Below are 72,089 nucleotides of genomic sequence, written 5' to 3'. Positions count from 1 at the left end.
GTTGATGAAATAATAAAAAATGACACTTTGAGTTTGAGTCTTCACTTGGAGATGAACTCTTGGAAGACTTTCTCTCTGAAATTGAAGGAGAAGTATAAGAGAATCTTTCAAGAGTGTAAGTGAAGCATTCTTTATTTTACAGTGCAGATTTTGTTTTGGTAACCCTTTTTGTTGTTACCATTTGTCCTTCATGACAAAGGGGGAAAAATATTGTGTATAGGGGAGAAACATTGAGTTTTGGGAAGTAATATTAGTGATGTTGAGTTTTGAATTTAGGAATCTTGGAAGCATTATCTAAGAGGGAGTTTTGGCAAGTTTTGATATAAATATTTTGCCATCAATGACAAATGGGGAGATTGTTAGCAATACTTTTCATTAGTTGTCATTGATGTCAAACCTAGTTATCCAGATTTCTCTAGATGTGTTGTAGAACAATGGAAGATAGGTATGTATGATGTGTTGCAGAACTTTGGAAAATAGGTATGTATGTTGTAGATGGCAGATTTTAGTTGTTGTTGATATGTCATAGACATTTTTATTACTTCATAAATATCTTTTGTTAGTATGAGGATACATTTATCTTGATGAGAGAGATTTGGTGTTGGTTGTGGCAATCGGTTTTGTGTGTTCTAGTTGTTCATGCAAAGATTTATCTTAGAGGTGCAATCCTCTACATTTGTGTCTTAATGCAGTTATGATTACAATTTTGATATGATTTTTGTCATGAATCGAAATTATTCTATTCATGGTTTTGGTGCTTCAAAATTTGTGCTCTAAATTTTGTGCTCCTAAAGTCTATTCGGTTATACAGCATTGAGTAGATACCCATGCTCCAGCTTCTTCTAGTTTCTAAAATTCTAATAATGATCTTTTGATGGTTTGTTGCTTATGTCTTTAACCTCATAATGTTGAATTTGATCGTGATTATTGTGCTCTAGTAACATGTTATTGTTAAAAGTCAAGGATATGCTTATTCGGGATCAGGTTGACCTTAAGAGATTATGTTAATGCTTATCGTTGGTGATTGTAGTGTGTAATTGATCGTTGAGATATCATTGGAAAAATATTGTTGAGGCCAACTTAATCTATGTTTCTTTGTGACTCATGTATGCATGATCACATTATACTTGAGGCAGTGGTATGCAAGGAATTGTATGAGACAATTTAGGATGGAGATATTGTGATGAAGTACAAGTGAAGAGAAATGTGGTAAGAGATAGAGCAGAGAAGTTGATCTTGTGTGACAATGTTTTGGAGCAGGTAGATTGTTGAGTGTTTTGTAGAGTTTCTTAACCGGATCTACTGCAAACAATTGGTGTCTTTTCTAATCTTAATTGGAACCGATCTCATGCATATGTAGATGCAAATTTCTCAATTTATTTCCTTTGTTTCGTGTAGTGAGCCTTCATGGTAGTGAGTCGTTGTAAGACAGGATCAAGACTACAAGCAACTTCCATTGAAAGAGAGATATATTTCACCAAGAAATGAAATGATATATTGTTGAGATGATTTACAAAATGTGTAATAGCTTGCTTATATAGGCAAAACTCAAGAGATGAGAGGACATAGGATGAGGCTATGTGTCTCAATTAGATACAAGAGTAGGTAGGGTAGGTAGAAACCAACCATTGCCAACTCAACTACAAATATTAATGCAAGATAAATATTAATAAATAATATTTATCTAGCTAATGGCAATACCTAAGTAAACTTAAGCAACCATAAATGTAAAATACATTTACTCCAATAGTAGGTACAGTTAATTTTGGCACATATCCTTGGAAAAAGAAGCAAAAGAAGGAAATAGGATCCAAGTGTTATTCTCTCATTGGGGGAGAAGTGATGTCCACATCCATAAATATACCCATCTCAAGTCTCATTTAGGGAGCTTAATTCACTTTTTCTACTTGCATCCTTGAAGAGAGTAGGGAGTGTCTTGTGAGAAGAAAGTGATTAGAGAAGGATTGGGAGAGCGTCAAAACTTGGATCAACATCCTTCACCTTGGAAGCTTGAGAAAGGTAGGATTCAAATTTTTTATGTTTGTTTCATTTGAATGATGACATTTAGAATGCAAATTTGTGTATGTTTATGTACTATTGTGTAAGCCTTGGTGTTGTCTTGTTTATGTGTTAGGAAGGGAAGTGTTTGAACTTGACTTACTCATTGGGAGACAAGCCTATTGCTAAATTATCATTGATGTCATGAGATGTTTGAAGATATTTATACAGAGATAAACATATTAATATACTAGTTGACTCAAGTCTATTATGGAACAACTATATGACTTCATATCAAGATCAAGACATATTAGTTGATTTAAAGACAGCAGTTAGAAGACATAGACAAGTTAGAAAGAATGACAAGCTTCAAATCACCAAAATAAAGATAAAGAATGATCTATGTATTTTGGTAGGCATGTCATCAAAGAACAAAGATTATAGTCAATGATTAGATGGAACATATTACAAAGTATTTTTTCATCAATTATGTATAGTTTGAAGACATTGGTTATGCATTGGTCAAGGCAACCTCATAAACCATAAACAATTTTAGAGTAAATATGATTTGGAAAGGTGACATATTAAAAGATGCAATTTTACATTAATAAAGCTGGCACTCAAACATTTAAGAGCAACGATTAATAAAAGAAGAAGTAGTGTTTGACTCAAGTCTATTATGAAACAACTATACAACTTCATATCAAGATCAAGGCATGTTAGTTGATTTAAAGACAGTGGTAAGAAGACATAGACAAGTTAGAAAGAATGGCAACCTTCAAATCACCAAAATAAAGATAAAGAATGATCTATGTATCTTGGTAGGTATGTCATCAAAGAACAAAGATTATAGTCAATGATTAGAAGAAACATATTACAAAGTATTTTTTCCTTAATTATGTGTGGTTTGAAGACATTGGTTATACATTGGTCAAGGCAACCTCATAAACCATAAACAATTTTAGAGTAAATGTGATTTGTAAAGATGACATATTAAAAGATGCAATTTTACATTAATAAAGTTGACACTCAAACATTTAAGAGCAACTATTAATAAAAGAAGAAGTAGCGTTGAAAATTAAAGATAGTAGTATTAATTTATTAAGGAATAGATTAAAAAGGAGTGACTAAAGAAAGTCAACTAAAGACAAAACAGATAAAAACAAAAATAAGAAAAAGTGAGACCAAAAATAAAGGAATTTGTATTCTTTAAAAGATACAATCTGTCTTAAAAACACTATGGTAATGATTAAGGTGTAAAGAGCATCGATTCATTTAAAAGGACAAGAAAACAATAAATATGTGAAAAATCTAAAATTCCATTTTTTGTGTTTACTAATAAACAAATAGCAAAAGGCATAGATTATGTTTAAGACAAACATTTGATTTAAAAATTAATTTTATTGTAGAGACACAACCATTCAATGGTTGTTGAAAAGTCACAACCTTTTTAGAAGATATTTAAGGCAGATCCAAATCATTTTTTAAAGAGTGCAAGAAGTGCAAGTGTAATGTGCTTTGTATAAACATTGAACATCATATGCACCAAAGAAAGGAAATAGTGCAGAATTAAGAAGGCTTGCATAAATAAATTCATGAGGAATTTATAAAAGAATATTGTCAATATATGAAGATTTGTCTGGAGCAGATATAAGAGGGATCTTTGGAGTAGATTCAAGAGATCTTTAACAACTTATTGATAATAGGTTGAAAGGAAATATTGGGGTAAATTCTTACTAATTAAAATTACATCTACATATTGGCTTGTGAAGAGAATTTTGACAAGATTCAAAAGGATATAAAGGCAAATTATAGCAGCATTTTGTATTGAGGTTGGTGCCTCATTTTGGTGGAGTTTGTGCTTCATCTTTGTGAAGTTAGTGTTTCATATTTAAGAGTTGGTGCCTCTAATAGGTTGGTGCCTCTAATAGGTTGGTGCCTACATTCAAAAGTGGGAATTGATGCTTTCAGTGGGTTGGTGCTCACAAATTAAGTTAGGGATTAGTGTCTCTAGTAGGTTGGTGCCTACAAACATTGTAAAAGAAGATATACATATATAAGCATTTATTGTCGTGGTTTTTCCCATTAGGGTTTCAACATAAACTTTGTGTTTTTGGTGTTCTTATTTGTTAAATCTTGTATATATTGAATAAGATTTATAAGGAGTAAAAATTTATTAATATGTACATATTCACCCTCCTCACAATAAATGTGTGTGCTCTTCAAAGCCATGTGTGGGGTAGAGAGGTAGCAGGAACCTTCAATGGGGAGGAGCTTCACCCTTTGAGAAGGGAAATTTTTGGGTATGAGTACCCATTATTTATATTTTGGAGTGATAAGTAAGAAGAACAAATTGACATTGAAAGATGTGAATGTATAAGTTGAGTATTGTTGATCTATTTTCCAGTTTTTAAGTTATGTCCACTCCTCTCCCCTGTAGAAGAATGAAAATGGATTCTTATGTGATACTACTTTGGGTCCTTGGGAGTTTATATGTGTACGTGCAAAGAATTTTCCTATGTTGTTTTATGTTCTGAACTTGGGAAACTAGTTGGATCTCTTAGCTTCGAGGTGGACTGTGTTGCAGTCCTAAGGTTGGGAGGCAAGCTCCCATTGGTCATATAGAAGATCCTATGTGTTCTTGTAGGTGGAATTTCTTATGGAAGCTTGCAAAATTGAAGAGTACATTTTCCTCTTGTATATAAATTTGTTGGAGATGTCATTCCAAACTGAAAGTTATTCATGTTGGATGCTTGGCAACATTTATAAATGTATAAATAAGACTAAATAAATAATAGTACAATGTGAATAATTATATACATAATTATAAATACTCTCAAATATATAAGAAGGCGAGATCTCAATTAAAACTCTTTTAAAAGGTCTAAACGAAAATTGTAAGTTGGAATTCTTGTGGAAATGAAAATTAAATAATTTAGATGTGACTATACATGTTAATAGTTATCATTGAAACGAACTATCAAATGATTCTAATCAACAAAATAATAATGTTAATTCAAAATATTCATAGTCGGGTATCAAATCCTCTTCCTTAGCTAGTAGATTTAATGGCACTCTTTTTGTTTAGACTAGGCTCAACAAAGATAAATAAGTAAGAAAAAATTGTTAGTAGTGTTTTTTCCCACTTGATTAAATTATGGGCATGACACCTCAGTTCCACCATTAGAATCAACCTTATTTTGCAGGGAAAGCAATTTAACATTGATGTCGTGCCCCCCACGGCTCTTGTTGCTCCTACTGATGTTTTTGTGGCCTCGTCTTCGGAGGCCCCCACTTCCACTTCTCCTGTCCTGCAGCCCTCCCCTATTGCTAGACCTGCTTCTACTACTGATTTTTTGTCACAACCTGTTGTTGTTTCTATTCTACATCCCCCTACGACCCTCTTCCATCCTTTTGTTGTCACCAGTGTTGTTGACCCTGTGGGGACCCTACCAGTGGATCTTAGCATTGCCTGGTCTATGGTTTCTCGTAGGCGTAAGGGGAAATCTTCTCCCCTACCCCATAACCCCCCTCTTGGGGGTTTGGGTGGCATGTCCCACCCTTGAGTGGGGTTTGTTCCCTGGTTGGTTAGGTTCATGTGTTTGTTCTTTTCTGCCTTTGGGTTGTAATTCTCTTCCAACATCATCTCTCTTGATGTTGCTTTTTGTTAAGGGTCAACGCCCTAATTAATACTTCTTTTTTAATCAAAAACATTGATTTTATTAACCTCAAGAAATAAGTATTTTGACAATTTGAACTATCCAACAACCTCCTCCCTTGCAAGCCCAAGAACATCAAATTTTTCCTCCCTATTTGTATGGAGGTGAAAAATCCCCCAAAGAAACCTTGAGGAGGACCCTAATCGTCACGGTTAACATCAAATTGCAAGTTAGGGCATTTACCAGAGTCTCTAATTTTTTCTTTCCCTCTAGTTTTCCCTTTCTCCACATTGTCTCTAGGCTTAGTTTTCTTCCCCTTCTCAACAATGGATTTCATATTCTCCCCTATGTGCAAATCACCAATGTAGAATCTACCCATCCAAGAAATCGGAAGCTTTTCTCTATTTTTCGTGGATTTTTTTTTCCTAGTTTTGTCCTCCAAAGGGGTTTGGAGTACATTTCAACTGAATCCTTGTTAATCTTCATTGTCCTCTTTATCTTTGGAATTCGTACTCGTACCAAACTAGTGGACAACAAAGGGGGCATATTCTTATGGTTCTTGGGATTTTTCTTGGGCTCAACAGAAATGGTGAGGATTTTCATATATTCCATTATAAGAAGAATAAGACCTTCATGTAGAATCGCAAATTTGCATTCTTCTTGTGTTCTTTCAAACCAAAAACAAGAGAACCTAGAAGATAATAAGTGAAAGAAACAATTCGCTTATTGTAGAAATCGTTCATCAAAATGAAATGAAAACCCTAAATAAAACTGAACTTGCCATCTAAAGTAAACTAATTAATCACCTCTGCAATTTTTGTCCGTATTGGTTTGATCGATAGCATATCATATCCACCTAAAGTGAACTTGACCATTTTTCTATCTCGTTCTCTTTTTAAAATTAGTTAATTGCCTCCTCAAATAGTTTCTTATCTCAGAAAACCTTTCTTAAGTAGATAGACCAATAATGTGCCCACTAACATCTTCAGAGATCACCAACTCCTTGTCATACAATGACAAGGTGTGGTCCTTCCATCCCTTCATGAAATCCCTCATAGTCATGAAGTTTCTCAAGGTAGGGGTAACACCACCTTCCTCCAATATTTTCCATAGTAGCATATTTCTCATCCCATAACAAGAGAGAGACTCAACTCTACTTCCATCATCACCCATATCCAAGATTACCAGAAACCAAAACAATAACTGAAAAACAATGTAAAGCAAATCCCATTGAAGAAGATGGAGAGGCCCTAAAAAAATAACCTAGAATCCATGTGAAATGACATTGATTAATCATAGAATTAAATGGCATTGGCACCAAGTCCCTATTGCAAATCATTATTAATAATGGTGTAAACATGAAAGGGTAAGGGGGTGGGAGTTCCAACTTTGCAAGGAGAGATTAGAAACCCCCAAGTTCGAAAACATATTGGTAAGTATCTTTCCTTACCAACAAACATGGGAAGTCTAACATCCATCGAAGGATTTGGTAAGAGCAATGGAGTCCCTCCCTTACTAGGGTCTCAATGAAACAACTTGGACTTTGAATTTCCTTCTGGATTATATTTAAAGAATCTCCCTCAAGATAAACCTTTCTAAACCCTTGAGAATGTGTCAATTTCAATCCGTTATAGGCCACCACAACTTCAACATAGTGATTTGGTTGGGTACCCAAAGAATCAAATCATTGTTGTATTTGTAAATTATATAATTTTGTACTCTATTTGTATTCAAACCTAATAAAAACACTTCCTCGATATTTTATGACTCATTTAACATATTTTATATTTACAAAATATAAATTTATTTAAATATTTTTTAAATTCAGAATTTTTTTTTGAGTTGAAACAAATCGGCCTACCTAGGCCAAGTGGAGTCCGAAGTATACAAATAATGCAAAGACCTTCAGTTGTATATTGTAATAAAATGATAAGATGTTTATAATCACACTTCTAATATTTGTCTTTTTTATGTTTTTACTCAATAGGCTTGCGTTTCACACATAGATTTGAACAATCTATAATGTTTAACATATTGAATTATACAAAAACTTTACAAAACTAAAATATTTCAAATTCTTAAGTAGGTCAACATCTTTAATGATTACAAATTGAATGGGATCAAAAACCTAAAAATGGCCAAGTATAGATTTCCTTTATTACAATTGATAATAATTATAGAGTCGAAAATTGCATACCCCTTTGCAATCTCGCCTACATTTTTGTAGCCATTTTAGTGTCCATTCCCCTATAAACTCATTTCAGCCCTTGCATCAGCCTTTTCCCACTCATAATTCTCAGGACACCTTTTCAACAACTACCTTTCAACGTCACTTTTGTGTTAATCGTGTGTTTCTCTTGCCACGCGTCATTTTTTAGCGTGATTTGTTTGGACACTAGCGCATTGCATAGATGTTTGCACATTGCACTAGCGTTCTTGGTCGAGACACTTAGATTTGGCAAAAAAAAACTCCCTGTCATCTAATATTTCTATTTCTATAATCAAAATCTACATTTTCTTTATATGTAATTATATATCTTCACTAGTTTCACTAGTTGGAGATATCTTAATATATATTGTGAAATTGGCTCTCAAGGGAACATAATTTTTCCCTTTGCAGAGTCACTTTTGCACCATTACATTTTGGGGAACACTACTTCTGCATTATTTTCAAAGAGCTCTCTGTCATTCCTTCAAGCAATCATTATACCCCTAAAAAAAAGGACAATTCAAATCTTTCCCTTTTCAAAAAAAAATTGAGGCACTACCCTGAACTTCATTCCATGTCATCAAAAGGGATATACATCAGCCTTTGACTAGCTTGTCTATATCTGTCTTTCAAACTAAACTTTCTATTTTCCTTCCTTCTATCTCTTTCCATCTTTGTTAAGAAACTTCAAGAAGTTCTTATACAAGCGTGTGAAAGTGAGTTATTTTCTCCTTTCTTATTATTCTGTGTTGATCCCTCTCCCAAAATTCCTCCTACTTGTGAAGATATTTTGGTACAAGAGGATGAAATTATTGATACTTTTCTTAATGTTACTCTGCCATCTTTGCACTCTAATGTAATCTCTTCTAGAGATTATGCATTAGTGAATGAAGACTCATCTCACATTTGATCTCCCAAAGATTGATGTTGAGCAAGTTCGTTCAACTAATTCTTCTACAAATTGTAATGAGTTTGTGAATGTCATTGTTGTCTCTGTTACCCCTAAAAGGCCCAACAGACCATTCATTTATGTGACTAAGGCTAGTCCTTCTCCAAGGAAAGTTATGTCCATTCATGGTATCCCATTTGAAATTAGCTCTCCTAGTCTTTTCACAAGATTTGTTCAATCTAAAAGCTCCTCTTATCATGAAGTTGCTCATACATATAATACTAGAAGAAATAAGACAATTGTCGATCACTCTAATACTTATTTACCACCGTCTCAACCAAACCTTCCTCAAGAACCTAAACCTTTACTTAAGCAACCAAGTGTTTATGATCTTATTGAGCAACTCATGTTACTCCCACTAAGATATCACTTTGGTATTTGCTTCAAACTGCTCCAATTTATCAAGGTATGCTTCAAGAAGCTCTTCGGAAGATCTTGTTGCCTTCTTGTGCTAGTTGTTTGGATGTGAATGTGTTAATGGATCATATTGGTGCAAATTCACCGAATATTATGTTCTATCCACATAAAATTCAGCCTCCCGAAGTAAGAAACCAAGTAGATCCATTAATGATAATTGTTTATGTTAATGGTGTCAATATTAGACAGACTCTCATTGATAGGTTCAACACTCAATGTTTGTAGTATAAACCTATTGCCCAAAATTAATGTGGTTTTGAATTCCCTTGCTGCATCTTCTTTGTTCATTCGTGGTTTCGATAATACTAGTAAAACTACTTTGGGCATTGTTATTTTGCCTATGAAAATTGGACCAGTCAATGTTCCAACCCTAGTGTATGTTATGTCAAGGCCTTTACCATAAAATCTTCTCTTGGGTAGACCTTGGATTCACGCTTTAGGAGCGGTCACTTCTACCCTTCATGGTTTTGTTAAATCTGTTGCTAATAATCAAGTAGTTAATCAAGGTTCCTGAGGCTATGCACTTATGTTAAATGGTAGCAATTGGTCATGCTTTGATTACACCTACCTTTCAAAATTATATTCCATCGATATCTTCTAATATCTAAACAGTCATTCCTATGGCTTCCCCTAAAAAGGAAGTCCATGAGAAGGTTGTCCCTAAAGAAGATTCTCCTAAGAAGCAAGATCCTCCTAAAGTAGAAAGTCCCAAGTCTACTCTTGCTCCATCTCTTTCTTCAAATCCTTCATCCTCTCAATCAAATACATTTCTTGGTGATGATTGGGGTTCCTTAGACTTTACAAACTCCTTCATTGAAGAATATAAAGTTGACTCTATCCACCTTAAAATTCCAAAAACATCTTTCACACCTAATACCAAAAATGATTAATCTTTTGTATCCCAGGATCATGTGAACACCATTGACTATACCATTAATGGTGATCTTTCCCCCCTTGAGGAGTTGCAATCATGTTATGGTCTAGGATTCAATATTATTTTTAAGCACGGATATAAAGAAAATGATCCTGGATGCATGGGACAAGTAATTAAGTTCCCTTTGGAACCAAAACTACATTCTTTTATGGTGGATTTAGGTTACAAGGCTTCTCCTCTATCTTCATGCCCTCCTACATTGTCTAAAGTATCTATGTCTTCTTCTTCTTGTGAGCAGTCAAACGTTTCTCGACAAAAGAAAGAGTTGCTTCTTGCTCCTCAGTCTTTATCTAATCAAGAGCTTGTTTTTTTTAGGCCTTTTAAAGCTCACTTTATTACTCTTCCTCCTTCTACACAGAAGAAATTTAATAATAATGGTAGAGAAAAACATTCTTTCTATACATGTCATCAAGTGCTTGGTCATTCCAATAGTGAATGTAAGGCCTTGAAGGACAAGATACAACAACTTCATCAATTGGATTTCATCAATCCTTCATCTACCAATATGTCTCCTTCTTCTTCTTTGAACAACAAGTTATATTGAGGTTCACCTCTATCCTGTTCTTTCTACATGATAAGCATTCTCTCATGGGATTCTTACATTGCCTTTCTTCTATTATGTTGCTTCTCACAATGTGGCATGTGCAGCTTCCTTGCTAATTGCCATTCACAATGGTACAATGTTGTCTGCAACCATATGTTCTCTATGGTAGCAACACAATAGTCTTCAACATAATTGTCCTCCCCTATGTGCTAGGGGCAAACGACAACTTATTTTGGATTGTGTGCATACCTCTTAAGGATCTATTTCTTTCTCCTTCTCTTATTCTCCTTAAGCTATCAACATAGAAAATATGTTAATATCTTAAGGGAGGCATACATATTCCACTTATTTTTCCATTCTTACCATATCTATTATTTGCCCATGTTGGCTCCTATCTCATTTTCACTCATAGTGGTGCATGTCTACTTCTCACCTGTTGTGGTGACTATCTATTTGTAACCCGTTGTGGCGATTATCTATTTTGCCCTTTGTGACACTTATCAAAATCAAGTTTATATGTAGTGACTTTCCTCTATAGCATTGAGAGTAGTCCTACCTCGTATCTATTTATCTCTATCAATAATGACCCTCTTCCATAGCAAAATTGGTTCTACTGAGCATCTTATTTGGTAGTGGGTTTCCTTCACAACAAGGTTGGTGCTACTAATCTTTGATCACCTAGCATAACACAAATTGCTAGACTGTGATCTATCTTTTTTATTTGGTAGTGGCTTTCCTTCACAGCAAAGTTTGTGCTACTAATCTGTGATCGCCTAGCATAACACAGCTTGCTAGACAATGATCTATCTTTTTAATCATTATCATTTGCATGACTACTAGCGATAGATCAAGCTAGTGTCTAAGTCATTTAATCTCTTCGACTTTACCTTGCTTCCTTAACTTTTGAGTGCATTCTTCCTTGAAACGATCAATTCTTACATTCTTCTCTTTTTAGAATTCCTTTGTGTTGTTTCTTTTTATTTTGGGGACAACGCATAGTATTGAGACAACTTTTTATATCAAGGTCTCTTTCACTTTGCTGACTCAAAAATCTTAGTTTGTGTTATTTTGTTTTACATATGTGCTATCCATGTTCTTGTATGTATATCTATATGTTTATAATGTTCTAACCTCGTCATCTTGGGACTCCAACCCTCTGGCTTTGTGGTTTTCATGTTCTAACTCTATTGTCTTGTGCAGATTTTTCTATCTAATGCATTTGTTTTGTAGGTCTTCACCTTGGGGGCATGCTTCATTGGCCTAAAGAGTTGTCTACTTCCTGTACAATGTCCTTTTAACATCATATGATGTTATTTAAGATCAGTAGCTTTCCTTTACTGTGCATATTCATGTTGATTCATAAGCTTGTTGAAGTGGTCGCAAAATGTAGAGTTGAAAATTGCATACCCCTTTGCAATCTCGCCTACACTTTTGTAGTCGCTTTAGTGTCCATTCCCCTTGCATTTGAGTAGGCTTATTTCAACCCTTGCATTAGCCTTGTCCTTCTTAGGATGTGTTGATGTGTATTTTGTACACGACCAAACTCAGAATAAAATACCTAAAGGTACCTTATCCTCTCTTGAATAAAGCCTCTGAATGCTGAAGATGTCGCGAAAAAGATCAATCGGGATGACTTCAAGGTTCTTCGTTGTAGGATCGCTATGTGTGGATAAGCACCAGTGGTCGTTGTGTATGTTGTTTCTTCAAGGGGCCTTACGTACTTTCAGAGAAAGCTTGTTCGTATTACTCTATTTTCAACTGCAGGAACAGGATTTTCCTAACACTAACAGATTTTCAAAAAATGTCAAAAGATAAGGGTTTCAAGGAAGAGATACTTAAACTATTCCTAAGAATGACTCAATGAAGACTAGACTTGATAAGATTCTACCAATTTCAGTTTTGCCAAGAAATTACAACTCTACTGGAATTGATGCGATCTTCTAAGGGGATTCAATAGTTTTTCAAATCATCAAGGATATAGATACTATCATAGAGGTACATATCAATACTTCTAAGAATGATTGAATTCTTAATCAATCTCAAGGTTTCTAGTTGACCACACAAGGCGTCCTTACAATCAGTAAGAAGCTAGTGGTTTGGAATATGAACCTTATCAAAGATCAAGCACAACACTTCGTCTTTCAAACTTGAAACTTAAATGCTACTTCAACTGAGAGTGATTCAAGAAAATAAAGAATCATGAAGATAGCCACAAGTATTGCAATAAAACACCATAACTTCAATATTTTATTGATCTCATAGCCAAATGGACAACAATTGTTCAAAATTCTTTCTTCACTACTCAATCTTACTACACAATAACTTTCTTCTCTCACTTTTTTCTCTGTTCTCTAACTTCTCTAATTGTCTCAAAATGAAATGAGTGAGGGTATATATAGCATCCTCAAATACAATGAATGGCCCAGATCAAAAGAAGATCAACGGCTGAGATTTTGACACCTAAACCCTAATTAGGGTTTGTTACAAAAAGGTCCCCATTTAGATAAACATCACCAATCCATAGCCAATAAAGCATTGGCACAAAAACCAAGGAGACATAGACCAATAGGAATTAAGCTGCCACCTCATCCTATAACAACTTTTCATCTAGAATGTTGTTCCCTTTCCTATGCTCTTTCTTAGCATATTCAATGAATCTGAACACAATTCCCTCAATCTCAGCAATGGGAATCTCAGGAAGATTCTTCATTCGTTCTTCCAAGTGAAGGACTTGATCAAAAGCAGTGAGAAGAGTTGTCTCCCATCCAGGTTCAAGTTCTTTGGTCTTCTCAATCAGGAACATAGTAGTGTACATCTGATCTCGTTGCTTATCTGTGATGATGTTCTCCTCTTTGCAAAAGATGACCTTGACTCTATCCTCCAACTCTTGGATGTCCACATCTTTCTCGATCTCGATCCGCCTGTCAAGAATGGTACACAACACCTCAAACACCTTATCTTGAATTGGATGAATGATACCTTCAACTCGGCTGCATCTGGTGTTGACATCTTCAAAAAGAACCTCCTTCATCTGGAGCAGAGCTGACCACTGTAGGAGGTTATGGGTTCCTCCATCCATTATCTTTTCTTGTGCCAGAATCTGTCTTGGTGTTTCTCTTATCACTTGTAACACTGGAATGATAACATCTCTAGTGTGAGTGAATGCAGCTACAGTTATCATTAGATTATGGATAATCTCAAGGACCTAGATAGCTCGATGAACTGTCTTCATCATTCTTGTTGCAAATTCAACGGCTACCGTGTGGGATTTATCAATCCAAGAACTCATAAGTTGAACCAAGCTCTTCACCCTTTCTGCCTCACCTACTGATTCAAGAGGGAGTGCTTGTAAAGGAGATACTGTTGGATCCTGACGTCTCAAGGGCTGATTAAGATGACTAAAATAGTTCCTCCAAGCACTGACCTCCCTCTCAAGCCTCTTATTCTTTTCCATTTCTTCTTTAAGTTTCTCTTTAAGTGCTTCAAATGAATCAGTTGCCTCTTCCATCGCTTGCTCAAAGGTAAGTGGACCAAGCTCAAATGTTTCTAAGTCATATTCTTCTGCAAGAATCTCATCCTCATATTTGTCCACCACTGGTGTAGCCACCTGCACTTTCTTGGATCCTGTCTCATCTCTAATTACCTTAGACATCTTTGTGGCCTTCTTCTTCTCCATTACTTCATGAAAATTTCCTATAAGGCTTTCCAAGTCAAACACATCTTCTTCCTCTTCAACCACAACTACCCTCGTCAGTCTCTCTTTCAGCCAATCAGGAATGGCAGATCTTGTCTCCCTCACTTGTATTTCTTTAGGTAGTGGTCTATCTTCCCAAAAAGGAGATGATGCTTCATCATCATTCTTTTCTTCGTGTTGCTCATCAGCATCAACTTGGGGAGATTGACTTGATGAATGCTGAGGTGTCTGTCCTTTCTCTTGTTTATTATTCTGTACCATGGATTCCATAGACTCATCAACTTCATATACTATCTGCCTCTGATCTTCCCCTTGACTTGCCTCCTTTTCATGCCTAGAAGATGTGCTTGGTGGGTGATCAGGATTTGTTTTCTGCTTCTTCTTGGAAGGTTCTTTCTTCTCAGGTCCTTCTTTCCTCTTTGAGCCTTTGGAATGAGAAGTATTCTCACTCACACTTGCTTCTCCTTCTTCTGGCCTTGCCTCCAAAGTAAATGTCATTGATGCATTCTGCTCCTTCAACTTTTGATGATGTACATCCACCCATCTGCGAGTGCAAGATAAAACGAGAGCCATCAAAGCTCTCAAGTCTAAAACCTCGGGCTCATTCCAATCTATCTTCACTTCTCTGTCCTCTTTCTCATAGGACGACTGGAGGTATCTACCATTATCCTAGGCTTGATCGGCTACTCTATAAACTTTGCATTTCCTGATGAGATCTAAGGGTAGCCTAGAATGCATCTTTCTTTTAACCTCTAAATCACTTGGAAGATTCATCCAAAAGTCTTCCACCTGAAATGCATGCTTGTACTTCTTACCGATTGTCTCCTCCATATAACCATGAGGATCAAAATTCTCACGCGAGGCAAAGGATGTGAATGAGTATAAAGATAATTCCTTTTCTGCATCTTCCGCGGCTTGAGTATTAGGACACACTTCAACTGAATTTCCTAGTATGATGGGAACGGGAATCCCATTTCCATGCTTGTGTCTGGATGCCTTCGCATAAGCTGCCAATTGTCTAGTCACCTCAAGTAGCACTATTCTATCTGTTGGATATCTTGGCAACACGTAGGGAGGTGAAGGACACCCATGAACTCTGATGTATGTGAACTTTTGAAACTAGATGAACCATGCGCCATACTTCTTCACAAGCTCTTGTGCATCCAGAGACAGTCAATTGTGAATTCCTCCTTGCAATATCTTGGTAATGTTCATCGTGAAGGTGTCATTGACTAACTTGTAGTCACTTCTAGGCGGATGATGCAGATGAACATAAGAATCACAAACTCTTATCTCTTCAGGTCCTCTTCCAATCACTCCTCTGTGAGGTAGCCCTGCATACTCGAAACTCCTGATCAAGGCATATATAACATATGAGCTCATGTGGAATGATTTGGTGGGTCTTAGCCTTCTCAACTGTACGTCCAGACAATTGCTAATGATTCTAGTCCAATGAAGCATTCCTTTTCCTTGGACTATCACTTGTATGAAGAAGAACATCCACTTTTCGAAGAAGAAGGCTTGAGAAGCACCTGTAACTTGATTGAGCAAAGTTATCAAGTCTCTGTATTCTTCCTAAAAGTCGATCCTATGTGGTGTATTGGGAATCTTGTTCAGACGAGGCCAACTTTTGAGCAACCAATTCTTATTGATGAAGTTCAAACAAGACTCAAGATCATCCTCATAGATCGACCTTGCTCCTTCTAAGCTTTTGTAAATCATGTCTTTATGGTCCGGAAGATGAAGAGCTTCACTTATAGCTTCCTCTGAAAGGTAGGCTAAGATGTTCCCGTCCTTGGTTACGATCGTCCTTGATTGTGAGTCATAGTGGCGGGCACACTCAATCATCAACTCAAGACACTTGACTGTAGGGGGGAAACCTGCCGCCTTGATGATGCCACTCTCGATTATCTTCCTTGCAACAGGTGATGGCTTGCCAATGTAGGGGGCTTCTCGAAACTTCTTCACATTGAAGTTTCCTAAGTTGGTGTCTCCGACATTACTCCATTTGGACACGATCCTGGTCTCCAATTCGTCGCTCCTCTGATCTTCCTTGATGAGAGCCTGCCGACTAGTAGATCCTCCGGCTTTGGGGGTTGTCATTTGATGCCTACACAAACAATTTAAGATTAATCTTTAAGCATCATACCTTAAAGCATAGAACTTAAGACCTTCCAAGGGAATAGTTCAAAACATTAATTTTGAAAATAACATGATAACTCAAGAATTATGAATTTTCAAATTATGAATGAAAATCAGATTGCACAAGACTTAGATTTTCAAAGGATTACTATGAGATCAAAATAAGCCTTGAATAGAAACTTCAAAAGGATTCTTCATACCTTCTCCTTGAATGCTAACTATGAACCTTGAAAAATGAAGAAAGAAGATCAGACTTTGCTGGATGAGGATTGAATTGCTTGGCCTTCTTGGATGAATTATGTCTTGATCAACCTTCAAAAGAACGTCACCTTCACTAGCCTCCAACACTTAGTAAATTCTGGAAATTTAGCCTCCAACTCTTAGCAAATTCTAGAAATTTAGCCTCCAACACTTAGCAAATTCTGGAAATTTAGCCTCCAACCTACTGGGATTCGCTCCTTTAATCTGCTCAAAATTCACATAAGAGGTAATGAATGAATGATTTGAATTTTGGAACAACACTCCTTCTTTATATAGGGCGCTCACCCTAATTTAGCATAAGGCCGACCTAGCAAATAAGCCTTAAAATAAAATAAAAACCACTAAAAAGGAGGCCGATTTGCTTGTAAAGGCAAGTAAATATGTTTTGAGCGCTCACCTTTATTTTTTTTAAAATTTTAAAATTAATTTCAATGCCTCCAAGGTGGATTTTTCAATTATTTCAAGGCCTAAAAATTAATTAATTAACTTGCAAATGCTTTAATTCATGCGAATTTAATTCAACCTCCCAAATGTCTTGAATTTGGCAAATTTGGCGCAATTTTTAGGAATATGGAGTCTTGATTGAGGTTTAATGAAGCTTCCTAATGACTTCGCCCTAGACCCTCTGGAAGGGTCAGGAGCGATTTTTTCATTCTAGGCCAAAATTCACCTTAGCTTAATCATTAAACTCCTCCAAGGCAATCTCCAGGGTCCATTTCCTTCCATGACTGGTTTAGCTCATCAAAACTTTGAAGGAAAAATTGCATTTTAGGGAATTTCGCTCTGGACCCTCTGGAAGGGTCAGGAGCGAAATTCTCTCTTGAGCTCAAAATTCTCATTATTATAAGTCCAAAACCTCACCAAGGCATTCCAAATGGCATCTTTTACTGAGGTCCGGGCTTAGTCTCACTCAAAACTTGGAGAAAAAGGTGGATTTAGGGTTTTTCGCCCTGGACCCTGTGGATTTCTTGTCTAGGCTTACTCCTTCATCATTTTAACTCCAATCCACCTCACAAGGTTAGGCAATGATCCTCTTCATTCACTTCATGCATGCTTGGTTTGTTTTTTCAAGGTAAAATAGGGGTTTTTTTAGATTTTCGCCCTGGACCCTCTGGAAGGGTCAGGAGCGATTTTCCCTCTCTGACCTAGAATCATCAACTTTTGAAACAAACAATTACTCGTCAATGTTCTTAAAGGTCATTTCCACCTTGGTGTATCCTTGCCTTAGCACAAACTTGAAAGGAATATGTTGATTTTATGATTTTTGCCCTGGACCCTCTCGAAGGGTCAGGAGCGAATTTTGAGTTTTAGGCTTATTCCTTCATGCTTTTTAACTCCAATCACTTCTAAGGCATAGAACATCATGCCTTACTCCCCTTTAAGTCCTGAAAAGCGAAATCTTGTCTTAAATTTGCAAGAAAAAGGGAGAATTTAGAAATTTCGCCCTGGACCCTCTGGAAGGGTCAAGAGCGAAATTCTCTCCTAGCTTCAAAACTTGCATTCACGGCAATCCATTTCCACTCTAAGGCAATCCAAATGCCTTCTCACTCCCATGTCTAAGCTTGGTTTATTCCAAAATTTGGAAGAAAGGATGACTTTGAGGATTTTCGCTTTAGACCCTCTGGAAGGGTCAGGAGCGAAAATCTCTTCTAGGCTCAATTGCTTCATCTTTTCAACCTCAATCATCTTCAAAAGGCAAAAAACACTCTTCCTCACACCCATCCAAGCCATAAAAACTAAGAAGTTTCTTTGACCTTGCAAGGAAATAGGTGCTTTTAAGGATTTCGCTTTGGACCCTCTGGAAGGGTCAGGAGCGAAATTCACCATTTGGCTCAATTCCTTCACTTTTTGATGATTTCTTGCAATCTCAATTCACTCCCAGGGGCAATTCTTTCAGTGTTTGACCTTATCCCATGCTTGGCTTAGCAAAATTTGATAGCAAAAGATGATCTTGAGGAAATTCACTCTGGACCCTCTGGAAGGGTCAGGAGCGAAATTTGCAATCTTGACCAAAAATCTTCATCTTTTCACCTTAAAACTTCTTTGTTTAGTGGGATTTCATCTTTTATTGCCTTAAGAACAAGGTTTTCATGCCCAAGAAAGGTTAAAAATGAGTTTATAAGGAATTTCACTCTGGACCCTTTGGAAGGCTCAGGAGCGAAATTGCCTTTCTTGGCTAAAATCTCCATCACTCAATGCTATCGAACACTTCTCAAAGCAAGATCATGTCCATTCCTCTTTTCAACATGCTTTGGGCATCAAAAATTTGGTCAAGTTGAGCAAGAAATGCCTCCTATAAAGTTTTTCGCCCTGGACCCTCTGGAAGGGTCAGGAGCGAATTCCTCAATTTAGGCTCAATTCCTTCACCTTTCAAGTTGATTTTACCTCTCAAAAAAAGACACTACTCCTCCTTCATCCATGCCAAGCTTGACTAGATTTTTGCAAGAGAAATAGAAGGATTTGAAAATTTTCGCCCTGGACCCTTTGGAAGGGTCAAGAGCAAATTCCCTCTTTTGGGCAAAATCCTTCATTTCTTCATGACTTCCAAACATACCTAAGGGTTTCATCCTGCTCATTCTTCCTTTCATGATGCCTTAGGCTCCTCAATTTGATCAAACAAGGCAATAAATGTCTCCTATAAAGATTTTCGCCCTGGACCCTCTGGAAGGGTCAGGAGCGAAAATTAGGTTTTAAGGAAAATCCTTCATTCTTCAAAGTTGAAACTTCTTCAGGAGGCAAAAGGGAGTTGTTCTTGTTTCACTCATGCCCAAAACTTGACCTTTTTCATTGCAACATGGGAGCTATTGAGAATTTCGCTCTGGACCCTTTGGAAGGGTCAGGAGCGAAATTCACCTTTCTTGTCCAAAAATCTTCATTTTGCATGCTTCCAAATCTTCAAATGTATCAAATGATGTCGAATCTTTCCCCCAAGATACCCTGCACATAACAATTTAGCCAAAGTCAGTGAAAAATAAGCTCAAATAAAATTTTCGCCCTGGACCCTTTGGAAGGGTCAGGGGCAAAATCTCCATTCCAAGCCAAATTGCTCAATTTTCAAGTTTGAAACCATCTCACAAGGCAAAGTTAGATCATTTTCTAGGCTAGGAACAGGATTACAAGTCTTCTCAAAGCAAGAAATTGTGTTTAGAATGAAATTCGCTCTAGACCCTTTGGAAGGGTCAGGAGCGAAAATCCTCTTTCTGGCATCATCTTGCTCTTCAAAATCAATCAAATCCCTCTCCAGGCAAGAATATATCAATTCACCTCCAATCATGCCTTTTAGAAATCATCACTTAGTCAAAAAATGAGGAGAAAAGAGGTTTACAATGATTTTCGCCTTGGACCCTTTGGAAGGGTCAGGAGCGAATTTGACATTTCCAGGCTAGATATTACCTTAATTTGTTTCATCCTTCATCTAACTTGATCAACCCAATTCCTTATCCTCACTAGCTCGGCTCAACTGACTTAGATAGGTAAACAAACAGGACCCTGACAAGCAAAACCCTCTTTCAATCTAGACCTAACCTGACATGAGACCTATTCACCCTGCCCCTGAGCTAACCAACTTGACTCCCCTGAAAGGCATGTTTCATTCTGGCGATCTTGAGGCTTCAGGCAGACGACTAACAACTTCCCAAACAAGACTAGACTTAGCTTGAAAGAAACTCTAAACGAGCTTCCAAGGTTTAGCCCTAATCTAGCCAGCCCAGGCAGACTACTCACTCACTCAAAACCATAAAAGCAAAGAGAAAACAAAACCCTAAGGCAAAAAGAGGGGTTCCCCATTCTAATGGGCAATGTGTGAAATGGTCACAACAAGATGCTCAGGACACTTTTTCAACAGTTGCCTTTCAACATCGCTTTTGTGTTAACCACATGTTTCTCTTGCCACTCGCCATTTATTAGGGTGATTTGTTTGGACACTAGCGTGCCACACAAACATACATGCGTCATGCAAACACCCCACAACGGCTTAATGTTCAAATGTCAATTCTAAGCATTTTAACATTTGTCACCTACCCAGGTTGGTGGAAACGACTTAGAATCTTCCAAAACAAATCGACAACCCTTTGTTTTTCCTCTTATTCTCTCACTTTTAAATCTCTCTTTCATTCATGCAAGCTCTCTTGGTTCTTTTAGCAATCTCTAATGTTCTCTTGGCTCTCACAACTTTCTCTTGCTCTCTCATTTGCAACAATAATCTCCAGCTCGCTACAACAGTCTTTTGCATCTCTTTTGGTTTTCTCAAGCCTTGCTGTTAACATCTATCTATTTATCTTGTCTTTGAGCATATTGGGGATTTATCACATACCTTCTTTGTCAAATCATTTATCTTTTCTATTTACATTTTTATCTATCTATCTATCTAGCTGTTGTGGAGTTGGAAACACCAAAACGGGGACTTGACTAAGGCAAGTCTCCAAACAACCCCAAACATTTTTCACCTTCTTGTCTGCAAGTTTATTAGAAGCATTCAAACACACGAGGTTTTGTTTATGTTTTATTTATCTAATTTCTATTGATTTTTATTTGTACTTATCATCTAGTATTTGCTACTACATTTCTAACTTATGGGTTTTGCGGGTTAATCAAAACATAGAGTTAGCTTTTTTGCCATTTTTTGAGTTTCCTATTTTGTCTATACAAACTACAGTGCATCGTGCAAACGTCTGTCGCACTAGCATCCTTGGCCGAGACACTCAAATTTGGCCCAAAAACTCCCTATCATCTAAACTTTCCATTTCTATAATCAGAATCTACATTTTCTTTAATTGTAATTAGATATCTTCACTAGTTTCACTAGTTGGAGTTGAAGATATCTAAATGTATGTTGTGAAATTTGCTCTGAAGGGAACATATTTTTTCCCTTTGCAAAGTCACTTTTGCACCATTACAATAATGTATTCAAGAACCAAAGCAAAAGTGGCTCTGTAATTGATCATTGCAAAGCTCAAAAATGCAGTGCATACTTATCAGTGGCTTCAGCGAACTCTTGTTAATCAATTTTGACTCACTAAAAGAAATACACAACATTAGATGCACAATATATGTGTTGTACATGTGCATCTTTCGGAATGTTTGACTAGTACCTAAGGATTTTGTTTCCTTAATGAGTTTCTTTATGATTGGATCACATTGGAGAAACTACACAGTGAAATTCAATCTTCAGGAGAGACACAACTGTGTGGCCAGCAAAGAAATTTTGCTTCACAAGTCATATATCTATAATTAACTAAGTTACCGGTTCGGGGTCAGGATCAGGTTTGAGGACGTGAACCCAGTTTGTGGGTTCGGGCAAAAAAAAATTGGCCTTTAGAGTTTGTCCGCGCGTGTGTGTGTGTGCCTGCGTGTGCATGCCTGTGTGTTAGTGTTATATGCAAAAATTTAAAGAAATATACAAAATTACAAATCTTTTTTTGCTGTGGATTTCATTGACTGGGTCCCACAATATGCAGAGTCATTTTATACAACACCATATATAGGTTGCACAATTTTTTTCGGTAAGGTTCAATTTTTTATTTGAAATAGTTTTGAGGAAAATCTCAAAGATGTTTTAGTGTCACAGTTACCAGATACACCACCCCCCTCCATTGGTACGCATGCTAGCATCTGTGTCGTATCTGGGTGAAAATTATACCCTACCCTAGGCTAGGAACTTGTCCATTGTTTGGAAATTGATTCTGTCTTCAGACCTTGCTCAAGTCATGAATGATTTTGCAGGGTTTATTTGTTTTATCATTGCATTGTTCAGTTCCCCTGTGCAAATGTCAATTGGGTTCGTGCCTGGGTTCGTCTGGGTGTAGCCAGGGTTAACCCCAAGGCCCATGGGGTGAACCCTGGTCACACCCAAAGCGAACCAGGACCCACGTGTACACAGTCCAGGCTAGAGCCTTCGGACAGGCAAACCTGGTATCACAGATAATTAATAGACACAAATATCTTCGTTGTCAGACGTAGAAGCAAATGCACTTGAAATGAAATTTTCAGAATAGATGAGTACAATGAAAGCCAGATCCAAAGATTCAGCCTTTCAAATATTCCTACTTTTGTGTTTGCAACTGTATCAATCTTCACTACATTCACTGGTTAGTTATTAATAATAAATATAATGTTTAAAAACCATTCTATATTGTTTTGATCTCTCCAATAGATGAATAGCAAGAAAAGCCAAAATTAGGAATACGTTTTCTAGACCTTAGACAAAATAGTCCTTCCGTTGCAGTGCATCTATGTCATGGATATCCAAGAATCAGATGGTGCCCCGACCACAAATCCAAGCCACACACCACCACATTGAAAATTGTGTTTTCAAAATAATCTAGACGCAAATTCTCTAGTCATGGTGCAATGAGAATGATGCATCTTAGAAGATGATTTCCAAAAGATCAGCACACATAGTTCACAGTTCACACTAAATAAGTTTAACAAAATTTCTCCTTATCGAAGATTAACCCTGCCTTGTACTCAAACCTGCAGTAAAACTCAATCAACATGTTGCTTCTAGTACCTACTTACAATGGGACAAACATGAAGCCAACGTACTGGTCCTTGCCTATTAATTACGTAACACCTTTACAAATACATGGAAGAATGTCACTTGACACATCTTCCAACTGGGGAAGGGAACAGTACACACCTCCACCAAACTGAGAAAGGAATCACTTGACCCCTCCACCAAGTGGAAAAGGAATGGTGAAAATTACCTAACTTTACTAACTGTGATTGGTTCAGACCTTAGAAGTTACAAAATTTCTACATTCACTGCCATGGCATCAATAAAACTCTTACCATTTCAAAACAAATATTAGCTTGATACAGAAATGCCACACACAAAACTAATTTTCAAATCAGCATTCAACTCTTGGTGATTGGGACACCAGTATCTTCATCCATTGCCCCTTACATTTTCTTGGTTAAATTAATGTTTCATTTTCTGCTAACAGTATCAGAGTCTTGAATTTCATTTTTACTTGCATTTTTCTGAGTTAAATTATTCAGGAGTTTTCGTCTAATGCTATCAGCATTCTCAATTTCATTCTTTCTTGAATTTTTCTTGGCTAATAGTTTTCCACGAATACTACCAGTTTTCTCAATTTCCATCTTGCTAATCTTCTCAGTTGATCGTTTTCCACTGATATCATGATCTGGCATATCAGTCCTGATTGAACTTCCAACACGTTTTCTAGCCTGTCTTCTTAGCTCTGCTACAAGACCTTGAAATTCTTTCAGCTCGTTGACAGAAAGAGGAACATGGTCTCTCAATGCCTCTTTACTGAATGCTTTCTCACATTTTTCATTCTTTCTCACATTTTTCTCAGTTGAATGCTTTCCAATAACATTATAATCTGGTATATCATTCTTGAGCAGGTTTCCTGCGGGATTTTGAGCTGGACTTTCAAGATCTATTAACTCTGCTAGAAGGCCTTGCAATTCTTTAAACTCATTCATGCTAAAAGAACCATGGTCTTTCAATGCCTCAGTAATTTTATGATCTGGTGTATCATTCTTAATTGACTTTCCTGCAGGTTTTTGATCCCAGCCTTCTAGCTCTGCCAGTTCTGCTAGAAGGCCTTGCAATTCTTTCAGCTCATTGAGGGAAATAGGGCTATGGTCCTCCAAATCCTCACTGGACTCAATTTCATCCTCACTGGTCTCAATTTCATCCTCACTCACATCTGACTCGGATGATTGGTTTCCAGTAACATTGTGATCTGGTATTTCATTCTTGAGTGGCTTCCCCAGGGGTTCTTCAGTCTGTCTTTCCAGGTCTGCTAGACGCCGTTGTGCTTGTTTCAACTTACTTTTGGCACTAGGACCATGATTTTCCAATGCATCAATCACCATTTGCTGGAAATCAATAGCAAGGCTGTAGCTGTAACATAATCAAAAAGCGTATGTCAGTTCATATGCAAAGTAAAGCATACTGTTCATCTAATACCAACAGCTTAAGCACAAACAAAAAGACCGAAACAACATTCAGAAGACAAGTTCGAAAAAATCTCAAACTTGTTGGATAAAATTATACTGAGCTTTGTGAATAGTATTATTTAGTAAAATAAAAAACGGCTCAGACAACATGCAACAGAATTAACCCCTTCTAAAATATAGAATAAGCAACATACCAATTACTGTGCTAGCTTCAACAATTATGTCTCATACTATGTACTTTATCAATCTTTTAATCGACTTTTCTACTTTGTGGGAGGAAATGCGTTATGTTGCAAGCTCCATGAAGTACATGGTAACAACAATCATGATGCCAATATCCATAGAATTATGTATTCATGTACTGTTAAATACAAATGATGTGACATATTAAGCAAGATAATTGTGTAAATGGGGCATGGCAAGTGGTTCTGTCAATAATCATTCTTTGTCTTTTGTGTAGAGAACTTCCAAACTATATGGAGGCCCCAATTCATTTACCTCTTTATTGTGGAAGCTTGCAATATGGAGCATAATATATAAACTATCCAGAATACATCCCAATGCCAGCATCACCTACATCCACTTCAGTTATTGCTTATTCATGTAGATGTGTGTTAATAATAAATATAATATACATTACTCATCCTATGTGATGGTGTCACTGTCACTAGCGTTGCGATTGCATGTATCTTCTGTGAAGTAACATATGATTGCCGGTTTTCCCTTCACTAGAAAGATCCACTTAGTGGACCTGGGAACCACAACACTGTAGAGAAAGATAATAGTTCTGAAGAGAAAATTGTATGAAAAGTTAAAACCCAAACCTAATTGAATAGAAACATAATCTCTTGTACATTCTCAATCACATATGCATAACCTGACAGCCTCTCAAAAAGATGCTCTGAAAATACCGACTTTAGCAAAATTATCAATCATGGTAGTATGTTTTGTTGAAACAATTTAATTTTTTTACAAGAAAATGTCATAATATACAGATTGGTCCTGCTACGGCTAAAATATAGAATGTATTTAACTAGTTCTAAACAATGATGATAGTAAAATCAGCTCCAAAACAAAGATAAAAAATACTTACACCATCGATGGATGCATCAGCATCAAGAACTCAGAGAGATTCTACCTTTCTCATTTCAAAAAAGTAGTAGTGACCATGTGCTTTACAGAAGGCCTGATAAGCATATAAAATATCATCAATAGAACATAACCAATGTATCAATTATGATGATTAGACTTCTGCTCTGTCATTCTACGTGGTGCCTCAAAGTATTCCAATTTCATTTTCTTTGTCAATCATGTACTAAAGCATCTAGTATCAGAAATTGAAAACCAACATCTCTTGTTGAATAGCACTCCTAAATGCAGAAAAGTCCCTTCCAATGTTGGATTATATGCTAGTGTTTACAGGAAGCCAGGGGCTAACAGATTTGGCTACCATTCTTCCTTCACAGCTTCTACAAAATTCAAAAGGTTTTCTTCTATCTCGTGCTAGCTTACAGACCAGGTGAGCTCCAAACTGCAGCTTAACGTCTTCAACACCAAGTAAAAAATCCAGAAGCAGAATAGATTTTTCCCAATCTACAAATGTTCCCAAATATTGACCAGATTTCATAAGCTTCACAGCAATATGGTAAGGGCTTGTGCTTTGATTAATTAGTATTCTATGAATTTTAGGCCTCTTTCAAATATCATGCATCCTGATGTAGGAGCATCCCAACCAACCAGCAATACTGTGTCAACCAAAAGTGTTGTACTTTCTTTTCTTTGTTTTGCTCTGTTTTGTAGGTTCTCACAGTGTGTCTTGAGTTAGTTTTTGCACTTTTAATTGTAAGGTTCTGAGAGTCTGTAAATGCTTATGCAGTAGCTTAAAGGGATTCTACCATGGCATCTAGCAGCACTTATTCATAAAGGTTCTCCCAGTGCAGTCTCCTAAAACGATAGTTTGTGCTATGCAGTGACTGTTAGATCATGATACATCTTCTGTGACTGACACAGACTTCCCTTATCATCAGAATACTGACCAATCTTTTGGATTCATGTTGTATGTATGGCGGAGCATCATATGGACAGTAACTTGTTTGCTCTTAAGTTCTGATTTTCAAACCCAAACCTTTGCAGCTTAACTTCACACTATGGCATGGGCCCTTGATAACTAAAGCCTTGGATCTCAGTAGGCGCTCTAGCATGTCCCAAAGAATCCAAGTTTGTTTTGGTCCCCATAGAATGGATAAGTACAAATCTGGAATGATGAACCAAATGAAGAGAGTTGCCCTAATCCTGAGAGATCATAACAAGTTCTTATTGAGGGACCAAGATATGTATAACTACACATTCTTGGGATTCACAGTAACAATCTCTCACTCCTGGAACAGCAATATCTATCGCAAATTGTAAGATCGTTGCGATCTCTGCTATTTCTGATGTACGGCCTTCTGCCAAGTTGTAGCCTGTGTGCCATGTTGTAAACATTCATATTTGATGATAAAAAAGACCTTTGTTGTTTAAATTGCCTCTATTTGCAGCTGGGCTTGACTATCCTTTATTTGACTCTCTGACCTGGCACTGCATCATATTTATTTCCTTGTGGTTTCAACAGGTCTCCAAGATTGCCACATCTCAATGATAGAGTGTTGTAGCAAATTCAGCTAGGAGTTTTGAAAGAGTGATATTAGTATCAGACAGAACAACTTGCGAAACAATGTTTGACCATATAGGAGGGATAGCAGAGAAAGAAAATCAATGTGATACACAATTTGGATTAGAAACCTAAAGAGAATTATATTTGGTAGAATGGAAAATTGCACATATCAAATCTTAGAACATAAAAGAAATCATATCACAAAGAGAGAAGGTACTTGGGAACAGAAAAGGATTAACAAATGGAAAACCAACAAATGTTGAGACATTTTTGTAAATAAATACTCCTAATCATGAAATGACTCCATTGTTTTCCAGAAGGTCAATTACCTTTACTGTAGACTTTTGGGCATGCACAAAAGTAATCCTGAATCTAATTGTATATATAAAAAAGAAGAAATCACCAAAAACACACAAATAGTTGCCAAAATCACAAGACGCCACTACTGCCAATTTTTGCCCCAACAGAATCACTTTTTTTTGTGTTCAACATTTGTTGACTCTGGTGACTGCTCTACATGTGTTAACCTTGCATCTAAAATGTGTTGAAGTCGTGCATTACAATTTTCAATAATTTTCAAAAGAAATTCTTTGCATGCAAGGTTTCCAATATCATTTTTTATTTAGTGCAACAGACACCCATTATAGAATGTACACCGTAAATTATAAATTTATAAGTGTTTTAAAAAAATTCCAAATTTTTTTATCTTTTTGTAAATTATAAATATTTATATATTTTTAGTATTTACAAATTATGCATATTTTTTATGTTATATATATATATATAAAAAAATATATACAAACCCAAAATCATACCTAAGGCCCCAAACCCATACCCGTTGCCATACTTGCACTAGCAACTTTTTCTTTGTTGTTTGTTTTTAGTCGTTTTACCTTGTTTGGAAACAACTACTGGGATTTGTTGATATTCATTTTTTAGATTAATTGTTAACTACATGAAATTTAGGCTAATTGCCACTGAATAAATTTCGTGCGAAGTATAATCATGGGATTTATATTTATTTGTTTCTAATATTATAAGTGAAAGCCGTATTGCCTTTACTATATTAATATTATATAAGTATTAGTAAAAAAAAAAGAAATAAAAACTCACAACAGTCAAATCTAAAAGTGTGAAAGTCGAGCATTTTTTGAAAGGTTTGGAGAAGTCTTGATACTTGGTTAAAAGTGATCAAATTATGAAAAATGGCTAACCCTCGACCCCATTGGAGGCATTGCCCCTCGGCCATGCTAGGGGGTACCACCCTAGATCTCTACTCTCATTTTTATTTTCTCTCTATATCTCTATGTTATTTAGTAGTTTTTCTCTTTTTTATGGTTTTTTAATAATCTAATTCCCCCACCTTTTTTATTTTTTGGAGAAAAAAATCTTTTATTTTCAGTTTGTCAATTTTTCCCCAAAAGATTTTTGCTGCTATGATATGTACCACTAAGGCTAACAACCTAAAGGAAAACCAACAATATTTTTTAATGACTCATTTTCATAGATTGGTGAAATAGTAAACATAGAATATATCACCATCCTAGGTGAATTGACTTTCAAAACCCTTAAAAGGGCTAAAATACCAAACCCAATAAACCTAATATTCTCCAAAGAATAAACAACCATCAAAAAAGTACCACAATTGCATTGGGTACATGATTGTACTACAATAGATACATCAATATTGTAGGCACTCTCAATTTGACTTCTGATTCAGTTTCACAAGCATAAGTTGTGCAACCATTCAAGATTCCAAGCTCTTCAACATATGGTAAAGTGATTGACAGCATGGGGCGGGATCTTCCAAAGTTACACCAAACCCAATCATAGAACCACAAACACATATCACAGTGGAAACAATGAAGCTAATACACTGCAAAGATCAAGCATATAAAATCAACATATATGAATCCAAAGCACATAATCCATACATACACCTCAATGGCAATACAAAAAACTCTGTAGGCAAGCTCAACTAAGCAATAGGATGAAGCACAAACACTTGGGGTCTTACATCACCAAGCGTAGGCAAGAGTTAACACAGGCGGTCATTACAAAGAACATTTACAAGGCAGAATATTTCTGCAAGAGAAAAAGTACTGCATGCCCAGACAGAACAAAAGTCCATCTTTGTCATTTGGCTCCATATATGAGACGCCTTAATTTGATGTTGCAGTTTTAGATCCCCACAGAACCAAACAGTTGAAAACCAAGTGTGCAAACCACTGACCCCAATCCCAGTCCCATATACAACACACTCATCACTATTCCATTTCCATCAACTCTGTCCCTCTAGAATAGTATGACCCCAAACCTTACACTCACACCTGAAAGATCAAAATCTGATCCACACAAAGGCTCAAAACAAAAAGCGCAAGAAAAAGTCAGGAATTCATTAATAGACAGAGATTGCTAGGAAGCAACCCTGCTGCTACCTCAACAGTTTAAACGTCGACATTGGAAACTTTGATAGCACAGCTAGAAAAGGAAAGCAAGAAATTGAAAGAGCCAAAACAGATTGTTTATCAGGACAAGCACTAAAATGTCCTTAATCGGATTTATGCAAAAATCTGTTCTAACTTCTGATTTAAAACAAAATAATTGAAATGAACAGCCACTGATAGGTATGCTTGGGTAACCCAAAGGTAGTTGAGAGCTGTTACGTTCAAGTGACTACATTGAAACCAGAAAATTGCAATACAATGCTGAATTGCTTCAAGCAGTATGAAGGATTACTTAACATGTCTCCATCAACGTCTTAATAACAAAGGCTTGCAAGCCAAATATCACATACAATTTAGTATCAAATACAATCCTACAAAAAACAACAATGCTAACTTGAGAATGAAAACTGTGAACTACTTCTACATCTAACAGATTTCAAAGGAAATCAAAGGGGGAAAGAGAAGGTTTAGAATGAGCCTGCATTAATCTGAGGATAGTATTTGATTCAATTAACCTAGCAAATCAGCTAGGAAACCAATATTGACTCAACTAGTTTCCACACAATGAAAAGCCCAAGCTGATGCAATCTTCAATAGATGAATCAACCAATAAGGCAAGTAACACACAATCACCATATTTCATGTGCAGATCGAGTATACAGAGCCATGCAAATTCCAGTACTAAAGATATATCAAAAACCTCTTGATCTTGATTCATTCCTCTCCAAATGAAATACAAATATGATCCCAAAGTACCACAACTCAATTTTGAGACACTAAAAAAGAACAAAACAAACTATTCTAACAGCTTAAATTATCTAATCTATTATGTCAATTCATATGCATGTACCTTGCTGACCCACTTATGCTGCCTCTCATTAAATCTTTTTACTCCAAAAAGTATTTCAAGCTGTTATGATGACTCCTGACCACAAATTTCCCACCTACTAAGTACTGTCTAAATTTTGTCAACACATGCATGATGGTGAGCATTTGCTTGTTGTAGATGGAATAGATCCTCCTAGTATCCCTGAGATTTTGGCTCTCAGATGCAATGTCTCTGTTATGCACTAGACCAGCTCCAATCCCCTCACCCAAAGCATCACATTCCAGCATAAAGGCCTGAGTAAAAACCGGTAAGGCTAAAACCATACAAGTGCTCATCACCTCCTTGAGTCTATCAAATGCCTACTAAGCCTCATTTGTTCATCTAAAAGCTCCTTTATTGATGAGATTTGTTAGAGGTGCTCGTCGCAGTGAAAACCCTTGACAAACCTCCTATGATAACTGCATAGCCCAAAGAAACCCCATTACTTTGTGTCATTGGAGGTGGCCAATCAATGATCGCCTGAATCTTCTCCTAATGTACATGAACTCCTTGAGAACTGATTATATGACCCAATGAAAGAATCTCTATCATTCGAAATTCACATTTTGAAGCCTTTGCATATAGCGATTATGCCTCCATGATACCCAATACGTCATCCAAATGTTCCAAATGCTCCTCCAATGTCTTACAATAGATAAGTATATCATCAAAGAATACTGGCAAGAACTTTTGCAATTGTTTGTTAAAGAATCAAAGAAGTGATTCATGCAAGACTAGAAAGTAGAGGGAGCATTGGTCAACCCAAAGGGCATGACCAAAAACTCACAATGCCCATAGTAACACCGAAAAAGTTGCCTTGTGAATATCTTGCTCCCTCATTCTAATTTGATGATACTTGGATCTAACATCAATCTTCAAAAAATAAACAGCGCCGTGCAACTTATCTAAAAGCTCATCAATCCTAGGAATAAAGTATTTGTTTTTAATTGTTTTCTTGTTTAAGCATGGTAGTCAATGCACATCCTGATGGTCCCGTCCAACTTCTTCACCAAGATGATAGAAGAAGCAAAGGGTCTCGAGTTGGGTCTAATGTGACTCATGTCCAACAACTCCTTAATGGCTTTCTGATGCAGAGCATCCAACTCACACAACTAGGGGAGATCTTTCTCCCAACTCACCTACTCAAATAGGTGATTACTCTTCACAAACCCACAGGAGCCCTCACAAGGCTAACAAGTGCTCGATAGGCTTCAACACCCCAAAAGTGACTCCATGCTTTCCAACCCTTTTCCAATCATGGAAATAGCTTAGACTGGGCTCATTTAACCTGCCCAAGGCCAATTTGGAACTCCCCAACAACTTGACCACACCAAACCCTAAAACACCTACTCACACAAGCCTATCTCCAACTAGGACTCCAAACCGTCCTTAGGCATAACTCACATTGATAAATAGGTATTCACCGACCCAAGGGATTTCATGACACCCTTGAAGAGACTCCTCATCATAGACAACTCACTGTTCTTCACCCTCCCATCCACCCTAAAGATCATAAAGAGAACTTGCTGCTATATCACTGGTTTACTGTGGCAGCCACAACTTTGTTTAGGACAGGCATAATAACCTGAGTCATTTCCTCTCTCCAAAGCTTTCCAACACCTTAAAAGGTCACTAAGGACTCCCACACACCTTCCCCAAGTGTCATCTACTCACCAAACCCATCCATTGCATCATATTCTCAAAATCTTAGTCCACTAGTTCATTTGGACAGCAATATACCCAGTTTTAGGACAGTCATAAAAATGGTGAATATTTTGACCAATCAAGGGCCATAACCCTTTACACCTCTCCAAGTCTTCACCCAACTTCTGGGAGCCCAATCTTGCACTTATATCAAACCACACATCACCAACTTGCTGCCATTTTCGGTCTGAGACACAAAAATCAGATTTTGTGTCACTCTTAGCACATGTCATTCTCATCATGGGACCTTGCATCAAAAGTAAAACAGAAATAAACATTTACAAGGGTCATCCCATCCATTGGCATGGGTTTTTGATGATGGGATGACCAAAAATTACATTATTTCAAGTCGCTGGTTACCCTAGCAAGGGTTTGTGACTGTTTTCACCAAATTTGATATAACTTTTGCAAAACTGAACATAACGTAATGAAACCAAAAGTAAATTGCAGAGGATTCACCCGTCTAACACATTCAAAGGGTTTCCTAAGTAAATGAATACATTAAGGCAAACAAAAATTCAATATAGCGGACTGCAACATTGATAAAACACAAAAAAAATGCAAGCTAAAACTTCAATTTTCATTAATTGTGCACCAGTACATTAGCCAGCCGACCTGTGGGTCGATGGAAAAGAGATATTTATAGTCTTTTACATCCCTCCAATGTCCATAACCACCATTTAAACATCAACTAACAGTAAACCACCCTTAATGCACTTTTTTGCAATAAAAATGCATTGACAACTTTTGTCAATTTTGCAAACTTTTGACAAAACTTAACCCAAGACCCAAAATAGAACCTATATGCCTTCAAACCATTATGAATACATTCAAATAGGCCCAAATACCCTTCATACATGATTAAATACCTCATTTGATGCCTTTGACACACTTTCACCCTATAATGACAACTTTGACAAAATTGAGACAATCAAGACTATAACTTGAACTCAAACATTACAAATTGGTCTCAAGGACCTTATTACATAAAGAATGGTCAATCATGACCTTATTACACCTTGAAACAGCATAAAATTGAAAACAATTCATGATTGCCAAAAAGAAGCATATGGCCACCTAGGTGCTCCTGCCTTTCTTGATTTCATGGCTTTCTTGATTTCATCCTTAAGCTTCTTACGGTGCCTTTAAGGAGTGGTAATAACAGGCTTAGAGCCTTCCTCCAATTCAATAGTGTGCTCAAATCCTCTATCCGGAGGTCTTCCAAGAGGAATCTCATTGAATACCAAACTGTGTTTGTCCAAAACTGCCTAAATGTTTGTATGATAATGCTTATTGTTGTCTCTTGAGGCCTTAGTGGAGATCATACAGTAGGCTGCCCATTCTAGGTCACCATTTCTGAAAATGCTCTCCATTATTTTTGTTGAAACGATCTTGGGAGCACCATTGGACATACCCCTCAATAGAACCTTCTTGCCATCAACTCCGAATTCAAGCTCCATGGTCTAAAAATTTTGAGAGTATTTCCCTAGGAAATGTAATCACTGTATGCCCAAGATAGCATTTGTATCCCCTAACTCCACATAAAAATCATGAATAACAATATTAATTGCCCAGTGTAATGCTCAACTAAGGAACCTGTTGTAAACATACAATATTGAATCCATCTGCTACCATGACATTACATGAAAATCCCTCAAAATTCTCAGTCTGAATACCCCTCTTAGCTACCAATTCAGAATTTGTGAAATTGTGAGTGGCCCCATTGTCAATTGTCACTCGTTGTTCTTGCAAGACTCCATGCACTCTAAAAGAGTTGAATCTAGTTGTACCAAATAAAGTGGTGATACTTCCACCCTAAGTTTTCCGGTTCGGGTTTGGGCACCAGTTCGGGTTCGAAGAACCCGGTATGCCGGTACGGCAAAATTTTGAAAAGGGGTTTGGGTTCGTTTGGGTTCGTTACTACAAAAACATGTAAATTTTATATATATATATATTTTTTGATATTTGTGAAGCCTATAAGCATGAATTAAAATTTGTATGTCACATAGCATCATATAAACAACAAAACAAACATAAACTTGTAATCATAGCAACACAAATGAGGTGAAATGAGTCAATAAAATGTTTTAGAAGTCAATTTTAGGTTATAAATTTCACTTTTTACAAGGCGGAATTGAAAAAAAAAAAAAATTGCATTACTTTTTGACTTTACGGGCCACCCAACCGCCTGGGTTCGACTGGGTCCGACCCCAGGTTACTTTGGGTTTTTCGAACCCTGGTCGAACCCAGTTCGAACCAGACCCGGTCAAACCGGGACCCATACCAGGGGGGCCCAGAGGTGAACCCAGTAACCTAGGTTCCACCCTTCACCTCCTTAGGTGACTGATCGTCATCCCTCAACTGCTCAACATCTGAATCATTGTGCTTGTTGTCCTATATGTTCTGACTTATCTTCTTCCTCACTGTTAGAAACCATGTCAATATAATGCATCTTGCCTTCTCCTAGACACCTGTGACCTGGTTCCCAAGGTTTGTTATAACCAAAACATATTTCCTTTTTGCACAACTCATTACGAACCTCATCATCTAGTTTGTCTTTCATAAGCCACTCCTTGTGAAAAAGCATTTTACCCTTATCCTTTTGTGTTGTGGATCCTTTAGACTGAAATTTGTCTTAGCAACTGACGATTCCATGTCTCTAGCCTTCTTAATGGCTTCCTGCAAAGTGTTTAGACTGAGAGCTTTTATCCATCCTCTCAAAGGGTCTGCCAATCCATCCAATCAACCTTATTTCTGATATATCAGTAACCAAAAATGATAATCTTTGGAAATCAACAATGTAGGTGTCCACTGAACCCCCTTGTTTCAACTGGGCCAACTCCTTAAAATGAAGTTCTCAGTCATCGAATCTATCAATCAGCCTCTCAATGAACTCTGCATAAGAATTATTTTGGCCATGTCCAAGAGTAATCATTACACGATGCCACCATTCATAAGCAATACCGTCCAAGTGAATAGTAGAATATCTAATCACCACATCTTCTAGCATGAGGTTAAGCTGAAAATATGTAGTATCCAGTTTTTGCACCCATGCTCTCACTATTGTCTTTCCAAGCCCATCACAGTAACGGATGGTTAGTTTGCCAACCTTTGTCTGTAAGTCATTATTGTCAGATCTTCCACCCATATGAGGTCTATGCTTCATTTTGAGGTCCATATAGTCCCAGAAAGATATCTCAACGTGAAAACCTGCACCTACATCCCTCCAATCCTACAAGATTTGATCCTACAATTCATTTTGTGTAGGTTCATTATCAACTTGTCATTAGATCCTTGGAGGACAGTTGGGCATGAGAGGTATTAAGTTCACTACTCCAATATACTAATTTGTAGTTCCGTTATTTACTAAGTTGTCTCCTTGGCCATTATTTCAACCATTGTTTCCCCACCAATGATATTGTTATTGTTGTTGTCCAAAATACGATGGTCCCACATATCTATCAACTGAGCAATGTGGTAATCTGTATCACGTTGTCCACCAGCCAATGAATTGAGAATGTCCCTTGTGCTAGGATCCTCTCTTGGTTCTCTATGCTCTCAATCTCTCTCACCCATGTTCACTTCACCTTGTTCACCACCAAATATCGGGTTAATCTCACCTGTTCCATTGCTTGTGGGCAAAACCTGATGTAAACCAAGAATACCTGAAATAATTTCTCCCTCAAGAACTTGAAAGGGCTGCCACTGAGTTTTCTTTTCTTTGTTCTCTGTAAAAGTATCTTCATTCTCTTTTGCTCATAGGAAACTCGAGTTAGCAGGAAAAATAGCTCTGATACCACCTTAAAGTACCCTCTTAAGTTTTGACCAATTTTTTCATGTTTCTCTTAATTCAAATTTAGGTATTTTGCTCAATTTGCAGATTGGTACTTGTTTGTGAGATTAAGTAATGCTAAATTAAACAATGATCAAATTCATGTTTTCAATATACCAAGGAATTGCAACTAAACCTAGGCTAATTTCTACTATCAAACCTCATTCACAAATTTGATCAACACATTGCACACTCAGAAATAGAGGATAAAGATTTTACTGTTGACCTTTCTTCTCAATACATCAGCTTGTATTATAAATAAATTGCAGGAATGCCACAATTTTCTTATGTAGTTGGAAACTCCTAGTATCTACCAAAGAGACCCTTGTCGGATGAAAATGATGGAATAAATGCCCATGTCTTGGTCTGCAATACTTTCACACCTCTGTAGAAAGGTGCAAACAGCTTCAAGAGTTCCCACACAGCCCCATATCCTCCTCATGCAACCAGCAAGAGTCTCACATAGGCCACATTTAAGGACAAAGAAGCCCTCACATGCTGCTGCACCCAAACTCAAATGAAATGGAGCTGCACACAACCCTCCTCCAACTTGTGATGATAGAGATAAGCTAACATTTGAATCAGAGGAATAAACGTTAGACCTTCCAAGTTCACTTGGCACATAAGGTTAACCACACACAACAATAAGGCAAGTTGTATGAAGCATTCATAGCAACTAAAGGCCACAAATAATCCAGGAAGCTCCGCACATATGAAGGATGCAACAACTAAGCAAGGAATCGAACCCGCATTCCCATAACTCATTCGCATTTCATTCAAGAATATCAAATCACCCTCTTAGAAATTCCTCATTAACTCTTTACAAGGCATCCAAGATAATAGCAATAAATAAGCCTTCAAAACTCTACAAATTTGTCTCTGAAAGAAACTTCACAGATTTCCTTTCATAATCAATGAAATACCAGTAAGAAACTTGTGTGATTCCTCCAACGGCCAGCTACCGAAACTAGCACCGTTAGAGTTTCTGTCAAAGGGTTTCCAGCTCTCCGAAACCAAACAAGAGAAAATAACCAAGCCATACCTCCAATGAGCCTCAATTTCTAGAAACACTTTTCAATTTTCCCCTCTTTCTAATATTTAACTTTAGCCCAAGGAAATAAAGTGACTTTATTAAATTCTTCCTTATTAGACCACTTAAGTCCTTTAATAAACTTATTAAATTAGTTAATAATATTACCAATAAAATAAGCTTTGTCAGATGATATTAAATAATTCAATTAATGAATTCCCTATTTTCCGACTTTAGCCTACGGGAATCAAATAGGCTAATAAGTCCTGGATTATTCTGCGGAAAGGGACATTAAATTCCTTTCTATTTGAAATTTTTCCTTCCCCACATTTGCAAGTGTGATTGTAACAAAGATTAAATGAGTGTCAAAGCATTTTGTATCAATTCAAATTGTTATTTGTATTGGTCTCTTCTTTGTTGCATGTGAATGTTTATGAGTTTGGAGAAAGGTCATTAAGTAGATGTGATTACAGTGAGACACACCTTTGCTGCAACTTCTTATTCACTATTATAATAGCTGGATATGACTCTATGATCCAATACAGAACTAGATTTGAAGACTCAAACCTTCCACACACACATTAAAAACAATAAAATCATTCACCAATAGATTAGAATTAATTAAGGTTATACATTTTGTTCATTATTCAAAAATATAAACAATGGAACTATCTTATGTGAACCTTAAATAGTGAAATCGCTACTCAACCTAAACATGCATGTCCACACCATGCCACCGTGTAAAATAATAACTAAAATTACCATTAGGGATTAAAATGAAGCTGAATTCTTAGGTGCAAGTGCAAGAGGTGTGTTATCAACCATATTGAAGCTAAGTTGTCGAGTTCTTCCCTTGGGGGTCCCGGCCCGAGTACTAATTAAATGACGGGAGCATGTCAAGAGCAGCTAGGGAGCATCTATACAGCCTTGAGTTATGGCATACCTACAAGGAACCCAAGTCAATAGGGACAAGCCCTAGCTGCTCCTAGCACACTCATGCGACCTACAAGCATTTTTTAAAACATTTAGACGTTAAAGAAAACCTAAAATGTGAATTTGTTGTTTGACAAAAATAAATCTAGTTCTACATCTCATGAATTTCGAGTGATTTCGGTATAATAACAATGCTCTCTTTATCTTCTGAATGAGAGTTGGAAGCTTCATCATTTCTCAGCTAAGTGGTCTCTTTTTCATCATCATTTCTCCGATCGAGTACTTGTGTATTGAGATGTTAGCTGCATACATGAGCATCTTATATAGATTCATACATTCACTATCATTCATTTGCATTCATCTTATTGCATAGAAAAAATGAAAAATTTGCATTACTCATTCACATTCATTTATTTGCATATGAAAAGAAAGAAAAATGGACATCCATATTCCATTTGCATTCATCTATACTGAAAAGAAATGCATACATATAGAATAAAGCATATAGAACAACATCTCATAATCAATCAACACAAGTACGATGAAATCAAATCAAGAGCTTGTAAATCGGTTGTCCTGAGTCCATTTTCGGGATTGAAATTGAAATTTGATGTCAACTCTCTCATCGAAATTTCACAAAATTTAGACCACTTAGCTCTCTTCATCAAAAACTCATTCTCTCTTCTAATTGCACTCAATTTCTCATGAATCAACGCTGAATCTCAATTTAATTTTTACAAATCAACGCTGAATCTCAATTTAATTTTTACAAATCAACTTTGCGCTCAATTTCTTATCAATCAACGCAAAATTTTCAAAAATTCCTCTGAATCAATTTGTGCTCAAATCATTATCATCGCTCAAAACTGCCTATCATCATGTACCCTCGCTATCTTTCGATTTCGCTCCCGAGGGGGCATACTCGTGACCTTATGACCTCACATCTTCAAATGTCGAGGAAAATTTTCAAATCTTCATCGAAAGTCAAGCAAAACATCTTTTTCAACTAAAGAAAATCAAATAAAACCTCATCGCTAGGGGCATCTCAACTTCATCGCTTTATATCAAGTTGAAATCTCTCGATCATCTGAATCGAATCAATCGTTGGGGGCATATCAGTTTTATCGCTTCAAATCAAGCTGATATTTGTCTTTTATCTTAATCAATCTCTTAACGTTAATCAGTTTCGTCGCTTTTCATCAAGCTGATTATTCGTTTAAACTCAATCAAGGGTTTAAAGAGTATCTTTGATCACACTCAATCTAAGCAGGTGTTCAGTATTCGTCGCGTTGGATCAAGCTGGACAGTTTATCTTCGCTCATCGTATATTGATCAATCAAGTTCAAGATCGATTTTTATCATCACTCACTGTGTCTAGATCAATCAAGTTCTAGATCAGTAAGATCCGCTTCTTGATCAATCAAATTCAAGTTTGGTATCTTTTGATCTCTATCGTTCCTAAGTTCAATCAAGTTCGAGATTGGTATCGCTTTAATAAGACTTCATTCAACTTCGTCGCTTCGAAACAAGCTAAACACCTCGCTTTTCATCTAGTTCGTGATCAATCAAGTTCAGAACTGGTATCTCCTAGACATCAAATTTTCTTTGAACCAACACACTACTCGCACATTAATTCAAAGAGGGGCAAATGTAATACCCTAAAAATGGTCATCTAAACCATGAGCCCCTAATCTCGACAACGTCACCAAGGTCCTAACCAAAGCCAATTAAATCAATCTTGAGCACACAATTAATTTCTTAAATCATCAATGTCACATGGCAAAATTAATCACTCAATATTAAATAAATATTTATTTAATTAATTAAATCATTTCAAGTAAATCATTTTAAATAATTATCTTATTTATTTTAATTAAATATCCTAGCATATTTAATTAAATAAATCAATTTGTCACTAAATCATCAAAAAGAGGAACTAATTTGAAAAATGAATAAAAAATGCCATAAATCTTCAAAAAAAGAAACAAATCAAGAAAGAGGAATTGGAATTTATGAGCACAAATCTTCAAAAAAGGAATTAATTGACCAAAAAAGAAATTAAAAATTTGAGAAAAGAAATCAATTGGAGATAATCTTGAAAAAAAAAATTAAAAATTGATAAATAATCTCAAAGAAAGAAATTAAAACAATTAAATCTTAAAATTGAATGAAATAGAGAATAAATCAGTTTTTTCTTGATTTTATCTTAATTTTAGTTCAATTTCCTTTAAAACTGAGAAAAGCATCCCATCACATCAATTCACCTGGATTGTGCTTCCTCTTGGAAAATCTTGACCGCTCATCATAATTTGATCTCAGCTTTTGGTTTCTTTCTGAATTTTCTATAAATTCAGGCTCTCATCTCTCATTCAAAAAAACCCTCGAGAATATATTGTTATCATGCTGTTTTTGCTCTAGGTTCAATAATATCTGTGCATTTAGATATTCACATATTAGTTATTGCATACATATTTAGATCATTTATCTCATTTATTGCTTAGATCTTGTTAGATTAATCTTGCATTCATCTAGCTTAAATCCATGCTCATATAGATTAAAAATCCTTCGTTTAGGTGTTGTCTAGTCACTGGATAGCTTAGCAATCTGAGAGCAATCTAAACTTGCATCTACTAGAAGGCAATGGATCGCTTTGTAATGGTTTATATTATTCATTGATTATTGATTTTCTAACCATGCATCTAATGACTTAATTGAAATGTTGTGTATTCCAAATACAGATACAGGTCCACTTTTCACACACATTTTTAAACTCATTCTTGTTTTGCCATTTTTGCATTTTAGAAGATTGCTAGTATTTTTCAAAGGAGAACAATTGGAAAATGCTAAAGGGACGAATGTAGCTTACACAAAGGACATCTAGTGATCTGACTTTGGAAAAGAATTTAATAATAAATAATAATAATAATAATAATATTAAAATAGAAAAGAATTAAAATAAATTTTAAATTAAAATATAAAATAGTATAATTAAAATTTAATTAAGTTAATGAATGGTCAAAAGACATGGAAGGAAAAGTTGTGACTCCCTCAACCATGGGATATAAAATGGAGAAGAAACCTCATTTTGAGAAGGGGATAATTTGGGAATCAGAAGTGCAATCTGATTTAAATAAGAAGTGCAGATCTGACTATGAAAGGTTGTGTCCCTTTCAAAGGGCAGAAGTAATGAAGAGTTGCACTCTTTCAAAGGGTGCTAATGGTGAAAGGTTGTCTCTTGCCAAAGGGCATCCAAAAATGAAGAGGTGTGACCTCTCCCTTACATTGAGAGATATAAAGGAAAGGAGTCAAAAGCATCAAGTGAGAGGATCATCGATCAGATCAGATCAGAACTATTATTAAGTTACAGGAATTGGCAGCCTCCTAGTAGGGGACATTACAGTGGCATCATAGCAATGATCCTAACATCCTGCAGGGTAAAGAATCTAAAGATGAATCAATGAATCATCCTAGTTAAGGAAAAAGAATCTAACAATATGTGTATTCACATGTATGCTCCGTGTTTGCAGATATCCATGTGTATGCTTCGTGTTTTCAAGTGTATGCTCCGTGTTTGATTCATATTTGATGTGTTTGTTTGCTCCATGAATGTCTATGATTACTATAGACATATTTATTTTGGAACATTGTATTTGAGGTCATAGATGTGTGTCGTGCTTCTAATCATAATTTTTTAACATTTAAGTGATATCTATGGTATTGTGCAAACCATTTAAGAAGTGATGCGAGACAAGGATGAGAGAAAACTTGTCTTAAAATTACATAATTGTGAAATGTATATGTAATTCATATTATCATTTGTATGAAGAATACCCTATGATGCATATGTTGAGCGAACTGCCATGGTAGTAATATAAGGAAGTACAAAGAGGGAGAATGGAGATGAGGTCCTCCTCTAGGTAGCCCATGTAATGTCCCCATCCTAGTCAGGGACTTGGGATTGAGGAGTTAGCCTATTTTTGGACCCTTGTAGGCTAACAGAGTATGGATAAAGGGGTCAGTAATGCAGTATCTTGAGGAGTGGTTTGTCTATTTGTTCTAGTTCAGTGTTGAATTCAGTTCTGGTCTTCGTTTCATCAGTTTCTGACACTTTATGAGGATTTCCTATTTTTTAGGGAAAAATTGCTAAAAATAGACATGGTGGCCCTAGCTTCTGACAGATTCAGTTTCCGAGCAATAATGTGAGAGAGATGAATTTTTAAGTGGTTCCACAGGCAATTAATATTTTAATGAAATATTAATATAAAATCATAAAGAGCATCACTTAAATTTATTTAAGTGAAAATTTATTATCTCCTAAGCTAGGCGTTGCTTTTAGGGTTAAGTTGGGAACCCTAAAAGCAAGTTATTATTTTTAAATCCCTAATTGCCAAAAATCGCACCTTTTGGGTATTTAGGCAGCCAAGATGGAAATTAAACCTCATTCTTGATATTGAGCATTTGACATTTTCTTCTGAGCACTTGGCTATGGCGGCTAGGGTTTGGACCTATTTTGGAGAGCATGCATTCTTCAGAATTCAGTAGCTTTGAGATTGTGAAAGATCAATCGAATTGTTGCAGCTTGGTTGGCTTCATTCAGAAGTCAAATTGAATTGAATTGGGGCAGATTTGGCTTCTTACAAGGCAGATTTGTTGTAGGGTTTTCCTATTTACTGTTTGTTGTTGATTCTTCTATGGTTTGGAGGCTTCTTTTCCCAAACACACAGCTTGCTCATTTATTGGCACCATCTTCCACTGTTTGGGTGTCTTAGTATTTAAATAAGAGCAGATCTGAATTGTTCCTGAATAAAAATCAGAACTTTGTAAGTTGCTGATTTATTCTTTATTTTCAATAAATTGGCTAAGGACCTACGGGTATGTTTCTAAATTCTCCAATTCATTGTTTCAGTTGATTAAATTCATGTATTATTCAATGTGTTGCAAATTAAGGAAACCCTCTTCTGCAACTTCTGTCTGTTTCTGAAAGACCATCTCAATAATTAAAAAATTACAAAGAAGATCTACAAATTACAGCAGGTTGAAGAGTTTAACCAGCAAGGGTTCATCACAGCCCACCTCATGGTAGTTGACCGATGGTCCCATGAGGCCAAGGAGGTGTAAGACGGAGTCCACCGCTTTTGGACTTAGAGGGGAAGGACATTCAAGACACCCTATTGTATCTTTCTAAACTCTATCAAAATTGATTATTAACAAGGGGATAAGAATGGAAGTGATGAAGGGGAACAGTGATAGGATACCTCACTAGGTAGCCCACCTCATGGTAGTTTGACCAATGGTCCCATGAGGCCAAGAGGCCTCTAGCTTTCACTCCGCTCTTGGGCCTAGGGTAGAGGGTCTCTTGGACACCTCATCATTCCTCTTACTCCCACTTTCTTATGATTGAGCTCCTATAGGGAGTTGGACCAGACCCTGGCTAAGTTAATTTATGCTCAATTATCTTTCTTTAGAGATTTATATTATTAGTTCCAATGGTTTCTGTAAGCCATAAAACTAGTTATATTAATGTAATAGTAATAATTAAGTTGTTATATGGGTGGGTAGTTGGTAGTTGTTGGCGGTTGATGGCTCAACCAACCGCAGACTCTTTATATGCAGCCTTGTAGCATCTTTGAAGGTGTGGGTTTTTGGAATGAATAAAATACATCTCTCAATGCATCTATTCTATGAGTGCTTATATTCTGTAATACGTGCGTTGGCTTATATTCTGTGATGTATGATTCACGACTGCATTACCTTGTACTTAATTCTTCATCGGTGAGCCCGATATATTTATGGTTAGAGTCCTGACCGACATAGGCTACTAAAATTTTGGCGTCGTTTCCTAAGTCGAATCTGAAGGTCTTGGGAGGGAAAGCTGGCGGGATGGAAGTATAATGGGTTGTCCATTCGACCAAAGCATCCTGGTGACAGACAGTGACGTGGAAGATAACACCGAAGTAACCAAAGAGGATCAGTTGACACAGCACCTGATTCACGCGTGGGACGTTTCCGTGGACCGGTACGTACAGAGAGAAGCGGAACTAAGCGCTGTCTCGGCTGATACAGTACGGGCAGAACTCAACGTGAACCAGGCGGTACATGATCTCCTCGGTAGCCTTCCACGGTTGTTGGCACGTGTACTCGTGGAACGTGAAGAGGAACAAGAGAACACACGAAGGGAGCAATGTAGGCAGCAAGTGCTCCAACAGTACAAAGAAAGGAATCAAAGGGAAGAAGAGCAGAGGGACTCCACACAACAACGAAACCACGGCAGTTCCAATAATTAATGCCAAATACACTCAACAAAGATCGAAGCCGACAAGCCTCTGAGGAACAAGAAGGGAACCAAGAGGACATAGTGAGAAGATCCCCGCGCATCCAGGAGCAACTGGAGAGGCGCCTAAAACTCTACCGGATAGTTGAAGAAAGAGGGAGCCTGGCGGAAGGTTCTTGACAACATACACAAGAGTGGGACAGGAGTCACAACAGCCCAGAGGCAATAGGAAGTAGTGATAATTGGGAACAAACAACCGCGCCAACCGAGTCTTTAAACAATTTCCAGAGTAACTCAGGGAGTACGAGAAAGATGGCACATAACCCGAAAAAACAGAAACTTCCCAGATTCAGTGGACTAGGATCGGAGGACCCAGCTCGCCACTGTAAAACTTGTGTCACCATATGGCAGGCCAATGGCGAGGATGATGAGGATAACTGGCTGAAAGCATTCCCAGCCACTCTCCGTGGAATTGCCATTGACTGGTACACGGACCTACCCACCACTTCGAAGGATACTTGGAAAAAACTTGCTAAGGCATTTGAGGAGGAGTTTCGGCTAACTGCGGGACGATGACGAGATCGTCACAGAAATATACAACACCAAACAGGGCAAGAGTGAAACGGTACGGTCCTACTACTTCAGACTAAAAGAATTAATTAGCAACATGGACAATACACCAGCCGACGGGTTAAAGAAGCGATGGTTCATTGAGGGTCTGCAACCATCCCTGCGGAAAAAGATGAAGGTAGTACCTCCATCTACTTTCATGGAGGCATACAATAGAGCCATGGATATTGAAAGCGAGAACAAGACATCGAAGGGCAAGAAGCGCACAAGTGATGAAGATAGTAGTGATCAGGAAAACAAGGAGGAGTCACGAACGATACAAGCACTCTGGAAGGATATGAGACGGATGATGCGGGAAATGCAGACGCAAAAGGAAGAAAGTAGGGAGGGCAGGGACCTCTGGTGCACAGAGTGCAAACTGGAGGGACACACAAAAACCAATTGTCCAAAGAAAGCTTTCTGTGACATCTGCCAAGTGTTGGGGCATGGTATTAAGGAATGCCCCTACAACTTGAAGGCAAGGAGTGCCCAGGTACTATATACTCAAGAACAGGCAACACCACCCACTACACCCTCCAAGAACACAAACTCAGACGCATCACTAGGTGGCTATAGGAGTAGTCGGAGGGGGAGTAACAACAACAGTAATAATAATACCCCACGGGGTCGCATCCAATACGATGCAAAAGGCAGACCAATGATACAATGTCGACGATGTAACGAATGGGGCCATTTTGCACGCGACTGCCAGAGTGGTGTCGGACAAGGAGGAGGACTACTCTGCAAATGGTGTGGGTCGAGCAATCACGAAGATGCAGAATGTCCAAGGCAAAAAGGCGTGAACATGCTGGAGGTAGTACGGCCAGAACCAGAAGTACTGGCCATTACCCGATCCCATACAAGGAAACTAATATACCCTGACCCAGGTACAGAAAAGGAAAGACTAAAGGAGGCACAAAAGGAAGTAGAAAGGGAAATGAGTGAGGAATGGAGAAAGCCAGTATCCCACAAAACCACCAACACCATACGACCCAACTCTGAAGCAACCATAATGAAACAGCTACTACAAACCACCGTGCCGGTCCGCGTAGTGGATCTGTTGCAGACACTACCACAACTGCGGATAGCTATAAACCAAGTGGAGGAGACTAGGAAGGAGGGGAAGACGCAGAGCCACGGGGAGGAAATGGAAGAAAGGAACCACTCAAAGGAGACCAATGACCCTATGTTGATGACAGTAGGGGTAGGTAGGACACCAGCTGTAGTAGAAATGGAGATTCTTGGGTTCAAGCTTACTAACACCACTGTAGACGGTGGGTCTACTGTAAACGTGCTACCTGAGGAGACATGGAAAACCTTGGGGAAGCCGATGCTCTGGCCACCTGCCTTCCACCTCGTAGGAGCCAATCAACATGGCATCAAACCATTGGGCACGCTTATGGGACAAAAGGTAACTATCGGGACACAACACTTCTTTTTAGATTTCATGGTCATATCGTTCGAGCGGAAGGGATATGATGCACTCTTGGGAAGGGGATGGCTTATCACGGCCAAAGCAGACCATAACTGGAAGAAAAATACCCTTTCCATTGAAAGTGAGGGGAACAAATATGTCATTGACCTTCGGAACCAGCAGGTGAGTCAAGAAGTGGCCTCAGATTCTGGCTCCGAGGAGGATGCCGCAAGGGAAAAAGGCGAGATAGAGCCGAATGAAGAAGGGGTGCTCCGCCTCGGTAATTGTTCAGAAGATGAGACGAGTTCTCTTAGTGGACTATTCCACTGGCAGATGGAGGACTATGAGATCTTCCAGCTAGAGTGCAATGTGTTAGAAATCCTCGAGTTGGAAAACGATGACACCTACCCGCCACAATTTGCTAAATACGAGGAAGGAGGGGTAGAGGTAGATAGAACCCCGGCACATCAATTTGATAAAGAGGTGGTACAATACGAGGAACCAAAGGTTCAGAGCACCAGCCTGGGGGATGACAAGGACCCAAGAGTAATAATGGTTGGAGATGGCTGGGACCCTGTGCTAAAGACGGCGGCATTTAAGATATTCTTGGAGTATAAAGATGTGTTCACTTGGACTTATAAGGATCTGAAGGGAGTACCCCCAAAACTATGCGTACATCGAATACCTTTGATGGAGGGGGCAAGGCCTGTGCGGAAACGCCCCTATCATATGAATAAGAACTATGCGGCCAAGGTACAAGAAGAGATAGAAAAAATGCTAGAGGCTGGGATCATTTTCTTAGTGCAAACTAGTGAATGGGTTTCTCCCATTGTTATTTCCCTGAAGAAGGAAAGAAACCAGATCTGCATTTGCGTAGACTTCAGAAGCTTAAATGCTGTAACCATTAAGGACCCGTTCCCGATACCATTTACGGATAGTATCTTGGAAGAGGTAGCGGGGCATGAGATTTACTCCTTCATGGATGGCTTTTCCGGCTATAACCAGATCAGCATCGCGGAGGAGGACAAACTCAAAAACACATTTGTTGTAGAAGATGGAGTTTTTGCATACAACCATATGCCATTTGGGCTATGCAACGCCCCAGCCACTTTCCAGAGGATCATACTCCACATTTTTGACAAAATCGTCACGGGGAACTTTAAAGCCTTTCTGGATGACTGGTCAGTATATAGTGATAAGGAGAACCATTTGAGGATACTGGGGGAATGCATGGACCGGTGCCAACGAGCAAGACTTGCACTCAATCCCAAGAAATGCTGGTTCCTGGTGCCACAAGGGAGATTACTCGGCCACATAGTTTGTAAAGCAGGGTTAAAAATAGACCCAAATAAGATCAGAGTTATCCTCGACATGGATAGCCCAATGGATGTTATGGGGATAAAATCATTCCTCGGCCATGTTGGCTACTACCGACGGTTCATTAAAGGATTTGCAGAAGTGTCCCTTCCACTTGAACGCTTAACAAGGAAAGGAGAACCATTTGTATGTAACAAGGAACAGAAGGAAGCGTTCGAAGAAATCAAAACCAGAGTGGTAAGTGCACCCATTTTGGCATACCCGAATTGGGAGAACAAATTTCATGTATATGTGGACGCCTCTAACTTTGCGATTGGAGCCACCCTGATGCAACCTGGATCCTCAGGCTTGGACCACCCAATATATTTTGCTCGTAGGTTACTGTCGAAGGCAGAAAGAAACTATAGCACCACAGAAAGGGAAGCCTTAGGAATGGTATATGCAGTACAAAAGTTCCGCCATTATCTTTTAGCCACACCATTCACATTCTTCGTGGACCACCAAGCACTCATGTACTTGGTGAACAAACTTGTTATTCAAGGAGGGGTAAGCCAATGGTTGGTCTTGCTTCAGGAATTCACCTTCAACGTCGTGGTGCGACCAGGGAAAAGTCACGTAATGGCTGATCACCTATCCAGAATAAAATCCGGGGAGCCAACGGAAGGAGGGGTGAGCGAAGATTTCCCTGATGGTCACTTATTCATAGCCCTATTACCTTCCTAGTACGAGAAACTTGGGCAGTATCTCTCTACAGCAACATTTCCAGGCGACATGCCCCCAAGCGAGAGAAGGAAGCTAGCACTAAAAAGCACCACGTTCCAACTGATCCAAGGACTCCTATATAAGTTGGGGCCGGACGGTATCCTGCGGAGATGTGTCCTGGAGGAAGAAATTCCTGGAGTCCTAAGAGAATCTCACGAAGGAATAGCGGGAGAACATATGGGGCCGGATACCACGGCACGGAAAATCTTGCTAGCAGGGCTCTGGTGGCCTACACTCTATGCAGATGCGAGGGAATGGGTGACAAGCTGCGACACATGCCAAAGGGCAGGTAAGCCACTCAAACGAGACTTCATGCCTCTTTTTCCGTCCCAACCACAGGAATTGTTCGAAAGATGGGGACTGGATTTCATAGGACCACTTAGGACCAACAAGGTGCATAGATGCCACTACATAGTGGTAGCCCTAGAATACCTCACTAAGTGGGCCGAGGCCAAAGCTTTACCTACAGCCATGAGCACCGCCAAGTTTCTCTATGAACAGATTGTGACCCGGTTCGAAATACCCCTGCAAATCACAAGTGATAGGGGGGTACATTTTGTCAATCAAGTGATACGCAATATGACAATAGAATTCAAGATATTCCATGCATTGTCTAGCCTATACTATCCCAGGGCGAATGGCCAAGCGGAGTCGACCAACAAAGTACTCGTATCTATTCTCTACAAGACGTGTGGAGTGGAGCAAGGGGACTGGGAAGAGCGGGTGCCTGCGGTATTGTGGGCCTACCGGACAACGTACAAGGCGACAACAGCGCACACTCCTTTTCAACTTATGTATGGACAAGAGGCAGTGATGCCAGCAGAATACACTGTGCCAACCTTGCGGATAGCGGTACAGAACAAATGGGGGGATGAGGAAAGCCTAAAGGAATGACTCATGACCTTGCAGAAATTAGATGAGCGCCGCCTAATGGCACAATGGGCCACAGAAGTCGCTCAAAACAGAAGAAAAGCTTGGCATGATAAACATCTAAGGCAGATGAAGTTCTCGCCCGGACAGCTGGTACTCAAGTACAATGGCCGTAATGAACTCCGACCAGGTAAATTTCGCCTCCGATGGCTAGGACCATATAAAGTAAGGGAGGTAGGAAAAAATGGAGCTATTAAATTGTCTAACCTGGATGACAGTCCCATCAAGGATCCAGTGAATGGATCAAATCTAAAAATCTACAAGGAAAGGGAGTCGATAGCCATTAATATGGTGGCCATTAAAATGGTGGAACCCACAGGTGGTCACAAGGGCAAGGTGATGGAAAAAATTAACGTATCAGATTTCCACAAAACCCAAACAGAAATATGGGAAGGTAGATTAAAGTGGAAAAAAGAAAAAACGAAGAGAGAAGAGGATGGAGAGAGAAAAAGAAGAAGGAAAAATACAAGGCAAAAATATTTAAAAATAAAAGGCCAGGCGAAATATCAAAAAGTAAAGTCAAGACATTAAAAATTAAAGCAAGGGAAAAATATAATAACATGGCAAAGTGCATACTATCATTGTACGCTAAAAATCAAAAGGTGAAGAGCGACAGGAAGCGGACGACGGAGTGCGAGTGCACGCAGGGCGGCACAAAGCGAAGGCAAGGGAGGGCCGAGAGCACACGGGGGGGCACAAGGCGAAGGGAGACACGGCACATACGGGGCGGCACGCGCACACGCACAAGCGAGGCAAAACGTACGCAAGGCGGCACAGCAAGGTGGCACAGCAAGTGAGGGGTGGCATACACGCAGGGCAAAGCGTACGCAAGGCGGCACAAAACGTAGGGGTTGGCAGACGCAAGGCGGGACAGCGGGTGAGGGGTGGCGTACGCGCAGGGGGTGGTCTACGCCAGGTGGCACATACACTGGCGGGCAGCAAGGTGCGCGGAACAGAGGGGGGAGGAGGTGCGTGCGGGTTGCACAGGCGCAGCCAATGTACGAGTCACGCACACAGCCAGCGTACACATCACGCACACAGCCAACATACACATCACACACCGCAAGGAACACAGAGTACGCGGCAAGCACTGCATGAGTGGCACAGGCCCTCCAATGGAGGAACATATGCACAATCACCAGGCATACGCATACGCACAGTAACAGCAACAGGAAGCACACCAGCAAGCTGCGCAGGCTGCACACAAGGAAACCTACGCAGGACCTACCAAGCAAGCGGAGCAGTAACCCTAGCATCACGCCAAGCAAAATAATTAAAGATAACCGGGTTGGACAACAATTCGGGTTCGATATGGTGAAAGCTAGTCTGGGTAACCCAAAGACTGGAAGCTACGAGATCAACTTCAGAGGAAGCAATTCGAACAAACAAAACATGACCACCTCCAACAAGAAAGGCTAGGAGAAGACACAGGAACAGGTGACTGCAGCGAACCTGGTATTTGAAGGAGTGACTAGGTCGGAATGCAGAAGGTGGTGGGAAAGTACCAGAGATGATCATCCCTTAAAAGTTTCCCTGAAGAGGGCAGAAGTGGATAGAATCATATTTATGCCAATACTCAACTTCAGGGAATTCGAGCCCATACTGAGAGCCATGGTCCATGGATATGAGTAGGACAAGCACAGATCAGTAATCGACTACTTGGGGCACACAGTGGTCATTTCATACGCAGCTAAGGAATTCAGGAAAGTTTTTGGCATTCCTAGCAGTGGGGATTCAGCCATGAAACCATCCGTGAGAATGGCAACTGAAGAAAAAAAGAGGCTACTGGAACACATATGTGGTGATACACTCACGGAAGACCAATGGAACAGCTTGTGGCAGAACAATAATAGAAGAGGCTTGAAGAAAACATATATTACTTCCCCAGAATGGAGGTGCGTGATGGATGTCCTGAAGAGCAAACTTACCGCCGCAAGCCGAGCATCAGATGTGGCCATATGGATGCTGCGCCTTATGTATGGACTGAGCAATGGGAAAATATACAACTAGGGTCGCGTTCTATCCAGTCGGGTAAAAGAGGCTATGGTTCTGAAACATAAGACATTTTATATGCCGCACCACATCTTTGCCCTATTTCTCGAAGCACTAAGAACGCAGATGGCACCTGAACACAGAAAGGAATTTATAGTTGCAAGCCGGGTGGAACCATGCAAACCAGCCATGTACTACTGGGTACATTTGGACACATGTGCGCAAGCAGAAGCCCTAGGAAAAAGGGTAAGGCTACAACCATCAAGTAGCATGGAGGAAGGGTTGGAAGGAGAAGGTAGCTCTGAGGAGGAGGAAGAAGAAGAAACAGGGGAAGAAGAGGCACTTGCAGTATCCTCATCAGAGGAAGAGGGAGGAGAGTTTCTACTCCAGCCGGGGCCAACCCTTGCAGAAAGAGTGGAGGGGGAAGGAAGTGGACACACAACAAATATGGAGGCCTTAGGCATGGCACATGGAGGAGTAGGAGTAGGACAGGAGATGGTAGCACCTGGCTGGGGAGCAAAGAAAAGAATACTACAGTTCCCGTGCACAGCACACCTGGCACAAGGAGTGCAGGGTACCTTGTCACAGTCGAGGATAGTGGACCTACGACAACACAACTCAGGGGCCCACACTCTCCACATAAACATAACTCGGGGGGTGGAAGCAGCAAGAGCCATAGCCTTGGTGGTGGCACCAGTAGCCGATCCAGGTAGTAATCCAGGTAGTAACACACCCACAGGAGGAGACTGGAGAGGGACACACCAAGAAAATGATATGGAGGTAGTAACTCACCCACGGGAAGCAGGAGAACATCCACAAGGGGAAGAGGATATGGAGGCCGAAGCAGATAGCCTACTGGCCAGGTTTGCTATGGACGTGGAAGTCCCACCACCGTCACCGTCCCTAGGGTTTGGCAAACAGGAGGAAAGCCCAGGGATGGGGGGAACTACGCAGGAAGAATGGAAGTGATGAAGGGGAATAGTGATAGGATACCTCACTAGGTAGCCCACCTCATGGTAGTTTGACCAATGGTCCCATGAGGCCAAGAGGCCTCTAGCTTTCACTCCGCTCTTGGGCCTAGGGTAGAGGGTCTCTTGGACACCTCATCATTCCTCTTACTTCCACTTTCTTATGATTGAGCTCCTATAGGGAGTTGGACCAAACCCTAGTTAAGTTAATTTATGCTCAATTATCTTTCTTTATAGATTTATATTATTAGTTCCAATGGTTTCCTAACCTATTGCAGGATCTCAATCAGGTATGCATCTTGTTCCATTTGTAGTTCTACATAAAATGGTGATTTAGGGCAAGAACTAGCGTTTTTACAAAAGAAGTAGCAACATGTTTATTCTATGAGTGTTTTGAAAGCCATTTCATATTGGGAATCATTTTGAACATTCCATAATCATTGCTTGAGGACAAGCAATCTTGAGTGGGGCAGACTGTAATGTCCCCAGTTTGGAAAAGAATTTAATAATAAATAATAATAATAATAACATTAAAATAGAAAAGAATAAAAAATAAAATTTAAATTAAAATATAAAATAGTATAATTAAATATAATTAAAATTTAATTAAGTTAATGTATGGTCAAAAGACATGGAAGGAAAAGTTGTGACTCCCTCAACCATGGGATATAAAATGGAGAAGAGAACCTCATTTTGAGAAGGGGATAATTTGGGAATCAGAAGTGCAATCTGATTTAAATAAGAAGTGCAGATCTGACTGTGAAAGGTTGTGTCCCTTTCAAAGGGCAGAAGTAATGAAGAGTTGCACTCTTTCAAAGGGCGCTAATGGTGAAAGGATGTCTTTTGCCAAAGGGCATCCAAAAATGAAGAGGTGTGACCTCTCCCTTACATTGAGATATATAAAGGAAAGGAGTCAAAAGCATCAAGTGAGAGGATCATCGATCAGATCAGAGCAGAATTATTATTAAGTTACAGGAATTGGCAGCCTCCTAGTAGGGGACATTACAGGTAAGTAGTGTAATGAATTATTTTTATTTTTTAACAAAAAATTTCAAGTTTTTATTTTAAAAGTTGACTATTATTTTTTTTAAAACAACTTTTAGTATTTTTCAAAATGTTTTTTGCTGTTTGTTTTTAACTTTTATTAGTTTATACATATTGTAGGGTTGCATTTATTTTTTAATGTGAAATTTTGTAATTTCTTATAAAAGCAATCTATTTGAAATGGCCACAAGTTCAAGTTCAGTGGACCTCGAGGCAAATAAACAATTTAAATATGATCAAACATGTCCTCTAGTAGACATCATTTCCACAATCCATGAGAATTTGATCTATAGTGTTTCCGGATCAGAGTGTTTCCGGATCAGATTGTGTGAGAATTTTTAGCATCTGATCCGGAAACACTATAGATCAAACATGTCCTCTGTTGAAATATGTTATGATGCTCAAACAACTTCCAAGAGGTGGGGCTTTTATTTGGAATTGTAATCAATGTGGGGTTCAATTTAAGAGCTTATTTGTCAGCTGAAAGCTCACTTATGTGCCATGAGTGGGCATGGAATTAATTAGTGTAAAGGGTGAAACAAAAAGGGGTTGCCAAAAGAACAAATTATGGCAAAGAACAAGAAGCTGATAATGTAAGTGTGAAAGCAAAATTAAAATCTCATCCTATAGCAAAGAAAACATCATTGAAGCCACATACAAATTCTACTTCGATATGGCCTCCCAACATCCTTTCTTGAAGATGTCATCTATCCAAGAAGATCCCTCTCCTTCTTATATCAAAAGAGGTCCATCGATTAAAGCATTTGAAAATGAGACAAGAGATATTGCAGATGAAAACATTGCACGTTGCATTTATGCGAATGGTTTTACCTTAGTGAGATCAACACATTGGTGGTAAATGGTGGTGGCAATTAGTAATCCACCCTCTAGTTATGCAAGTCTTGGGTATAAAAAAGTGCACACCACCTTATAGGCAAAAGAAACGATATTGTAGAAACTTCACTTACATTAATTAGGGATTCATACTAAAACAAGAGCATCCATTATTTCCGATGGATTGAAAAATTGCAAAAATCAACTTTTAATAGATGTTATTGCAGTGTCCCATAAAGGAGCAGTGTTTTTTAAGGCAGCTGGTTGTGAAGGGCAAATCAAGGATACAAAATTCATTTCCAAAATCCTTATTGAGTTCATAGAGATGGTGGTCCTGATAACATTGTCCAAGTCACTTTGAACAATGCAAAAAATTGCAGGCCAGTAGGTGCTTTGGTTGAGGATAGGTATAGACACATTTTTTGGACACCATGTCTTTTACACTCCCTTAACTTGGTGATGAAAGCAATTGGCACTCAAATAGAGTAGGTAAAAAATATATACACTATGGGTGAGGAGATCCAAATGTTTGAAACAAACTATTATGTGTCACAAGGCATATTCAAAACATCTTCAAGACTCTCTTGAATTTGGAGTTGTTGAAGGTAAATTTAATTTATGTTATATTTACTTATATTTTAATGCATTATTAATATATTAATTTATTTTTATTGAACATTAGATTGTTGAGACTTGAGACCCGATTCACATCACACAATCATTTTGAAATGACTTCTGAAAATGTGAGAGGCATTGGGTACCATGGTCATTAGTCATGAATGGAATATTTAGAAGCAATCAAATTCAAAGAGTAGCCAAAAGGTCAAGTCATTAATCTTGGACGATGATACTGTAGTTGTTGGCTATTCCTTTCATGGCCCATGAACCCTTAAAAGCTGCACCCTCTTGTGTGTTGGCTACAAAACATCAGGTCAAGCAAAGGAGTGGTTACAACTCAAACTTGTCTACTCACCAAACGATGTTTGAAGAACAAATTGACAAATTCATCCTCTCCTTTTCTCTCTAGCTCTCCTTTTGTAGCAATTAGTCACATCGCTTAGATTAAGATTAGTTTAGAGTTGATTAAGAATTATATTTAATATTTAGTGCATGTTTTTTACACAAATTGATGAGTTAACTTCAATTTACAAGTCCGAAATCTAGAAATTAATGATTATTTGGTGATTGAAAATTAAAATTTGTTGGATCATATGTCTTCTTAAACAATTAAAGAACACCCTTACAACAAAGGCAGCAAAGAATTTGTAGCTTTTCCTTAAGATCCCGTTGGAGCCCCTTGAACAACAGAGTCAAAACACTTAACTTCTGGGTTACCCAAGTCTATTCAAATCCACATCTAAGACTGTTGAGGATAGCATCCTTTCAAGCAGGGGCACAAAGCTATATGCATGTGTGTTCCTTCCAAACACACGTCAACAATTCACTCTAAATATTACGTGCATTTGGGGCTTAAGATTTTCTCTAAGGCATCGCCATTCCAAAAGGTATTTAAATTTCTTTTGAAATACTATAAGGGCCCTAAAATGCAAAATGTTAAAACATATCAAGGTACCAAAGAAAGTTAGAAAATGAAATATTGTTTTTTATGAGTTACACCCCATAACAAATCTTCCTCTCTTCTTGGATTTGGATATATTCTTAGAATAAGCCAATTCTTCTTCAACATTTATTCTTTCAAATCTACATACGAGTTGCTTGATTATATTATTATATAGTCTTTGCATGCAGCTATACATACAGTTGCAGAGTAGACAGATAGCAAAGGATTAAGGTGGATTCATAGTCATTCCCTCGAACTAGAAATCAGAAAGAATAGAGAGCAGAGTGTGATAACTTCAGATTTCTTATTAGAGAATGCCACCTTTTGTAATAATTAAAATAATAACATAAATTTCTCACTGACAGTCTATTCGTACCTCTCAAATCAATAAACAAGAAACTTTATGCAGATATCATTCTATTTGAGCATATTTTTAGCTCCACTCATTTATGGTTCATTAATTATAATTTTAAAATCATCGCTATACTATAATTGTTGTAAGTAATTGACCCTACCAATATATTGCTCCTCGGATTGCCAATAAAATACAGATCAGTCTCTTCATTGCGAGTTGTATTCTGGTTTATGGTGGAGGAACATCTATCAATAAATTCCTCCTACATTAGAAGATTCAAGAAGTTATAATTTCTTGGCCCGTTGATGGGCTTTCGAGGGATAATCCTTCTGGCTTCAATAAATCCGATGTTTCTTGGAGGGCTCTAGAGAAAGGCTGGGTGAAGATTAACTTTGACAGTGCTTCTAGAGGCAATCCGGGTATTTCAGGTGTGGGGTGTGTGGCTCGAGATGATGAAGGGAAAGTCCTGATCAAAGGTGCTCAAAGATTGCAGAATGGGACAGATAATGAGGCAGAGGCTCAGGTGGCACTTCTGGCAATGAAATTAGCTCGCATCCTAAATGTCCCAAAGTTGCATTTAGAAGGAGATTGTGAAATAATTACAGATGCAATCTCAAAGGAATCAACCCCGTGTTAGCGAATCAATAAGTTCATTCACATTATTTGCTCAAAATTGAATAATTTTGTAGATTTTAAAATTTCCCATATTAAAAGGGAGGGAAATGGAGAAGCCGCTTATTTGTCCAATGTGGCATGTGACATGGAACCCCTAACGGTCCGATGGTGGGATATTTCAGACGAGGAAGTGACTTGGCAGATTTAATTGCAAGGTGATAATAGTTTTAAGATTTGTAGTACTTCAATATCCTTTTATGAGGAGCTTTTAAGATTTGTGATGAGCTTTCGAGGCAGTCCTTTTGCATCATTAAATCCCTACCTTAATTTGCCATCAAAACAAGAGATTTGGCGATTGGCGGTTTGAAAGGTGGCACGCTTCATGACAAGAGAGGAGATTGATGGCATTCATTTATTTATTTTAGAAACCTCCAGATTTATTGGTAGTGTGAGTTGGTTTTCTCTTTGTAGGTCGAGTGGTGACTTTTACCAGTAGTGGGTGCTCCTCTGGGTTTCGGCTCTGTGTGGAAATGGAGGCAAATTTTACTCTCCATTCCACGAAACAACAACTAGTCTTCCTTGGGGTTATTTCTGACAAGAGGTTGGGAGGTATTTTTCAGTGTGACGAGGAAAATTTTCTTGATATCATTAAACGTCTTTTGGGTAAGGAATATTTGGTGTCTGAGTAAAGGTATAGGACCAATATGGATATTGTGTCCATGGTGGCGACCTAGGGATTTATGTTCGGCACAATACAGGAGGTCGAGTGGATTTTGAAAGCTTGAGTTCTGGCCCATTCCTTGTGTGGGCTGGTGTCATTGCTGGGGAATGCGGTTTCGAGGCACGGATTTAAGCGGCCACTTGGTGTGGGTGTAATGCCGGATAGAATCAAAGTGGAGTACAGGCCTTTCCTGCTATGGAGAGATGGAGCGGACAGGGTGGAGCAAACTAAGGAGGCCCGTGAAGCTTGGGAAGGCCTGATGGTCTTTGTTTGGTCTGCAGAGATAGAGCGAGAGATGGCATGTGCTGCAAAGAAGAAAAATGACCGCAATTTGAAGGTTAAAGCTGAAGTTCCAGATGAGCCGGGCTCTGCCTCTAGCCATTTTGCGGTCTGATGGTATGGAACTTTAAGGGTGTGGTCTGGTGGGGATCTGTTTTCAATTATATTTTGTTTGGGCTCAAAGGTTGCAGGGTATCCATTGGCTCTGTCTCTTTGGAGCTTGGCTGCCCTGATTTTGTATCTCATGTTTATTTGTAGATTTTTGTATCTGCATTTGCCAACACCGGGCTTAGTTTGTAAATATTGGTATCAATGGTGGGATTATATTGGGGGTAGGCATGTTAGTGTTATGCCAATTTTGTCACAGTTCTAGGGTGGCAGGTATGCAGAACAGTGTAATAGAAGGTGGTCGCCTATGTTGACGGGCTTTTTGGATTATGTAAACCTTATTTTATATATTAATAAAAGACAAAGTTTATCGATCAAAAAAAAACGAAGTTAGAATTTATTTCAATCATACCAGATGCGCAATCATTTCTAATAGGAGATAACACCTAGATTTATAAAGAACATGAACACTACTTTGGGATAGGAGAAAATTATTTGCTTAGATTATTTTTCTTAAATTTTGATAAATTACTCTCGTTTTATTTTAAAAATATATTTATATACAAATTAATCTCATTCCCTGGGTTCTTATTTAGCAAAGCAAACTAAAGATAATAAGATACGGTCCACAAACCTGCCCATTGACCCATGCACGTTTGCAAGCTTTTGAATAGTATCAAGGGTGTCCATATGCTGTGGTCCAAGAGCAATTTCCATTATTTCCCTTGCCTTCACAAAAATCTCAGCAGCTGTCTGAGGTCTCTCGAGCTCCTCATATGCCACACCCAAATCATTGTAAATATATCCCACTCCGAAATAATGAGGCCCAAAGCTTTCTTCCAACATATATGCCGCACTCTCTAGGTTAGAAATAGCTTCTTCCACGTTGCCAGTCAATAAAAGCAAATATCCGAGCCGTCCCTTAACCCTTGCTTCTGCATGTGGATCCTGATAAGAATTTTCATAAATCTCAAGGGCCTTCTTATAGAGAGAAATCGATGCTTCAAAATCATTCATTGTATGGTACGACATCGCAAGCTCTGTGTAGGCCTCCGCCGCCTTCCCTGGATTTTTCTGCTCATGCTTTTTGAATAAATTGGTAGTTAGCGCACAGCATTTCTTTGATTCATCATACTTCTCCAATTGACAGAGTGCTTTGGACATATAAAGAAGTGCCGTTGCTCGTAGCTTACTGTCCTTATTAGTTTTCTGAATGACTCCCCTTAGAGCATCGAGTGCATCATTATATTTACCAAGTGAAATCTGTACATTGGCTGAATACAATTCAGAATATATCAACTCCTTATTCATGCCCCACTTCTTCAGAACCTTCTTAGCAGCCTCGTTCTCTTCTGATGCCTTTTTATCCTCACCTAGTCCACTATATATGACTGCGAGAAGCTGCCTATCAGTCGCAACCTCAGCAGAATTTTCTCCCAACTGCTTTCTATGCAAATCCAATGTCTTCAAGCATAAGGGCAACGCGTCCTTAAAATTCTGTGCGGCCACCAGTGCCTCCACAACTTCCCTATTTGTAACAGCCATGTGGGGGTGATCAGGCCCCACTATCTCCTCCTTCAATTTAAGACTCTTGGTATAATTACTCAGAGCATCCTCCTTCCTTCCCATGACAGTTTTCACATTACCTAATAGAATCTGCACAGCAAAACTTATAGGCTTGATCTGCATGGGAGTATCCTCTTTCTCTAATTTATCCAATATCTTGTTAGCCCTATTCAAATAGGCCAAACTTTCACTAAACTTAGCTAGTGCGTAATGTACAGAGCCCATTAGATGAAGAGACATGGCTACCTCTACGGAGCTCTTGTTATGTTTTTCTAGAATCCTAAGTGCCCTTTCGGCATAGATAAGAATTGTTGCTGGGTTCTCACCTACTGATTCGAACTTCTGACCCATTCTCAGACAAGCCATACCAAGTTTCTTATCATCTGAATCAAACACGGTCTCCATTTTCCTAAATGCAGCCTTGAGCTCCTCTATTGAGGATGCAGCCAGAAATTCTCTTTCTACTTTTTCCTCTGTATCTGTTTTCGTCCCGGTCACTAAGCCTCTGTAGAAACCTATTTGCGCAAAATGGTGTTTAACGTTCAAATGGGTTTTAGGGCTTTGAAGGTTTAGAATTCTACCCGCCTGTGAAGAAGGGAAATTAAAACCATTTTCAGTTCGTTTTGCCGTTGAACTCTTGTGCCATGCTTCTTTAGTTTCTATACACACTTCCTCGTTTTGCTGTACATCAAATCTTTTCCTGATGCTAAAATGCCTAGTTTTTCCATGACCACCAAAATACTTAGCCCTGCACAAAGCAGGTTTGCAAAATTTTCTCATTGTCGAATTATTACAGATACGAAATTGAAAGTACTCGCAATGTTAATAAAGAATGGGCAAATATACAGGACTTAAACCCTAGTACAACCCTCACACCGAAACTCCAAAACCAATATTAATGTATCTTTTTATATTAGTATATGCCATTTTTTCATTCTTGGGAATAAATTATGAATCAGCGAGAAGAGAATTATAATAGTCCATATATTTTTTTCTAATGTAGAAATTTTTAATAGTTTTATAGACTTTTTTGATGTATTATTTTTCAGATTTATTTTAAAATATTATAATTATGATATAATATTAATGTATTTAATTTTTGTGAGTTTATTTAATAAATATATAGAATTAAAATAATATTAATTATGATTGCTTTGTTTTTTAGGATTGGTGATGAGTTTGACTCAAAAACTTGAACCTTGATAGAGAGTTTGACTTGGAAAATATCTCCTACTTATCAATATAATTCTTTGTTTTAAATAATTATAAATATGTCATTTATCTTTCTTTATTCTATGTAAAAATTATTTAAAATCTTTTTTTGTAAACAATGCATTTAATTCATTAAGTCAAATTTTAACTCTATTTATGACTTGAATGACTTGAAAACTATGGTATCTCGTTATAATAGTGATTTTTTATGGACCATTCAATTTATTTTATTATATCAATTGATTTACAAATTTATTTGTGCTCTCAAAATGATCAAATGATTGACTTTGTCGCAATTTTTTTTTTTCGCTCTAGTTCACTTCCATGCTCTCAAAACTAATATTTGTGGCTATAGATTTGAACATTACTAGTGGTTCTAAACAACACATGTAGAAAATAGTTGCATAGAATTTTACATGTAGAAACTATTGTCTAGATTTTTGCAGCTTGTGTTGGTAAGGATCATGTTCATAGACATTATTTAAGAGATTTCTAGGTTATGATTGTTTTCCTTTGGTCAAATCCTTATTTTTTATTCTATGACTCAAGACAAATGACTTTAGACAAGATGCAAACATTTAGTGATTCTTAGGATGGTGATGTATGCTAATGATGCAATATTGATGCTTTTTGTTACTATGGATGTATATTGATTCTTAGATTGCTCCTAGATATTTTATCCTTAACTAACACCCTAGCACCTGAATTACGATTATTTTGCTCAAATAAACACACAATAACTAGTGGAGCGGGTAAATTAGGCTAGTTCAATACCTACAAATGTGACTTAAGATAATAAATGAAGAATGTTAAAAAACAAGAAAAAATCCTATAAATATATGTGCATAAAATTAGATTAATATGAGCTGATTTATCAATTTATACAATTAAAATGCGCCACATATGTATATTTATTATTATTATAAAAACAACAAAATTAAAAAAAAAACTTAAAATATAAAATTTGTACACATGCTAACATTCACATGAGAGTACTACAAATCCTTACAAGTAACATATAAAACTAATAAAAACCCTTTTTAAAACCACACTAAAAACGGCTGTGTCTATTCTGGCTCTAAAACAGACCTTCCGTAGAGTGTGTTAGAGGTTAGTCAATCGCAGCCGTTAATTTTGAAATCGACAGTTTAAAATGCTACTGTTGTTTTAGAACCAGAATACCAGAATACACGTGTCCACCAAAAACTACCTATAATACATCCACACTAAATACAATCTCCTATCATTGACAACTTTTTATTTAAGCAAATAGAGTACACAAAAAGATGATGAAAATAAAACCAAAAATATAAGATTGGTGAATTGCTGACAACTTGTTTTCACAGCAAGGGTTCAGCAAGGGTTTTAGTGGGGTCCTAAGAATTTGATTTATTCGATAAACATGACCAATTCATGTAGAGATCAAATGTGAGTAAATTTCACTGGCTTGTGTTGCAAAAAATTGAGGATTTCGGCAAACATGTTAAGCCCAGGGTTTCAAACAGCATCAGAACCATTGAGTTGTATGAAAAAGAGGGGAGAAGTGAGGAATCTAAAGAAAGATGCCATAAAAGAACACCCTCTGAACTATATAGAAATGAATTTGTTTTTTCACCTGCATTACAACCAAGTAGAAACTTGTGCGGATTGACAGGTACAATCTTAGACATCCAAAGCCCTGGAAACACTAAAAGCTCTAATGTTCAAAATGGGCTCTACAGAGGGTTATAGACTGCCGGTATAATATAGAGAGATGACAATGTGGAGACTGGAGAGAGCCTTTGAAGCTGCAATTACAGTGTATGAGTTGGAGATTGCATTCAGGGCAATGGAATCTGTGTTTGGTGAAGACGATAAAAGGCTTGGCATGGCTTGTCTCAGAATGGGGCAGGAGTTGGAATCAGCAGGTGAGAACCCAGAGACTATTCTTGCTTATGCCAATAGGGCACTTAGGAATTTGGAAAAGGATGACAACGGCTCTATCGCTCTAGCTACGTTTCTGTATTTGTTAGGTTCTGTTCATTATGCATTGGAGAAGTTTGATGAGAGCTTGGGTTATTTGAATAGGGCTATTGGGATATTTGAGAATGAGCATAGTCAGTTTCAGAATGCACCTATAGTTCATGATATTCAAAGTTTGTTGGGGGATGTGAAGACTGCCTTGGGGAGGAGGGAAGAAGCTCTGAGAAACTATATTCGGAGTCTTGAGTTGAAGGAGGAGTTGCTGGAGCCCGGACATCCTCAATTGGCTAGTTTAAGTAAAAAGGTCGCTGAGGCATATGTAGCTGTATTGAATTTCAAGGAGGCGTTGACCTTATGTTTGAAGGCTTTGGATATTGATAGAAAGCATCTAGGAGAGAATTCTGTGGAGGTTGCAACGGATCATAGGCTTCTTGCAGTTATATATGCTGGCTTAGGTGAGTATGAGAAGGCTTTAGAACAGAATGAGACTGCCAAGAGGGTTCTTAAGATTCAAGAAGGAGCTCATTAATTCTGAATTGGATTCGGCCAATTTACATATTTTTCTAGGAAGATATGACGATGCCATAAATGTGCTAAAGGGAATTTTTCAGCAGACTGATGAGGAAAGTGAGCTGCGAGCAATGGCACTCCTTTACATGGGCAAAGCACTCTGTAATCTGAAAAGTTATGGGGACTCCAAGAAATGCTGCGAACTAGCTTCTACGACATTCAAGAAGCATTCACAGACAAGCCCAAAGAAGGTAGGGGCGGCCTTTACAGAGCTTGCTATGTCGTACGAGATGACGAATGACTTTGGAACTGCCATTTATTTCTTTAAGATGGCCCTTGGAATCTATGAAGTGTTTCCTAAGTACCAGCATGCAGAAGGGAGCACTGCTGGGCGGCTTGGTTGGTTGCTTCTAATGACTGGCGGTGTGAAAGAAGCAATCTCTTACTTAGAGAGTGCAGTACAAAAAATGAAAGAAAGCTTTGGAGTCATCATTTTGGAGTGGGATACATTTACAACAATCTGGGTTTGGCATATGAGGAGCTAGAGAGACCTTCAACTGCAGCGCAGATGTTTGAAACGGCCAAGGGAATTATGGAAATTGCTCTTGGACCGCAGCATGTGGATACCATTGAAACAATTCAAAGCCTTGCAATGGGCAGGTCAGAACACTTAACTCTGTTATCTTTTGCTTGATACCCTGCAAGCAGAGATTGAATTCTGAGTTATTTTCTATGTTTAGTGAATGATTTATCTAGATTTCAAGAAACAGTACCCAAGCTAGTTTTAACATTTTTCTCCGATCTCCAAATACAACACATAATCAGATTATACCCAGGCTCTGTTTCCTTGTAGAAATGAAAATGGTTCTGCCAAAATGTAATAGCTTTTATTTTATGAAGTTTACTAAATCTTTAAAAAAATTACCGTCTTTCGTTGGTTTCAACAGATTCAAACAAGATTGTCTATGCATGCTGGATCAGAATGCACCTTTGATCGTATTTTTTAATTAATTGAAAATAAAAATCAGCTGTATTTTGATTTTTAATTAATTAATAGATACAGTCAAAGGTACACTCTGATCCCTGCATAGACGTTGTCAATCTATTCAAACTATTCCGTAGGGTTTGCGTATAATTGGTAACACATCCTCTTATTCTTGCTGTCTAAAAATTAATGTTGCTCAGAACGGAGCATAGAAATTCTAGAAAAAATAACATACTTCCTCTTCACACTGAAATTAGAAAGAGTATGTGGCGAGAAGGCACATTATTTAGAGTACCAATTACTAGTTGCTTAACATTGGTCGCGATCTGATATTAGTAGGTTAATCTATATATGACAATAGGATTTTATATATATTTATACACACATAAATCTGGTAGAGTACCCATAGTTGTCAACTAAGGTCAGCGAAGGATCTCAGGCTCTCAGCAGCTATCAAGGAGGAATGTCCTTTAACTCTAGAGGATACAAAAAGTTATTTTCGTATAGGTTATAAACTTACATGTACCTATGGAATTCAGCAGCTTCTTAAAGGTGCAATTTCTAAATATATGGGCTGACCTTTTAAACTGCTATGGACGAATCTAACTGCTAGAAGCTTTCAAATACTCCTTATTAATGCACTTACTTTTGAGATCTGTGACCTTTTGAGCAATTGGATGAAAGCTTATTTCTTACCCCTTCCTCACTGCCATTGGACCTGGACAATCTGCTAGAAGCTTCCAAACGTTCCTTATCATTATTAAACTTACTTTTGAGATCTGTGACCTTTTGAGCAATTGGATGAAAGCAGTTTAAGTAAACGGCTAGCTTAACTTTACATTTACTTTCAGACTATCGTCCAAGATTAACACCTACAATGCTAGCTCTTTTATATTTCTATAGGAAATCATATCGTATCAGCATGTTTTTCCAAGTGATTCCTTTGTGGTCCTTCTATGCTTATACTTAGCAGAGTTAGCACAATACTTCAGGAACAAAATTAACCAATTACAAAAACAAGACTCAATCATGAATGGTAAGACACTGCATTTTTCACAGGTTGCTTGAGGGTTTATTCCTATTCTTGTGGTCTGATGTGCTTCATTTTTTACATCTCTTTTTTTAAATCACCTTTTTTAAAATAATGCAGTGCATAAATTTCAGTATGATCTTTAAACAGAAGTTCGTGGTTTTGATCGATTGGATACTTTGAAGTGCAGTTTGATTCCGTTCTTGTGATGCTCATATTTTTGTTTTAGGTTTATGAACTGAAGCATATTTTTGCACTCTTTTACAGCTATGACCTTGCGATTGGATTCCAGAGACAAGTGATTGAGGCATTGGAAAATCATGGTTCTAGTGCCATGAATGAATTGAGAGAAGCACGTCGTCATCTAGCAGACCGAGAGAGACGGGGTATAGAACCCGAATGGAATACCGCATCATAGTATTATGGGAAATCTATTAACTAAGATCAATGTCAGTGAGATTGAAATCGATGATACTGATAATATCATTTGAAGGCCACCAGCCAATAAAAAATTAAATGAGATTGAAACTGAGGACACTGGCATCGCAGACACCAAGTGATTGCTGATTAAAAGATTTGTTTCGGTACATGACTGTTATGTATCAAGTCAAAAGTTCCTTTGAAGATAATACAGTTCTATACATAAAATGGGACAAGTGTATAATGTCTGTAAATTATGGGTTTTGAATCCATTGCAATTGTTAAAAGATGGGAGATTTTCCCCCTTTTTTTTACAGTTCATTCAAGTCGCTAGGAGCAGTCTTTCATGTAACTCAAATATTTTCAATGTAAATAATAATGGCAAGGCCCAAAATTTGGTTCAATTGTCCCTCTACTCTTGCGACTCAATTCTGAAACGGATGTCGTGAATTTTCTTGTCAGTATGCACAAGAGTCATCCTGTTTTATTGCCAAAGATTTGCATGTATTGATATGGGGAGCCTTGGGTCAATGGGATATTTGTGCTGGGGCAATGAGCAAAATTGTTTGAATGAATTATGTTTTCTCGTTATTTAATTACTCTCTAAGTTGCAACATTCACATTGCTTTGCGTGCTGAAGTGCTTTGTGTCCTTATGTGGAGGAATCCTAACAAACCATATTGGGAAGATGGTAAATTATATATTATTGTCCTAGTTGATGGAACCAATAGCCAGGCTACCAAAGTTTCTGCTGAAGGCATAGAAGCAAAATGTGCGAATTTTATGCAATTACTTGTGATAATCACCACACAGACCCTGGGGAGTTCTGAGCCAAAACAACATGGTTGGCTTTTTGAAAATCCAGGGAAACCCTGGTTGACCTGGCAAAAAATAATCAGCACAAAAAAAAATGAATGCAATTAAAAAAAGTGGGTTTTTGGCAGGTTTTTTGAACGTAGTGGTGGGGTTTTCATTATATAACATTTATACTTTAAGTATTTATTCATCTTTATAGTGTTTCTCTGAGTATTTAGAATGGTGGGATGGGGGAATGGGAAAGGGTTTCAGGCTATAGAGCTTGTTTCGGACCCCAAAATAATTTTGGGTTGTTTGACATCACTTACAAGGATGCCATGTACGTAAATCTTTTTAAACTCTACAATTCAGAAAAAAGGGCCCAAATGGCCTCTCAGATTAAAAGTTCTTTCTTTTTATTGGAGAGGCTGGAAAAAAAAATTTACAAATATTTGGAAAAAAGGACTGTCTCAAGAACAGCAATAAGTTTTCCATCGAACAAAACAGGCTGTCACTGGACTGCAAAGTTGCAAACAAAACAGCAAAAAAAAGCAGCAAGGCACTGCCAAAAGCTAACTGCCTAAGAACTATCATTTACAACACCAGTCGTAGCTAGGACAGAAAAAATGAGGTCAACTGAAGCAATGAAACATCTCCAAGGAGCCTGCTGAGCCATCAATTAGAACATCTTTATGAGCACCTGATGATCCGACAGAAACGTGAAGCTGCTGAGAAGAAGAGAGAATGAAAGTGTGAGTTACCATCACGTTCTATTCGGGTTTCCCTGTTTTCCAATATCATGCAACTAAAGAGGTGTACAGCCGTGTTGGTGGCAGATTTTCAAGCGGGAGAGACGAATTGGCACAAATCATTTGAACTTCAATCTGAAGAGGGAGGATATTTTTGGAGAATATAGCAAGACAACCTAGCTTCTTGATGAACTTCATTATCTCATGCCTGCAAGTATGGGAGAGATTGTCGAGGGATTGCGAGGCACCCAAGAGAGCAGCTTTCCAAGTCCACGCTCGAGGGAAGAGGGCGGGCAAAGAGGAGAAAAGTGAGTGCCATATTTTATGAGCATGAATGCAAAGCCAAAAGGCATGTCTAATAGACTCCATTTTAGCACAATAGGGACAAGTCCGCGGAGAAACAAACTTAAGCTGGTTACCAATGGGAAGCTTAATATGGAAGGAGGACTTTCCATGTAAGGAGCTAAGACTGGGCATGCTTTGGACCTCCAGATTTGGAAGGAGTTTGTTTCACTGGGACCTAACAAAGGCATAATTCCACTTCTCATTGAGATGAGGCAAGATGGTGATAGGGGAAAGAGGTGTTTATTGACAGTGTAAAAGGGGGAAAAGATGGATGTCGCGAGCATTAGGTCATATCCAATCATTCAAAATATTAGCATGACTGTCTAGGGATAATAATGAACAAAGGTCAAGGGTAACTAATTGTTGAATTTCAAAAATTGGTTGCTTGTTAGAGGGTGAGAGGAGGAACTATGTTTTAAGTAGAGGCCATAATTTTTATCGTAAAGTGGAGAGGTCCCATAAGTCCTGAAAATTTTGAATCCCTTTGTTAAAAAGGCTCTTATCTTTGAGTCTATTAGTAGTACCTAATGGACTGCCATTTTACTAAAATAACTGATTCCACCAAATAGAAGAGTTAGGGACGTGTAGACCATGGCTAAGAGATTGATTATACCAAATGAGTTTTTGGGAGGCGATCTACCAAGCTTTCTAGATAGAATTGAAGGGAGAAGATCCCTGGGCTTTGAAAAATTGAGCTAAAAGCAACTTGTCTTTCCAATTGATAGTGTCCCAAGGATGACCAACAAATGCAGATTGAATTCGATATTTAACCAAATTCTTCAAGGGAGCATCTCCCTCCAAAGCTCTAAGTATCCATTTAAGTGCTAGACAAATTTCTTGTGTGTGTAAGGATCAATGATTCCCAAGCCCCCTTTATTCTTTGGTTGTTTGCAATGATGTCAAAGGTAATCCCTTTTCATTCCCCCATTTAGCCTAGAGAAAATTTCATAATAAGTTGGATTAGTTGATTGCAGCAGTTTTTGGATGGCAGCCAACATGAAGATATATGCAGATGATTAGTAAGAAAAATTTTGCTTGCTAGTTGTATATGACTAGCCATGGATAGGAACCTATTAGTCTAGCTCAAGAGTTTGCCTTTGATTTTTTTGAAGAACTAGTTCCACATGTCTTTGAGAGAAACTCCTATAGTGAAGGGAATGCCTAGATAGCTAGTAATTGAGCCATGTTTGATCTCTTTCCATTCAAGAGGAATACAAGTTGGTCAAAGGTTGGGGCGAGTTCTAATAAATTCAATGGTATTAGTCACCTCCTCCATTGAGTTTCAGATGAAAAGCATACTATCATCCATAAAGTGTAGGTGAGCATAGTGACGTTATTTGGTAATGAAATCCCATGGATAAGCTAATTGGTCATTGCATTAAAGAATAAATACCCAAGAGCATCAGCTACTAGGACATAAACAAAACGGGCAAGCAAGCAACCATGGTGAGTAGATCTTTGAAGAGGGAATTGGGATGAAAGGGAACCATTAATAGTTAGCCTTGCAATAACATCCATGAAAAGCATTTTGATGTGATCACGAATTTTAGGACCTGTTTATGGTAAAAATGGAAACAACGATATTGAAAGACTAAATAGAATTCAACCACAAACCCTAGCCTAACAACAACAAAGATCCACCATAACATATGAAGATTACCTAAGACAATGCAAATCAAATGAAATCACAAAGATTATACCATCACATGTCTAATAGGGTTTGAATCTTCATTCTTCATATCTCCATTGATCTTGCTTGATATATTTGCTCTCAGATTTTATGTGTGCACAAGAGCTCAACAAAGAACGGAAATGTGGTTGCAAGTAGGCTTGATCGCATGTGAAAATTCGAAAGCATAGTTAGGAAGACTAGCTTATTAGGGTTGATAATGAAGGAAGCATCTCCTTATATAGAAGACACTACAAGAAATGGAGGGATAAGATTGAGAGGTGTAAAAGATAAATGGTCGGCTAGGATTAGAGGGTAGTTAGAGAAAATAAGAAAATATTGAGAGGGTAGGTAGTGTAGGAATTAAGAGATGAATGACATGTGTCATAGGTGGAAAAGGCTAATGAATTAATTAAATAAATAAATATTCATTTAATTAATAGAAGAAGTGGGATCAATAAAATAAATAAGATATTTATTTAATTTAGGAAAGGATAATTTAAATAAATAAAAGTATTTATTTAAATGAGAAATAAGGCTAGAAGAGGATAAATGAATTAATTAAATAAATAAAGATTTATTTAATTAATAGAAGACTTAGGCTAAAATAATTAAATAAATAAAGATATATATTTAATTAGACAAGACAATTTTAGGTGTCTACATTTTGCCCCTCTTTGAAACAATGCAACTTGTCGCGTTGTTTCAAAGAAGATAAGATGAACTGATACAAAGTTGCCCCAGGACGGGAATGATATGCCCCCTCGAGAGATTGGATGAAAATGTTTGAAAAGATCGCAGACAATCTTTCGATAAGAAATAAAGGCTAGAAAGGACTGACAAGATAAGATAGAGTGATGTAGAGTCATGGGATAAAGAAGACTGACTCGGGAGACTAGGGCTAGGGTAGTCTATAAGATAGACTACGAGGGAAAACATCCTCATTGTCATCCACACACCTAAGAGATAAGAGTGCAGAGAGTAGTCAGCAGTTAGCAACGATGGCATCGGTGCACAGATTCGATCGCATTCGCTGATATCAAAGGCCAGCAGATGTAGGAGAGCCGGTGAGTACCACAAAACCTCCTTGTACTTTGTTGCATTAATTATTGTCATAAATGCATGTCAGGTAGTGCAATAAATGTGCTTTAGGTAAGTCTAGAAAAATGTCAAGCAAGGGGAAAAACGTTAAGGCGCGTTTGTGTTGGTGTCAGGTGCGTCTGGGTAGGCTAGGCGCGTCTGTGTTTGTGCTAGGTGCGTCTACGATTTCAGTAGCATCTATGTTCAATGTGAACGCATCTGTCCATTTCAAGCGTGTTTATGCAGGACAGGCATGTTTGTGAAGAACATAGGCACGTCTGTGTGATTCAGGTGCGTCTGTGCAGAGCAGGTGCATTTGTGAAGTATGTAAGCGTGTTTATGTCTTCAAGGTCGAATCAACGGTTCTATGATAAACATACGTTGTCGATTGGATAAGTTGCTGAGAGGATACACCCAAGCAGGTCCTCTAGGGAAGACTAAGATAGCAGATAGGGCTAGGATTGACAATTTTGTGATAGAACATACGTTGCCAACCAGGAAACTACTCAAGAGGATTCACTCAAGCAGAGGCCCTAGGATAGGAGAGATCGAGGCACTTTGTGATGAACGGGGAGTACCAAGGAAATTGACAATTTTGTGATAGAACATACGTTGCCAATAGGATCAAAGCGGCACTTTGTGATGAACAGGGAATGCTACTAGGATAAAAAGCAGCACTTTGTGATGAACAGGGAGTACTACTAGGAAAGGAAGCGGCACTTTGTGATGAACAGGGAATGTCACTAGGATAGGAAGCAACATTTTGTGATGAACAGGGAGTACCACTAGGATAGAGTGTCATATGATAGATATAAGCACTAAGATAAAAAGCAAACACTTTGTGATGAACAAGGAATGCCACTAGGATTGACACGGTTGATTTTCTTGACTACAGGAGGACCTACCTATGTTGAGTCACGAGAGAGATTCTCGTTGATTCATAGTTTACGAGCAGAGCTGACATTCAAGGATAGAGTAGCAATTGAGGTCATGGGACTGCAACATATTCTGCATGTGCTTGAGTTTCGGGCGAACATGGGATTGTTGACTGCATTAACTGAGAGATGGCACTCAAAGACATGTACGTTTCATTTGTCGATGGGTGAGATGATAGTCACCTTAGAGGATGTATATAGGATACTGTGAATACCGATCGATGGGGAGTTGGTTCCTTACGATCGAGACGGAGACGAGGATGTACTGAGATAAGTGTTTTAGGATCCAGGACTGGAGATGAGGGTTAGACATGTGGCTTGGGATACCATGACACAGACAGGATTGGCACTACCGGCGGTACTGGCAGGAGTGATCAGTGGGTTCCTCTTTTCGGATAGGGCGACACGAGGGTTGGTTATGGGATGGGGGAGGACACTGGAGACATTGGTGACAAAGAACACGAGGTTTGCATGGGGACCATGTCTGCTGGCACACTTGTACTATGAGTTGCATCAGTTTGTGTATCACGGATCAGCAGGATTGGGATGCGAAGTGACACTATTGCAAGTGTGGCCATATGAGCATCTTCTGGTTACATGGTCGATAAACTTTAGAGGCAGGGGAAATGGGTGCAGTTATGTGCATCTGTATGATATGATTACATCCCAGCCACAGATTGGGAGGTTGGAGTATTGTCGTCGGGTTTTTGATGAGATAAACAGTGTGGTATGGAGGTCATACTTAGACTATGAGGAGTGGAAGGATGACGCAGTGGAGCTGTCGTATGTGTTTAGGAACAAGTATCTGATAGGTCGGACACCGTATATTATTGAGAGGCAGTTGGTAG

General features: G+C 38.1%; 2 protein-coding genes across 2 annotated transcripts; one reads left to right on the top strand and one right to left on the bottom strand.

Moving 5' to 3' along the window:
* Positions 1-23,338: 23,338 nt before the first annotated feature.
* Positions 23,339-60,442, bottom strand: LOC131046810 (protein KINESIN LIGHT CHAIN-RELATED 1). Its single transcript, XM_057980598.2, has 2 exons — positions 58,618-60,442; positions 23,339-24,680 (listed from the first exon to the last, which is right to left on the bottom strand). The coding sequence occupies exons 1-2, from the start codon at positions 60,327-60,329 to the stop codon at positions 23,735-23,737; spliced, it is 2,658 nt and encodes an 885-aa protein (XP_057836581.2). The 5' UTR covers positions 60,330-60,442; the 3' UTR covers positions 23,339-23,734.
* Positions 60,443-62,069: 1,627 nt separating this feature from the next.
* LOC131046749 (protein KINESIN LIGHT CHAIN-RELATED 2) lies at positions 62,070-66,072 on the top strand. The gene is given in 4 exon segments (XM_059209539.1): positions 62,070-63,242; positions 63,244-63,716; positions 63,719-63,893; positions 65,516-66,072. Coding segments are annotated over 4 exon segments (1,527 nt in total). The 5' UTR covers positions 62,070-62,514; the 3' UTR covers positions 65,667-66,072.
* The last annotated feature ends 6,017 nt before the right edge of the window (positions 66,073-72,089 follow it).

Source organism: Cryptomeria japonica, chromosome 8 (genome assembly GCF_030272615.1).
Source record: "Cryptomeria japonica chromosome 8, Sugi_1.0, whole genome shotgun sequence".
In the NCBI taxonomy this organism is placed as follows: domain Eukaryota; kingdom Viridiplantae; phylum Streptophyta; class Pinopsida; order Cupressales; family Cupressaceae; genus Cryptomeria; species Cryptomeria japonica.
This window is presented reverse-complemented; position numbering and strand designations above follow the sequence as displayed.

What these genes read in the sequence shown, in the direction of transcription:
- LOC131046810 (XM_057980598.2), bottom strand. Translation starts at nt 60,329, where the DNA reads ATGAGAAAATTTTGCAAACCTGCTTTGTGCAGGGCTAAGTATTTTGGT. An exon ending in GTGCATGGGTCAATGGGCAG is followed by an intron (nt 24,681 to 58,617) that starts GTTTGTGGACCG and finishes ATTATGTTACAG; the next exon opens with CTACAGCCTTGCTATTGATT.